The 72,089-nt window shown below is 39.4% G+C and overlaps 1 long non-coding RNA gene across 2 annotated transcripts; it reads right to left on the minus strand.

Annotated features, from left to right (window-relative positions):
• Window positions 1–20,497: 20,497 nt before the first annotated feature.
• Window positions 20,498–57,620, minus strand: LOC107199875. Of its 2 annotated transcripts, none has more exons than XR_004495871.1 (4): window positions 57,497–57,620; window positions 23,117–23,257; window positions 22,033–22,205; window positions 20,498–20,917 (listed from the first exon to the last, which is right to left on the minus strand). It is a non-coding gene; the product is annotated as an uncharacterized LOC107199875 (long non-coding RNA). The 2 variants fall into 2 exon arrangements; XR_001519342.3 differs by lacking the exon at window positions 57,497–57,620 and adding an exon at window positions 25,689–25,777.
• Between the last annotated feature and the right edge of the window lie 14,469 nt (window positions 57,621–72,089).

Here is a 72,089-nt window from a genome sequence, read left to right on the forward strand (position 1 = left end):
GCTGGCAACACTCCTGCCATAATAGCTGTTAAAGATGAAACACCTGGCAAATACCATCAACAGAAACAAAATGTGATGTTAACACAGATCCAGTGTCAAGTATTCCCTGGATTTCATGAGGTTGGCAAGAAATGGACTCAGGTGCACAGGAGTTTGTGGAGAGAACAGACTGCCAGAAGCACACAAGCCTGTTTTTTAGGCAGTGTTAATTTAAAAGATGTTAGCAAAAGCAAAGAATAGCACATTCTACCTTGTTCTCTGCCTCAGCCATAAAATGCGGATTTATTCTTACCGCATTTTTTTTATCACTACAGCTCTGATTTGGGAATTAGGAAAATGCTTTTAAGAAGGGGTACAAGGAATGTTATTCAGCATTTCAGCAAGTAGCACAGTGATCTAATCTCCTGCCAGAGTCCAGCTCCAGCAAAGTCACCCAGTTCACAGCCTTCTGTCTTCCAACCCTGCATCTTGTGATCCCATCTGCCATCAGCCTGAGCCACACCATAGCTTGCTAAAAGCTCATGCTGGCCCAATAAGCATACCTAGAGCTCTCTAGAATGCAGAAGAAATCCTACCAAATACATAACACTGTTCATTAAGCACAAAGGAGTTCAGCTACCTACATCATATCCACTAAAGCTCCACCAAGATCCTTGGAAGTCTGAGTGGCTGGGGTGAAGCACTGCTGTTGCACCAGGACAGCTGCAATATCCACAGCAGTTCCTTACTTATCAGATCTAAAATTCACCTTTTTTTATTCCTTATATTTCGTCTTGATCTCACTCCTTGTTTTCTCCAGAGCAAACACCCCTCACAGGGAACAGCTGGAATCACCAGAAGAAAGCAGGGAGCAATTGATAGAAAAGGAAGCTGTGCTCATTCCTGTTTTCCAGAAAATATGGCAATCACCATTTTGGTTAATTCCAAGGCTGAACCAAGACATTTAAATAAAAAAGCTTGATTTGGAACAACGACAGACCTGAAACCAGATGTAGGAGCCTGAAGTATGCTCTTGATAGACATCAGATTAAAGAGGTATATTTTCCTTATCAGTTCATTCGACTGACTACTGAGATAAATATACCTGTTGTTTTCTGGCATTCATGTGAGCTGTCATCTCAGGCATGTATTTCAGCAGAATTACTAGCTCAGTATTCAGAGCTGCTTTACTGTAGTGTGCATCTGAATGCATACTTGAATTCTAAGCAGGTAAACATTTAATAAAAAAATCTCCACCATAAGAAGTAGAATGACAGCAAACAAAAAAACAAGAATCAAATTCCCAAGCTGTCCTCATAAATCCCCTCAAGCTCTATAATGACCTGGTGGGCGATCAGTGGTTACGTGACATGCATTTGACAGCTCAATCTAGTTCCTGCTGGACCACACTGCTTCAAGTAGATTTCCACACCCTCCACAGCTGTGGCTTCCCGTCTCTGTGCAGCTGCAGCTGATCCTGCACTCCCAGTGTCCCCCAGAGCACCTGTCTAGATCCCTGCACCACAACCCAGACGTCTGCAGTCCTCTGACCCCCGAGGGGCTGCTTCCTACCTTCGGCCCCACAGCACTGTGAGGACTACCTGAAGGCAGGGGGAACAAGGGGAAGTGTAGCTGCTGTTCTCTGGGGATACATCCACAGAACAAGACAATCCCACAATGGGAAATAAAGTACAAATGCAGAGCATACAGAAAAGATTGTCTGGATCAGGCAGAAATTATGGGCTTGATGCAGGAATCAGTGGATGAAATTCTATGTTCTGTGTTATGCAGGAGCTCAGGCAGGATAAATGGTTCCATCTGGCCCTTTTATCTGTGAGTCTGTAATTGGACACTTTGCCGGTGATACAGAACACTCCTGTAGTAAAACCTCAAGATCTCTCTTCCTTCTGAAAGAGAAGTCTTGTGCAAGAGCAAAGGCATCCTAGAATTATCAGAGGACACATTTTCATGGCTAAAGAAAAGACTCTAAATCAAGAGTATCTATGATACTTCCCATGGGAATTCCCCCGTCCCATGCCCTGCTTCCACCATGTTTATCCAAGGCATAAACAGAGGAAGTGATATATATTGGATTGAATTGGTATCTCCATGGGAACCGAATGACTCTGAAGATCAGAATCTTTTCTGTGATGACATTTTTGTATTTTGTATGAGAATTTTGTACACTAAAAGTTAATTTTTCATTACCCAGTGGGACAGGTATTAGCTATTCATTAGCTATAAAAATCTGTGGATGTGGTTGAGAGAGAACCCTATTTTAAAGCCTTTGAAGTATGTGAGCACATCTTCTCAGCAAACCCATTTACACTAGTTCCAGTGCGTAAAAGTAATCAATTGTAGTACAGGGCCTGAAGATCCCCTTGAGAAAATATGCATCTTTATACATGATCTGTTTGGGATACCCCTCTAGGGGATCTAGAAATCAGGGCCCACTGCATAATTCTATGTCTAATTTCAGAACACATTGGGTCCACGTCTGTCAGGCACAGCATTGCCTCATACCCACCACACATTAAATAACACTCAAGTCTCTGGGATGCACAGGGTGGGGGCAGTGGCTAATGAGAATTGGGTTGATAATTGAAATTGGATTTGCATTTTACAACTGGGGTAGATATTGATGGCTGTATGATTACTCATTTTATTGCTTCTGCTATTTCAGTCTTTTCTCCTACCCTCCACTATCTTCACCACCCCTGTGCACAGCTCATGTGAACTGGGGAAAAGTCCCAGGAAAAGAGCATTTGAGCCACTGCATGGCATAAGGACCTGAAGCTCACAGTTGTTATTATTACCACAGAAGGACTTTGCCACGAGAGAAGCACAGAATGGAGCAACAAAATGGCACTGGCTCCAGGCTTGGAGAGGTCTGGCACATCCTGGGTAATCCAGGCATCCCGGCAAGGGATGTGGCAAATTATGTGGGATGGCAACTGCTCATACACATATCACTGGTCAAATAAAGGTTTTTGTCCAAGAGACACCTCAACCCTAGCAGGAGGTGAACAAAGCTGTGTGAGCTTTGTGAGCAAACATATCACTGAAAGTGGATATGAAGAATCCATAAGGAAAGTCAACTCAGCTCAGGCTGGATAAAAGGTAACTCTGGCACCAACTCACAACACACCCACTCAAAAGAAGAGAAAGACTGAGCATTGGCCTAAACAGCATTAGAAGCAAGGGAATCACTTAACCAACAGAATAAGAGAACTATATAGCAAAGAAGCATTAATTTCTTTGTTTGTAAAACTGTACATATAATGAAAAGTATTAAACAACCTCGGGACTTCCACGACCAAGAAACCCAAGGTGAAGAAAGACTAACAGGAGGCCACTGAGTCCATGGGTGGTGACTATCTCTCTCCTTCCCTCTCTCCCTCCACTCCTCTTTTCTATTTTTTTTCCTATCTCTTTACCTTGCATTCACTGTTAAATAAAATTTATACTATTGACTTTGACCTATGGTCTCATTTGCACCTTAATTTGGGCAAAATCATCTCTCAATAATCAGATGTTAACACCTTCCCTGGGCTGCACACCCTGATAAGTGACTAGCAATTGAGGTATAGGATGGAAGACTTTCTGAAAATCCAACCAGGCTGCTTTAAATGAGCCCCCCAGGCTGCAAAGCATATGGCTCAACAAATCCAGAATGAACACAACATGCTCAGTTAGAGTTTTACATCTCTCTTCTCTGACACAAAGCTCTGCTGAATACTTTGGGAGAGAAAAGTGGCTGTATTGCATCTGAGGTTCTCTCTTACAGGCCTGATTAACACCTTTACAACACATAAACCACTTTCACAACTGCACCTTGAGCAAGTCAGAAATGTGGTCATATGTCTCTGGTTGGCCTTGGCTCCCCCTGGAAAGCAAGCTCACTGGACACTGAAAGAATGTTGCCAAGGGAAGAGAGCAGCAGCAGCAATGTGGAAGTCAGCTGCTCTTCCTCGCTGTCAGGGGAGGCAGTACAAGCATGAAGCTCTGGAAAGGAGGCTGGTTGATCCACCCCACTCCTAAAACCATTTTCAGACATGGCTGGGTTAAACTTCCCTGGAAGTAATGTCCTGAAATCAGGCAGAGTAAAGGAAGAATTACAATTGATGGGAATATGAAAGGTACAGGAAAAAAAGGCAGCATTTCTTGCATGTAAGTCTTTCTCTCAGATATACAAGGAATATCATAAAAATTCATGATGAATATTATTTATATATAGCACATAAACTTGACTAATGCTCCTTCAGAAAAGAAAATAAAAACTACGTTTACACCCCTGTGGAGCTTTCATGCCCTCTGATCTCACCTATGGTCAAACTGCTTGACCCTTCTCTACAGAAAAGAAATCACAGCTTTGACAAGACCAATAAGGCTATACTGAGTTCAGGAACAGCCTGGAGCTTACCACAACAATGTATTTACACAAGATGTGCTTTAAAAATACTGGATGCCATGGGTAACAAAAATGCAGAACATTTCTGCAATCTTCTGTAATATCTCTTCACTTGGGCACTGGCGCTCCTGTCCTCTGTGGAAGTCCAGCACTGTGCCACTGAAGTACACATTTCAGCAATCAAAAAACAGAGGGGGAGAAAACAACGTCACTCCTTCAAGTGCTGTGTCAGATCACCATACTAAAAAAAAAGCACTGTAATATGAACAGGAGTGCAGACAGGACAAAAGCCATGTCCAAAATTATGATAGAAAGAGCAACCTATCTTGGTAAAAAGCATTCAGGAGCAGCTCAGAAGCCTCCATTGTCATTAAGGTGCATTTCAGAGGTCAAATTAATTAGCATGAGGAGGCTTTCAGAAAAGGATTGAATCCTTTATTGGCAGTTCTCAGTGTGAAAGCCCTGTCACCATGGCTGAGAAAGTGACTCAGAAATTAAAATGAGAAGGAGAAAGAGAACTGCCACAATATCCAACTTCCCCCCAACACCAACCCATCAAGCCATTCAGCCAGCAAATTCTGCTTTTAAATGTTATTGGTCACATACCATTATGTAACTAATATTGTGTCATATTACTCCAAGCTGTGCCCTGTTGTACACCTAAGTGACAGAGCATCCCTTAATATAATGTGGAGTGGAACAAATACAGGAAAAAGAAGATACAGATTTTATGGGTAGCATGGCTGCTACCAGTTTACAGACTGATTATCCAAACTGATTCATATTTTTATTTTTAATACGATTACATTTCCTGCTACCTTCACCCTCCTCCACATTTTCCCTTACAGCTCAGATGCCTTTTTTTTTTTTTCAAATTCACCAAACAGATGCAAAAGCTGATATTTCTCTGCCTACATTTTTCTTGCAAAAACCCTGGAACCTTGTGCTTAATGAGGAGGAGTTTTAATAGACAGAAATAGAGGTTACATTGGCTAACTGAGAAAAAAAGAACTGGATAAGAAAAAGATCAGGTTTCCACAGAAACAGAGCCACATCCTATAATATTCTTGCCTTTATGAATTTATTTATTTATTTCAGCTATATCTGTTTCTAAGCAATGGGTTACAATAATGTCCAGGAATTCAGAGTTGCGAAAACTCTGCTGTTAATAGGGGTCCAGATCTTCAGCTGCTATAAATCAGAAAACAGCTTTGCTGAAGTCAGCATTGCTAATGGCATCAGCATGATTTATACCACTTAAGGATTTGGCCCAAGTGCTCCACCGAGAAATTAAATAAATGAAAAAATAAGTTAGAAAGTTTACACAAAAAGGAAGCCACCGGAAAACACTGCATGGCATTGCACATAGATGCCCTACTTTGTGATGGCTTTTCAGAAAGAAAAGTTTTTATGTATATCCCCTGGTTGTACGAGGAGAGTGAAGCAAGGTGCACACCTCAGCCTGCAAGTAGAAAGGCAGGAACTAGCCACATGGAGGATAGCACAAAGTTCATTTGGTTTACACCTTCATTTTCCATCCTGACCCTACAACTCTTCTGAAGAAGAAGAATAGGTTCTCAGTATTCTAAAAATATGTTGACAGAAGTGATTTTCAGTTATCCATTAATCACTCATCTGCACATGTATTTCTCTCCAAACATTTAATGGTGTGATAAGGAACTTCATGAGGAGCAATGTGTTGGTGTTTTACCTGGAACTCAGCACAACACTGCATTTGGCAGATAAACTCAGTAGAGACTTTGGAAACTGCGCCACTGTTGTGCCAACTAGTTCAGTGGCAATTTAAATTTCCTCTTGCACAACTAAAATAAAAACAAAATCCAGTTTTGCTAGAATTAAAGAGAGACTGAAACAAATCTGAAACAAAAACTGTTTTCCACTGCCCACATTTGAAGCTGTGAAATGGATTTCCATGTGGAGTTTTTCCAGCTGGATTTTATTTTCCTAATAAACTGAAAATTACACACAGGTCTGCTGAAAAAAATTATTTTTGGAGCTTTTGAAACCTAGCTCCACGTCTAAATCATCTAGTTCTGGCCTCGCTCCTGGGTTTGTGTGAACTATTTGATCACTTAGTCACCATCCCTAGAACTGTTCAAGAAACAACTGGAGCAGCATTTAGTGCTATGGCGTAATTGATAAGGTGGTGATTGGTGGAAGTGTGGGCTCAATGGTCATGAAGGTCTTTCCCAGCCTAAATAATTCTGTGATTCTTCTGTGAAAGGAAGAAAAATAATTTCTTGCTCCATAAAACAGAAACGTACATCCAGGTAAAGAAATACACCCTCATGCTGTCACTTCAGGGATCATTTTTCTGGAGCACCACAACTCCCCCCACTTTAGCTATGGCCACCTTTCAAGGACATCACTGCAGAAAAGACCCCAGAACACAATTAAGTGTATTGCCCCAGCTGTAAAAGAGCAGACCGCTCACCCCATCGGTCAGCCTGACTGCTCAGTACGGTTTGCTGAGCCTGGCCGCAGTGGAAGGCCGCAGCCATTCCTGCGCTCCCCACTCACGGCCTGCCCCAACTCCTCCAGCAGGGCCCAGCCGCGCTCCTCTCACTGCCCAGGCCAGCTGCCTGCACCCTTCATTGAACAAGCCCCTCTGCACATCTCAAGTACATTCATTTTAGTGCTGCTCTCTGATGAGAGGGTGGAGCATTTCTAACACGTGGCAACAAAGTTGGTGTCCACCAGGGAGGCCAGAGCAGCCGGGCAGAGGAGGCACAATGGGAAGACACCTCACCAAGAAATCAAAGAACTTGTAGGAACACTGCAAACCACCACCTCAGCCACACACAGGCAGGACTCAACTTTTTTTCTGGCCACTTCCTCCCTGTGATCAAAGGCAGCAAAGAATTGCCTTCAGCAGAAGAGGCGTGTGAAGGGCTTCCTATTGACTGGCTGCCTCAGCTGCTGTCTCCTGTTCTGCGTTTCATCACTTCAGGGGGGAGAGAGGGAGACAAGAAAGAGAGAAAAACCCGAGGAAACCCTTCCCATATCATTCTCTCATTAAAAGTTGGATCATCATTGTAAAGCTGCATATGCTTTTAAGAAAAGCTGATATTTAACAGCAGGAGTAAAAAAAGTTACAAAATAATAGCAATATTAAAAAAATAAATGTTTTATCCTGTCACACAAAATTATTCTGGTTGCGAAACACAATACATTCCCTTTGATCAAAGTCTTACCTGCTTTCTATTTTACTTCAACTCTAGCCAATAATACCTTGCCACTTCACTAAAACTTTTATCCAGCTCCAGCCTGTAACAGTCTTACCATCAATGTCTCACAATAAGCCATGAGAACTTTCTGTATTATCCCAAGTTCTCCTAAAAGTCAAGGAAACACAAAACTTAATTTTATTATTATTGTCACCTGAGATCTTTTTCTTAATTTTATTTTTCAGATGTTTCTGTCTATAGAGCCACAATAATTATAATAATCTTTGCCCATTGTGCATATGATTATATTCTCAGCAGCAGTACCTTCCTAAATGCTGACAAATTTATTTCGTATTATGACAATTTACATATGTATTATAGAGCCTAAATTCCTTCAGCAATTAAGGAACTAGAAGCAAAAATAATTTTTCAAATGTTAGAAGTGTAAGTACATGCTTTTTGTCAGTGAAAGTATGTAGATTGGCTGTAAACCCCTCTGAAGAAACTGTTTCTCAAATTTATAGTATCATAAGTCTACTTTTCATACTCTCTGTTGATATGATAGTGCACATCATTCTCCTCCTTAGAATCAATATTTTGATTATTTTGTGGGTTATAACTGATGTGCAGTCATCATCTGAGTCACTAAATACATGTTGCTTATTCTTGCTTCTGAGATGGTTTGAGTTCAATCTCCACACAGTGTTCTTTGGTCAGCACCAAACCACTCTTTTGGTTACATAGGAACTCTTGTACAACACTGAAAACTTTTCTCTTTAATGTGTTTATTTTTCTCATAATCTTTGTTCAAGGATCTATTTAGGCTTGACTTTATTGACCTGTGGGGGGTGGAAAAAAAAAAGTGTTACTAGGTGTGGGTCTTGCTGCTATGTTCCTGAAAAACTGTTTGCCTTAGATCTACTTTGCGTCTCTCAGCAGTTTTTTATTGATATCTCCTGTAAACTTTAAAAGTTACACCAGTTCTGCAGGATTTTCTTCATCTTCACACAGCGTTGACAACTAGGCATGGTGCATAAGCTGTGAAAATGCTCTGGTATACCATTTATTCGCTGCAGCAGTCTCATCGTAACCACATGGCAAGAGGGCATTTTCAGCAGCATTTGCAGTCTGTACCATGTCTCTCTTTCCTTATGTGCTTTCTCTATGGACTCACTGAACCATGGTAATGCCCAGAGAACAGATCCTATTGAACACTTTGCTCCATCTTTGAGCAACATTTACCAAAATAATCAAAACGTGTTCTGCATAAGTTAGTTTTCTAAGATTCCATCAGCTATTTCTGCTCCCATAATGGCCACCTGGTCATATGTCACTGGGGAAGGGTCAGTTTCAAAAGCATCACTCTGTTCTTCTTGAAATCACCATGCACTCACTGGCTTATCTTTGTTGCTTTCAGAAGATCATCAATATCTTCTTGCTGGACTTGATCTCCAGCAGTCAAATAAGTGGATTATACATATTCCATTTTTTCCAGGTCTAACCAGCTGTTCTCAAACAGTTCCAGTGATATTTCTAGATACCATTGGTTGGTATTTCTAGATACCATTGGTTGGTATTTCCAGAGAGTTAGAAATCTCCTGGAATAAGAAATCATTCCTTTTATCATGTCTATTTTGTCATACAATGCTTCACTGCTCAGCAGCAAAGTACACCTTCTGACAATTCCAGTTCAAGAATAAATCCTTTTGTAACACTTAAAATAAGTCTGTATCTGGTGTTTTACCAGTTACTAATTTTTTTTAACAAGAACACTTCTCTTCCAACAGACTGTCTACCATTTTTGTGATGTATGTGGGCATTTGGGAAGCTTTCTAGTGTAGATATGGTTTTCTTATGGTACAGAAGTTCAATTTATCACTTGCAAAACAGACTCACAAAATAGAATTCTGTCCCATTCTCTTGCTTAAATGTCCAAAATAATCCCATCATAATTGGATTATACCAATGTCAGAAATACAGAATTCTGGCACATTCCACTACCAGCACTTTCCAGGTAACCATGCTTTTATGTGACACAGTTATACTCCAAGGCCGTAGTTGATTTATGAAAATCAGTCATTACAGCAAACTCCACTGAAATGCACTTGGCATGTATCATCACAAGCCTTAGAGATTTATGTGCTTCTATTCCAAATGGGCAGATTTCAAAACTGGAAAGTGACAATGGCTCTGGGCAGGTTTCAGAAGACCAGTCTGCAAATTCATGCTCTGCAGTGGTAGTGTATTGGCACATGTTATCTTCTGAAGTTGTGCAAATCATTCCATTTCTTCCTTATGAATTTGGAAAAATGTCCACTGGCTCCCTCTTCTTTTCTGCTTATCTCCATAGATGTGACATTTTTTCTTCAAACCCCCAATAGAACACTGCATGTATTGTAAGCTGCACAAAAATTTAACAGCTCAAGTAAATAAAAACAGTAGTAGCAGATGTACAAATGAAATGGTATCCAACTTCATTTCACCAACCATCTTGGAAAAGCAACTCATGCAGAAAGGTTATTGCACACAAAAAGACTGAGTTACATAGATAAATCTGCTTGACTCAGAATTAGCCATCGTTATCAAGCTGGTTAAGCACCGCTTGGTAAACACAGTTGGTCGAGTGCCTGGAGCTGTCAATTTTCCCGCCATGCACAGTGGGATCAAGACAGAGAACAGAAATGGAAAGGTATAGACTCCTCTTTTCGCCTTATTATGTGAATTATGTGATTACTCTTTTCCTCCTGTGCAGATGCTTGGAAAGTAGTACAGAAAGGCAAGCTCTCACACACAGAATACAGAAGAGAACAAATTATTTGATTTCTTTAAAGCGAGTACAGGCCTTCTCACAACAGGGGATTCTTCAGGATTTTTTTTTCCTGACTGTTATTTTTTTACTTCCTGAGTAAAACTGCAATTCCTCCTTTTCTTGGCTCTGTTTTGGTATTAGAATAAAAAAAACTTGAAATAAAACTTATTTAAATTGAAATACAGACACCCTCTTCAATGCCTAATGCAGTGGAACAGACACAGTTTAAAGTACAATCACGTTCACCTTTCCTGAGGGCCCTCACGTGGATGGATGAGCTTTGCACTGACGTAGCCAGTTCAAATTTTGCTTATCTGAATAGCAGAAAAATTTTGTCAAGCAACCAAAGCACACTGAAACTTGATCACAACAACCTGAAAACTGCAGGAATAAATCAACATGGCAATTATCCACCATCCACCATTATCTCAGCCTTCAGTGACTGCATCTCTATAAACATAGGACCAGGGTCAGAAGCAATTAGTCATGTGGCTCACCATGTTCTTTATGATTTAAACTTTATGATTTATGATTTATACATATGGTGACTATTTTTTTCCAGTTCCTACCTGGGTGCTTTCTACAACTCAAGCATATTTTAACCCAGTGAAATTTTTCCAGAACTTTATCTTTCAGAATAACTGATTAGCTCTTACTCTCTTGAGTTCTGGCTTCTGTTATTTATTTTAGGGTTATACTGCACCACCATTGTCAACTAGGTATGCTCTTTCCATGCACAGGATGGTTTTCAATAAGGATTTTTTCTTTGGTCTTTCTCTCATTTAACCCATTGAAGACATCTAAACGTAGCTAGTCTGCCCTCCACACTCCTGCATTTTTGACCCACCATTTTAGGAAAATTTCTTAAAAAAAAAAACAAAAGTCCTCAATGTGCCATCGAAGAATCATAGAATGGCTTTGGTTTTAAGGGATCTTAAAGATCATCTAGTTCCAACACTCCTGCCATGGACAGGGACAACTTTCACTAGACTCAGAATCGATCCAACCTGGCCTAAAACACTGCCAGGGATAGACATCCCCACTGAAGAGAATGAATTCTTTTTAGAGGAAAAAGCTTCCTGCTTTTCTCTTGGTAGTTCAGCCAAATCCAAAGTTTTATTGCGCTTTTTATCTTTCTTTGCAAATGGGTTGTGATTTTCCCCTAGCAGCCCATTCATTAAGTGCCCTTCCAAACCAGTGTATCACTCCTGGCTCAGAGATGGCCATGAACCAGGTCCAGGGCTGGCACAGCAGATTATGAAACATGTGAGTCACTGTCCTGCCAGGCAGCATGGCAAAACCTCTATTAGCATCTTGTTAATTCACATAGAAGCCTCTCCCAGGTTTTCTTTTCTTATCCTAATATGCTGCTCTGTCTTTTATTTCTCACTGCTTCCTCTTCCTGCCCTAGGGAAATATCATATTCCAACAGTTCCTATAACTATTTAATATCCCTGGCCTTTAGTCTGAATATTTTGGTAAAAGGGTTAGGTATCAGCACTCACTCCAAGTGCTGATTAGTGCTCTTTCCAGCAGTCCTCAGGGAAAGTGATCACTCAGAATTTGTCCAGGATTCACAGATCTTAGGCTCCTCCCGTGGCCACTATCTTTTTTATTGCTGTGAAAGGCTTTAACTGTCTTGAAGCCATAGCAATTGACAGACTGGATAAATTTACAGTTTCCCTTGGAACTCTGGGGCAAAGCTGCACAGATGTGCCCACTGCATGAGTAGTCCCCTACTGCTTTTTGTTTGGTTTGAGCCTTGTTCTCTTGAGCCTCACCCCATGCATTTTAGCTCTCCCACTGGCACAAACAACACATAATCAATTCTTATAGGCTTTACTCGGTGCCTTTCAAGATTTTGCTGTGTCTTCTCCAGACTGAAGAGTCCTAGTTTATTTTGTCATCTTTGCCCACCCCCATTGTCTTTGAATCTTTTCTAATTCCACTACATTCTTCCTGAAACAAGGAGATGAGAATTGAATATGGTATTAAAGATAGGAGTAAACCAAGGTTATTTTCTGTTTTGTACTTTAATCCTTTCTTGGCAATTCCTAACATTTTAATTGGTTTTCTACTTAAAAAAAAAAAATGCTTATGATTTGAAGGATCTGTCAAAACTCCAAGATCTTGCTCCTGGGGACAGCAGTTAGCTCAGAGTACATAGACATATAACCTGATGCTGGGGTTTTTTTCCCTATATATACATCTTTCCACAGCCTGCAGAGGCAGAGCTACAGCAGAAATAATGTGGGAGTCACTGCATTTCTAACTCTCCATTTCTCCAGTGTGCACTTACAGCATCCTAAAAAAGGGCAGAAGTGGGGAGAGCTGCTCTCTAGCTCCAGCTGCAGAATAAAACAAACTGACAGAATTCAACCATGGATTGACAGTAAAATGGGGTGAGTCCACAGACATGGGTACCAGAACAATTCACATCTCATCTCCTTCTCTATCAGGAGAGACAAGAGTGAGCAGATTCCACCCACATGACACCACTGTCACAGAGTTCACCAGTTCCTGTGTGGAAGATATAAAATAAACACATCAAAGACAAGATTTTGACTCAAGAAGATCTTAAAATCTTAGGAGACAAAGAAAGGAAAGAAAAAAGAATGAAGTGACCTTACAAGGATATGCAGCAAGCCAGAGCAAAACCATGAGAGGCATCTCCACCCCTAAGTCATGTAAGAGTCATTTTTGCTGCCTACTCTAACCAGAACAGAATAAAATATTAGGGGAACTTGACTAACCACTTGTTCCTCTAAAAACAAAAACTTAAGCTGGTAAGTAAAAAGAGAATATTTCTACAGAGAGGTTGTTTTTCAGTTCCTACCACTCAAGCCTCCAGCCAAAATCACCCAGAGGTAATCTCTGCTCTCATGTCCTGTTAAACAAAGGATTGTCTAACACACACCAAAAACTCAGATCGGGAAAATGAATGGAAACTTTGCCTATAGGCAATAGGAGCAAGACTAGAAAATTTGAGAAAGAAATAAATTTATAAATATTTGAGATGATCTTTTCATTTCATGTTTTTTCTTTTATTTTTTTCATTTTTCACTCCTCACTCTTCTCCCACCTCCTCCCTATCTTCCCTCTCTTTAGTATCCATAGCAAAGTACCCGTGCCAAACAACTTCAAGTGGACCCATGGCAAAAAATTTACAATGTGGAGGAGCCAGGAAAACATCTCCATTGTAAGCTGCATGCAGGCGTGGGTGGACTCAAGGTGTCATATCAGGCTGTCGAATAAAGTATGAGCAGACAATAGTGAATCAAAACCGTTTAAATGAATTGTTTTGTTTTCGCTCACTGCCTGGTAGGTGCACCTGTGCTCCAGATGATATACATCTTTGTTTTCCTGCTTAATATTCAGCACATGAGACACACACATAGAAAAATAAATAAAAGGGAGGAAAGGAGGAGGAGAAAATAGATCACTTTTTTAAGTGCCTTCAGAATTAAATCTTAAAGGTAAGGTCATGCACATAGGAGGCTGGAAAGACTGGGCAATTACCTGTGAGGCTTGCATAATTAAATGGAAGGTAGAAGATGGGGGCACTGAAGACTAGGGAAAAGAAGCTGCATTTCACACCCTGCCAGGGGGACCACGAGTGTTTGATAGCATGAGCAGGTGCAGGAGTGCTTCTTAGAGTATAATGGAGAAAAGGAATCTGTCTGGTTTCTCTTGTGGTTGCAATGCATTTTCCCCAAGATGCAGCTGAAATATATTGTTGCTTCTGTTGTCCTGATGCAGGTGAACATGCATAAAAGACTGTAAAACTAGTCAGCTATTTCACAGGCTGAAATCTTGGCAAAACAAGCTGCCATTGTATAGCGTGAAAGTAATAAAAATAGGAGAGGGAAGAAAGGTTTCTGCAAACACAGGCTCCCTCATAACCAGTGAATCCTTTTTTCTTCTTTTCTTTTGCTTGTGTGCAGTGTCAGGAATCAAACTCAACTGTACTTTTGGCAGGAGCTCCTGCTAGATGTGAGCAGTGAACTTGCCCTGCCCTCCAAGATAAAAGTTTAAAAAACTGAAATGGAAGCTGCTCCTAAGAGCATAAGCTGTTAAAGCAAACCAAACTGGAGCTGCTGTGTTGGTTTTTCCCTTTAGGACATCACTATGGTATTTTGCAGTGATGGCTTCGTACCCTGAGGTCCTTGGGTGCAGGAGGGAGGGATATTAATTTTTTTCTATTGACTTCAGCAAAGCCCTTCTCTGAATTAAACCCAGGAGTTTGGTTGGCTTCCTGAAGAGGTTAGTAAACTATTTTCGGTATGATTACTTTTTAGCTGAAACTAAACTCCTTTAAAAGTCTTATATAAGAGCAAGGTTTTTAGCCTTTGATTCCCCGTAGCCTCCATACTGAGAGCCCAAATAATACGGCAAGTATAGGCGGCAGTGCCACATGTGAGAAACCTGTCCTGGGACTGAGGAAAAAATTGTCTACTGATACAGGTCTTTGTTTTGATACACACTAAGATTTAAGTTAATTAGTCCTATACCTAGTCCTATCCCACCAAATAACTACCGCCAATCTGGTTCCTTTTTCTGGAACCCTGAATAAGCATCCACCCACATCACCCCCAGCAGCATCTTATGCCTTTCCAAGTGCTCATCCATCAAGCAAAGGACTGGGCGAAAGCCACCAAACTGTCTAAATTAACTGCAGAGAGCCAAGGAGATGTAACTGAGCCATACTCTACATTAAGAGCAGGTAATGTTTCTGACAATAAAGAAAGATTTAGAAGGGATGGAATTATCAGTGTTCACTGGAGAATGAATTGCATCTGAAACTGTGCCCTTCAGCAATGTGCTGTGTTGGAACTGAAATTGACAATTATCAAGCTGATCTGCAGACTAACACAGTAGAAGTCACAAGGATCTTTATTACATTCAGATGGTTGGTCCTATGCACTTGGTGACAGCCAACCTTTATGTTCTTGTGTGCTAATGAAGGGGTCTTTTGTCAGGGAAGGACATCAAGTCTTTGGGAAGCTGCCTTCCATAGATACATCATGCCCTCCTCTCAAAAAGTTGGCATTAGCGTTAATGTTAGTGCAAAAAGATTACAGTACAGTAACAAAATACAAGGTCAGAGATGAGAGAGTTCACAGCAAGGATTTTCTCACTAAAAAATTGAAAGCAGCTGTTTTGAAATACATATATTAAAAAAGGCAGAGCTGACAAATTTTTTAAGAGACACTTAAGATGAACTCAAAACAAGAAAGCCCTTTCCGCCTTGGAGTAATACATGAAGACGCATTTCAAGTGTCCCCAAGTCTGTTCTCTCCATTACATGATCATTTGTAAGGAAATCTGGAAATAATTGCCTTGGCTTTAGTGATGACAGAGCCCCTGGTACTGTCCAGCTGAAACTGCCTCCTTACTTTCTTCTTTCTTGCTGTCTCTGGCAAGTTGTTTCCATACTTGTCCTATGACGCTTGCATTTTTCACTCTTCCAGTATTAACAGGAACACACAAATCACTCAGTAAAAAAAACTTTCAAATCCTGTTGAAAGGCCTTCATTAAAATTCTATTAATATCTGTTTGTCTCACACTGTGAATAAATTGTTGACACTTCCATGTTCCTCTAAATAAAGCCAAAAATAAAGCACTGTCTTTCTGAAAAGCACTTGACATGTAAGAACAGCCAAGTTCTTGATGGAGCACACTATATTTTCGCTAAGGGCTCCACTGTTGAATATTCTGGCAGCTTAAGATGTTCGTCTAAACAGTAAATGCCGCGATAATGGATGCAACATTTCACAATTTAGTTGGGGATCTGCCTACACGAGACACAGTTGCTGAGAAATGGACAGATGGAAAAAACCAAAATATTTCTTCAGGCCCCTGACTTTCATTAGCTTTTCACTCTGTAACCCTTAGAGTGAGATCATGAAGTTCCAGATAGGTTGAAAAAGAATCCAAATTTTGTAAATATCCATGCATTTACAAGTTTTCTCCCTTCTTCCTAGGTAGCAGCAACTTCTGCCCCTTTGTTAGGGTAGAATATAAATGGAACCTAGGTGGCATTTTCTAGCAGCACTACCATATGCCTTTAATATTTTACAGAACAGGAAAACATTCCCAAATCAATTACCCAATAGTTTCTTTGAAAAGGCTAATTTAAGCAGGAGAAATTGCATACTAGGCAGGTAAGTTAGAGGTCAGGAGTCTTCTGTGTCACATCAGATGTAATGTTCTTCACAGAAGTCTGTATGTCACATAAGGGTCTTACTGCAGTTTTAGCCATTTGAGAAACAACACATCTTTCCAATGCTGAAGTTTGCACAAAAAATGTCATTATTCTATAGAAGTGGTTCTCTGCCAGGCAAAATCAGAATTATTTGGCTTTAGCTAGGCAACAGAGTTCCCCCTTATCCTTTCCAAATTTTTTACATCTCCCCTTCTTCATTTATCCTGTTATCCATTTAGTAAAAGTTCTCTTCCATATTTTTCCCCTTACCATTCCTTTCCCCCCTCTCTTCTGCTCCACAGAAGCTGCTAGTTTAGCATCTGTAGTGGCATCAGCCTAGCCTTTGATAGAGATGCGGTGCTCCAAGACTGCTCCAAGAGGCCTTCATTTGGGTTTTTTTCAGCAGATATGGCTAGATCTCAAATCTGATTATTTTTATTGTTCAAAAGCTCAGAGTATGGAGAGTTTCTGTATAAACCCTCCTACACTTGCAAGCAACTGGTACAGAGGTCTGAGAGATTTGAGGTCAGCACTGGAAACTGCAGAGCTAAAGCCAAGAAACTTTTTACCACAGATCAACATGAACCCTTCAAGGATACTTACTTCTGACCTTTACACTAACCTGAAGAATATGCTTTGTGAAGTTCTTTCATAACATTGAGCTTTACGATTTAGATCACTAGTATGACTTTGGCGCCAAGCCAGGGAATACGTCACTTGCCCCATTTAACTGCTTGCCCCATTTACACTGACCTGAAACAACTTCAAATACAGGATTTCTAGGAGTTTGTGAATAAATCTCCTTAGTACTTTTAAAGTTAGTGAAATTTCTCACTGTAAAACTAGGTACTGCACCTAATTCTTCAGATCCACCAGGGTTCACTGTAAATATTTCCAGTCCATCCACACACAGTAATTTAGCCTTGGAGACATTTTTCTTCATCAATGAGTATACTGCTTCCTCTTTTCAGTGTTTCCAGCTATGAATTGAAGGAGCATCATGTTCCCAGGGTACCTCCCAGGAAGGTTTCCTTGCAGAGCAAAAGCGAGGGTGGAATCATGGCTTAAATCCTCCAACATGTTGCAGCCAGAACAAAATGAAAGCAAAGCAAAATACAACAAAAATGGGAAACAAAATATACAACTGACACTTTTAGCATTACAGTGGCCAGAAAAAGCACTGGGCTGGGATTTTTCTGAACCTCACAATGGTGTGGCAAGCTGCAAAATAAGGGGAGGGTATTTTGTCAGGAGTGTAGTCAGCATGGTGCTGCTCCCCAGTGAAGCAGCCAAAACACTTGCCCACACAAGAGAAAGGTACTTCAAGTCTGCTTTGAGGTTTGTTAATCCACATATGCAAGTGCCTTGTAGCACAGGACAGACACCTGACAAACTGGCCCTGCCTGAAAGCTGCAGAGAAAACAGGCACATAATAACAGAAAAACAGAAAAACATGAAAGGTTGAGCAGAGAGAGAGAAAAGCTTTAACACTGTTTCTAGGTATGTTTGTACAAAGGAGCAAACCAAACAATTTTCCCTGTTTCATTACTCCTGAACACAAAGAGAGGGGTCCTGTGAATCACTCCAAGCACCTCCTCCAGTGGTGCCTGAGGGGCCACAGCACCAGACAGAACTGAGCCAGAGATAGCCATTAAAAGAAATCTACTCATTAAATCTTCATGCTCATACAGTGATTCAAGCCCAGAGCCTTGTAAGACAAGCATTTCAGCATATTTTCACATTTCTCCACCAGGTCCACTACATTCTTTCTCGTTACTTTTGCAAACACAACCTGTATTTTATAGTCTCCAGTTCATTCATTCTTAATGTTTGTGATTCCTCTTATAAGGCTTGGAAATAGCACTTCTTCCTCAAAAGATTCTGTCTTTTTCCACTTGGCCAATAATATTTCTGCTGTCACAAGGTGGGAGAAAGAAAGAAAGCTTTGGTTTGTTTGCTTCTTTGTTTATGCACTGGCATCCCTGCTTTTCCTATAGATATCAAATGAAATCATTAGCATCTCTGGTGCAGGACAGTGAAAAGGTGTGTATAGCCTCATCTCAGGAAAATATGAGAATTTTCTCCTTTATCCTAATGTCTCCCTTACTTTAGAATGTAAAGGAGAGGTATTCATCTTGCCTAACATAAGTACACACACATGCAACTTAGATTTCCTTTGTAGATGCTGAAAGTAAAAGGCTCTAGCCTCTTATAATGCTTTATACCATGCTCCATATTCTCCCACGAAAAAAAACATTATATTGAAATATGGTCTCTTTCCATTCACAGAGGCAGTCAAGGCTGACTGCTCAGATGTAAATGGTTATTTCATACTCTCAGAGTCACATGAGTTGAAGTCCAGCCAGTGCATCTTGATCACATAAAAAACACAGAGCACTAGAAGAAAAACAAGGGTTTCCTTGCAAAGAAAGTTAGTATTTTCAGTTTGTGTCTTCTGAAACTGCAAACGGAGATGGCACCTGGTAAGCTTTATATTTCCACTGCTTTCAACACTGGGAGCTCAGCTGAAGAAAGAACAGAAGTGGGTGAATTTGTGTCACTACATTATTGGACCTTCACTGTTCTCTGTTGCACAGCTGTTTACAAAAAAGTTCAAAAATTACAATTTTTTTTAAAGGAAGGATTTTGTACTTCTCTCTGCTGGTTCAAAATATAAGGCAGCAAGGACACAGTCATTTGAGGTAAAATCCCTGCAGTTCTCCAGAAACTGATCTGGACTAACACCTAGAATTTCCAAAGTCATGGAATTGTCCTGACTCTCAGCTGCCCTCGACACCTTGGACACACTCCTGGCAGTTTTCTGCTGCACACTCAGACAAGGAGGGGGTAGCAGAGGTGCATGGATTTCTCATTGCCTTTTTTGTGGTGTTATTCCCATATCAGTTTAGTCAATTTTCCTGTTTATTCACCTTGATTATATTCTGCTCAGTGCAGGAGAAATCACTCTGGGTTCAGATATCTCATGTAAATGCATAGCTTACATTTGTATTTTTGACGTGGACAGCTTACATCTCTGTAAAATGCCAATGACTGCCGCACGCTGGAGGATGCTGGCTTTTTGCAGTAACTTTCTTCCGAGAAATAGATTCATTTCCAGTTTAGTGAACTGAAAGGATCAGGCCGTGTGGATGCAATACAAGGAGAGAGAAGGGGGTTGGTGACCTCATTTCGTTACTTTCAGTGGAACTGCATCTATGCTGTTCGGTAAAACTGCACAAATGTAAACGAGGTGTGAACTGCTTTCACATCTCATTTAGGTAACAGATGAGGCATGAAATGTGTTTCAGGGGCACGTGTACCAGAGCAGTATGCTAAGGCTTGTGACAATGAAGGACTCCTTTTATCACACACAAGAACCCTTTCTCAGAGCACTGGATTAGCTCTGAGAAAAAATGTGTGAGGAGGAGAGATATCATCAAGAAATGGCACGTTGTCTGCTTTTATTAGCTATCAAAATATTTTGGATCGCAATCGAAGTTCCTGGAGTCCTCTCTCAATGCAAAGTTTGTTTCGTTCTCATTTCCCACAAAATAAGTCATCTCCAGATGGCACCAAACAATGAAAATAAGTGAGTAAACATAAAGTCTCTCCTCCTAGAAATGAGCTTCTGAGCCAGAATGCAGATTCACTTCTCTTGAAGAACATGAATCTAAAATAAAAAATATTCTTCAGCTTTTCAAAAAAATACAGGTTGCAAGAATGTTCTTGCCAATCACACAGCACGTGTAACATCACAGGGCTTTATTTTTATTTCTAAAACATGTACAGATAAGGTAGAGGAAAGTTAACTCAGGTTTAAGATAAATTAACACAGCTACAAAAAAAAAGTTGGGAAAATGTGAAGAAAAAAAAAGCCAAAGTCATCATAAAATAAAAAAGTAAAAGTAAAAATGCATCCTAAATTAGAGAGACTCTGCAATGAACTATGCAACCCATGGAGAGATATTCACCTCCATGATACAGGGTGAGCATAGAAGGATATTTGCTAGCAGAGAGTCAGAGGAAAATCTAAAATGTATTTTGATGCCAGTGGCAGAGTTGAAAAGTTCAGCAAAGGACACAGTCATGAGGAGAACTTCACATGCTAAGGGCAGCAGAAATGTAGACATCCAAGAGCAAAGCAAAGGAAAACTTCCTTCGCATCACAGAGATAAAGAGTTCAAAAATGTTCTGATTTTTGTAGAAACCCACCAAAAGTCACTTCAGATGTCTTCAGCATTTATACCTTTTATCACAGAAAAAGTTTGAATATACCTGTTCAGAATTTGAAGTACTTCTTGAATTTTTTGACACTGTGAAACCACTAAAAAAACAAAACAACCCCATTTTTGCTCAGTTAAGCACAATTCCCCTGACTGACGGTACAACTTTTATAAACATTAGAAATTAACTTAATCCTACTTTGTTAATCAGTCAAAATTATTTCTTAGAAAGCACTGGTTATGGATAGTGCTCCAAGCTTTGTCTTACAGTTTCTTGCAATGTCCTTTTTTTAATTCAGGTGGGGCACATAAAATACACACACAAATTAACTACTGATGAGTAATGACTTTACAATACTGAAATAATAGCTTGAAGAACCAAATACTTCAGCCATTACTTAGGCAAAACTCTCACTAATTTGAGACTGAAAGGGAAATCTACTTGAATAAAACCTGCACAATCAAGCCAAAAACTGCTAACAAATTAAAAGACTGAATGGAGAAGCAAGGACTCAGAGTTCTGGACAGTGCAGAAATTACCTGGCAGAACATTGCTAATGATTCAGAGAAGTCATTGCAAACATTTTTCTTCTTCTGCATCTCCCTCAAATTTAGGAAGCATTTGGGTGATGTTCTTTATCATAAACATTCCCTCCTCTACCTGTTCAATCTAACTGGTACATGTCAGGTTTCCTGGATGATCACCGTCATTCCTTCAATTAAATGATTATAAATCTCTTGCCTAGCTCTCATTTTCAAGGCTGCAGCCTGCCTGCATATTAACATTGCTCTCACCTCCCTTCTCAACCCTTCTTCAACACTTCTCCCTCCATCCTTTTCCTACGCTTTCTTTAGGTTCCCCAACTCCCTTCATTGTTCTCTCGGAATGTCCTTTCTCCATCTTTACCTGAGAAAGGCCTGTTTTGCACTCAGCTGTGCCCCACAGAATCCACATGCAGACAAGAGCAGCCAATGGACACCCACAGACTGCCACCCACACGCTCCTGATTCATACCCAGCCATCAAGACCCCTTCAAAGTAAGCCTGTTGCCAATTTATCTCACTTTCAAAGGTGACTGTCATGACATGGCGTGTCAGCAGTCATCTGGCATTCACCCTCTTTTCATCTCTGCATAGGAATGGATTCACAGGAACACAGTCCTTATCTGTCCTTTGCAGTTGCTTTTCCCCTAGACCCATTCAGCATTTTTCTCACCTGCACAGATGAGCATCCCAAGGGCAGTAGAGACCCTGGGCATTACACTGTAGATTCAAACCACACAGTAGAAATGTCAGTCCGTGTGTCTCTGCTTCTCCTTCTCCTGTTAATGAGTTCATCTGTCTAGATAAATGGCAGCCATCTGCAGATCCTCTCAGGAAGATCACAGCCTCAAAGATAAACAGTACAGTAAATAAACCTTTTTGTAGATAACCATTGTCTCAATTCATCGTTTGACTGACTCTCAGCCATTAAACTTATTTGCTTACAGGATAGAAAGATCAGAGGGTCCTTTAAGTCTAACTGTGGAGAACACAAGACACTTCAAAACATCATCTCTCTCAAGGATTTTTTTTCTTTTCCTACCAGCATTGCTTTTTTTGTTACATCTTCTGCAAGGTCAAATCACCTGATGAGTGCCAGTTGGGCAGTCTGCTGGCAGAAGCAAGTAAGCCAAAATCACAGGGTCTACTGAAGAGTCATTCCTCTCTGTAACACCTGACATACTTCTCTCTTACTAGAACCTGTATATACTGCTGACCTGATCAATTACCCAATATGGTTTCAAGGATCAGGCAAAGATCAAGACTTTATCATGGTCCTTTCTCTCTCGCTTCAGTGATCAAACAGGTCCTGGCTGCAATTCTCTCAGCAAAGCATGTCCAGACTCTGAGTAGTTGTGTTTTAATCTGAAAGAGGGATGTTAGGATGGCATTTCACTGTCAGTGGAATATGGGGCTGAATGGCTTTGAATCAGATATATTCAAAGCCATTCAACGTTTTACGTATTTTATTTAATGGCCAAGAAAATATGTTTTTTAGTATATAGGACTGCAGAACTAATGCCTGAGGACTACATTAGTGTTACAACTTCATGCAGTGGCAAAATAGATCACCTTCCCTGAGCATCTAATGAACAAATACCATTGCAAAAGGATCACTTATCCTCTGTTAGAGTAAGAGCAAAGATACTGTGCTAACACTCTGTTATTTGTACTTAAAGAAATGTACAGCAGAGACAATTATGAAATAAATCTATTGGTGCAGCAGAGTGCAAGTTTTCCAATGAATTGTTACTTACCTGCAGCTTTTTGATCTTCTGAGGTGTGTTTGCATGAGGTGATGATTCAAGGAGTCAATGAGCTTCAATGGCATTCAGCACACCTCAGAAATGCGATCTCACAGGTGTCCCTGTTCTGTGTTTCAGTCAATAGGAGACCACCTTACACATAACAAAGACCATGACTGAGAAACAAGAAGTATTATAGTGCTGCACACATCTTTTCAGAATTCACCTGAATGCTGATCAGGAATCCTGCCAGTGAATTTAGAATTAAAAATAAAACTAACTAACAATCAAAAAAAGGCAGATTCTTTTAGTTCCAAAGCCTTTAATTCATGATCAAACATAAACCTTAAATGAGAAGTACTCTCATTAATCTCATTTTACATTTATTCAGATTTCTCTTCCTTCTGTGCATATCTTTTTCTTTTCCCTACTTTTCTCTCCTGAACCTCTGAGGTACTGTTTCACCTTTAAAACTAATAAAACTCTTTAATCATCAGGCTGTTAATTCAAATATTTCTTTTTCACTAGTGAAGAGAATTAACATTTTCTTCACTTTTCTGTAAGGGATTTGCAATCATCCACTAATCAAGATAAATAGAAGAGAAATCACAAACTACCCGAGGCCAAGAGTTTTGTACTTTGGTGCTTAATGACAAGCACATAAATCCATATATAAGTAACCAAATAAACAACCCAATTAAAAAAAAAAAAAGACAGAACTTCCAGCAATCCTCATTGATTTCCCTAGTCACTTTGTTTTCTTTATTGCTAGTGAAAAATTGAGTACTTATACACAATGCTTAACTGAGGGATTTCACATTTGAAAATATTTACTTCAGAAAAACTATTCTGAGAAACTTCTGCCCCAATATAAGAAATGAAAAATATTGAAATTGTGATGACAATTGTAAATTATGGGATTAAGAACTTCTTATATCTCATATAATGTCAAACCTAATGATTCATGGTGCCACTGAATTATGCATATTGACCTGAGGGATTCCAGGCAAATAGCAAATAAAAGTGTTCCTAATGACTGGTAAATCAAGGCATACAGGTATGTATGCCATCAAAGCCTAAGGTAGCCGCTGCATGAGTTCACACTTGCTTTTGAAGCCAACAGCAAGAAAATTGTTACTAGACTGAAACTCATAACTTTGTAACAGATTAGGGAATTCTTTGACTGACATTTCTCAAAGGGCCTCACCCTATAATTGCTATATAACTGATCCCACACAAGAGGCATTTCTAAATTCAAGCTCCTTAGATTTTTGTAGGTAACTGGTTTTCAAAATCTAAGAATGGGACAGGGAATGGTAAGGAATGGTAAGACCTAAAAATATTCAAGAGTGATGGTTTGCCTTCACCCATATCTGTGGTACAGATCCTCTGTAATTACTGATAGCATAGCAAAACTTCTTTCATTACCATAATGTAGGAACATACTCCATTAGAAAAGCACCAAGAAGAATTCAGACCTTCAGAGCTTAGAACAAAAACCTACACCTCAAAAAAAAAAAAAAAAAAAAAAAGAAAATAAAACCATACTGCAGAATGACACATTATCAAAGTGGTTTGGCTACTGCTAGACTGTCAGGACATTTATTTTCCTCCAGGCATTTCTCAGGTAGCTACAGAATCTTCCAGCTGAAACCTCTGTGGCTCTGTGGCAATATTAACACATGGCAGAAGCACCAGGATCCGACCTATCTTTGTGGGACTGCAAATACAGGATGCTGTTTGCTCAGGAGTGTTATTAACCATAGAGTCTCTGAGCTCCAGTTGTTAGTAAACATTCATTATCAGAATCTTCTATGAAAATCAAAAGAAGGCAGCAAATATGACGAGGCAGTCTTTTCAGTTTTTCTTTTGCAACTGCCTCTCGGGACTAATTAGAGCTGCTTTTGTAATTCACAAGCTATAAATTCCTTCAGATGATTTTGGAAACACTATGTGATCTCCTTGGTGAGATTCTGCTTTGTGCTGATACGGCAAGTCAGCTAAACTTCTCAAATCATGTAACAATCTGTCTGATTAACACAGAGAGGAAAGCCAAGCATGGTTACAGAACAATGGCAGCTGGTTTGTTAATTTGATGTTTCCCTTCCTCACTCACTTAAGGTTAATTGTACTTCCTGCAGAAGTCTACACTCCATTCTCCTGCTAGACTTTTTTTTAATTAGCTGAAAAACGTTATCTTATTTAATGACTGACCACAGCTAAGAGCTGGAACAGACTATGCCTACATTGCAAAAAGAGAGACTCAGAGCCATAAGATGGGAATTGGAAAGGCTGGTTAATGTTGGATACCAAAATGCAGACATTGGCTCCTTTTGAAGGAAGCAAAGGATGCACAGCCACAGATTTTAAGTCACACCTGCAATTAATCCTTCCTTGTGGGCAGGTAGGACCCATCATCAGACACAGTGAGTATGGACCAGACCACTACAAAGGTATCTCCTGGACACAGATTTAGCAGGATCCAGAGCCCTTACAATTGCCCCTGTGGGGGACAGCAAGCCCACAGTAGGAATGTAATGCACATTTGGGGTATAAGTCTAAATAACAAAAAGAACAGTTCAACCTTCTCCTGGTGTGTCTTCCATCTTCAGATTAGAGACAAAACAGAGAGAAGTTCAGCAGACCACCAACAGAGAAAAGATTTATTTTTTTTTTTGCTGATGCTGACACTGTGGAAAAATAAGAGAAAGGTGATTATGAGAAAAGCAAGACAAGGCATCAGCAGCAGAAAGGGAGTGGCAGAGCTATCCATGGCCACCCATGTAGATGGCCAAAATCCAGCTGCATGAGGAAGACTGGGCTCTGAAGGAAAATTAACAGATCTAGGGTTAGTTGAATGGAATGGAAAAGACTAAGGGATGTAAATAATACCTTAGCAAGATGCAAAGGGTATTTTAGCAAGATTTTACATGGAGATATCTAAAAGAGGCAAGATTTGAAGAAACAGTACTTTTTATTAGACAAGACTGATACAGCTGGGAAAAACCAAGCAGATCTCATATGCTTCTCCCCAATTTTTTTTTTTTTCTTCAGTTATACCCGTTGACCTAATAAAAAATATAATTTCTTGCAAACCATCTCCCTCTTACATCCTAGGAGAATCACAAGTGCAATAACTTTTTACTATCATGCAGATTTTAAAAATATAATATTTAGTCTTTCCTGTAAACATATTTGGAATATGTGAAGGGTTGATGGATATTATAGCTGAGTTTTTATTTCGACAATCTCCTTGCTAAACATTATTGAAAACAGAACTAATCAGACTGGGATTTCTTTTCTTCTTTTTTTTTTTTTTTCCCTTCAGTCAGCTCCTTTGGTCGTAAAGTTTCTCTGTTTTGCTTAAAAAATAAAATATTGAGTAGGAAGAAGCAATATAAATGGATAATGAAAGCAAATTATTATAAAAATGTTTCCCCCTTCACTGCTACAATAAAAACAAATTTTATTATGCTAACAAAGCCAAATTGTCAAATACAGAACTACAATTTGGTTTAATATACCATTGCACACTGCATATTCAAAATGTCCCAAAGTGTCTTATAATAGTAAAAAACCAGCCTTATTACCATATGTGTGTGATTTCCTTATCAACCAAGCACTAAATTGAACAATTAACCATCTAATATATTTACCAAAACTTTCTGGATTTTCTTCTCCCGCAGCTCTATACAGGGCTGTAATCCTGAATTTTTTATTTTGTTTTGGGTTTTGGCTTAGACCATAATTTTGAGTTTTAAAGTGCAAGAACTGATCCAAAACTACACCAGCAGCTCCATGTTTAGTCTCTGGGGCTATATCCCTGTGAGTGCAGTAAAGAGTATTGGTGAAGGTTCACAGGCACTGGGCAGTAATTGCCTTTTGCCTGCACACAGGCTCTCCAAGAGTCCCCAAGCCCACTTTGTGACACATGTCATCCTCTCCAGGGAGGTTGCATACTGCTACCTTATTCTGGAGTCTGTGAGACTCTAGAGTTTACAAACTCCTGAGTCTGTAAAGCTTCTGTAGCAAGAGATTAGGCACTGGATAAGATTGTTTACAAGAGCTATAGCCTCAGTATCTTTGAAACATATACTTAAAGACAGATTTTCAGAAGATATTGACTGTCATGTAAAGACCAAAATATTCAGCCAGATTTGCAGAATTGTACCATGAAGATATCAACCAGTTCTAAAAATCCCTATATTTTCCATTTCATTTATATAAGTAGAAAATAATTTTTTACAAATCTGATGGTCCAGGATAAAGAATTCATCTGAGACTAGCTGTAATGTATACAATATCTAACCAAATTTCATCAAAGTTATTTAAACCCTAGGTCTCTCTGTTCAATATGAGAGTTCAGAAATCTCCCAGATAAAGTTTCTCAAGCCTGTGTCATTTCTGCTGCATCTAAATTTCCCAGCTGCCTGATCTCAGTCCCTGCCAAAGTATTCTCCAAGTTCAAATTTGGGCATGAAGTGGATTTTTTTCAAATGCAGCCATCAAACCAAACTCCTGGGAAAAGACAGAAAGAAATTAATAATTTGAGTCACACAAACTTTTTAGAAGTTTGTAGCATACTAAACTCTAATCCACCTAATGAACTTAACTCCTGACCCCACTGAAATTCACATTCACCCCTTTAAAATAAATCCCACTCTGAACCCACAGTTAATCCTAAAATACAATCTCCTGTGCTGCTTACTTTTTGAGGCCTATTCACAACTGCAAGATGAATCTTTCAATTGCCTGTTGTAACACACCCTGTTCAGTACTTTTGTGAACCACTGGCATATTCCTGACAAAAATGCAAGAAGCTAGTACAAGTGTGCTGTCTCTCCTCCTCCACATAGCTACCTCTAGTAGTCAGATAGTTATTTCTAGCTACCGGTACCTTCCATCAGTAATGTCTTTTCCTGGTAACATTTCATCTTCATTTCAACATGCTGAGGTCTTGGCAACACATACAGTAGATGCTGATCACATTCAGCTGGGGATCTTTTCATGTACTGGGTTATCCTGGCAAGATACTCAGCTGCTTTTCTTGACAGCATCTTGCATATATAGCCCCTAAATGGTTTCCTTCCACAGCAGTGGGATCACCTTTTTCTGTCCTAGGCCCGCTGCTTATCAGCACTGCCAGGATTATACTGAGGCTGGGCCATAGGGAAGATGAAATCCATCTGGTCACTGATGTAATAATGCTCTCTTTAGTTTCTGTTGGCTCCTCCTTCATCCAGCAGTTCCACTTTGTCAGACCCTTTGGGCCTGACAGAGATGCAAGTTCTCTACAGATCTTGAAGACATCTTGCATGGAGGTCTCTGTGATACCTAAGGAGTGCAGGCCAGTGAGTCAAGACAGGACACCTGTAGCTCAGAAGAAATGTTGGGTGTTATTCCCTGTCTACTCACCAGTGCAGCCTTATTGTGCCAAATACAACATAATACATTGTAGGAGGACTTCTATGGCCAGTTTAGCAACTCAACATTAGCCACTTGCTGTCACTGCAAAGACAGATCCTGAAGTCAACTTTAGTCAAGAAAACTCTACGCAACAGCTCAGCACATACGAAGAAAATAACCCAGTCTGGAGCTTCCTCTCCACCTGTGCTATAAAACTAATTCAGTTTTCACCTGAGCACAAATTGTTATCTAACAGCTCTCATACAAGGGAATTTTCAACTTAAGCACAGCTTCAGGGCCACACTCACACCACCATCAATTCTTTCTGTGCTGTCCTGCTTTTTTTTCTTCCTGTTCATAACATTCATGAAGTTTTCCTGTTTCTCATTTTATGGATTCTTTAAGGAGTGACCTTACTCACTCCATCACTTTCCCCAGCACTCATGCTCAAGAGCAAGACTTCTGAATTCTCAGATTCTCTGTCTCCTACCATTAAACTTTTATCTTAAGACCTTGTACTTGTTTTCCACTACTTGCTTTTCTCATTTGATAATTTTTATTTTTTTTTTTCTGTACAGTTGGTCTCCTCCTGGTTTTTGCCTGCTTTTCTCTAAGGCTGAACAAGATTTCTTAGAATCTCACCTGTAAACATATATCAGTGGTCACACCTTGGCTCTAATTAGTCAGTCAATTATGTTTCCAAAGTAACATAAGAAGGGCAGAGATCTCATCTTGATAACATAAACATCTATTCACTCCAGGAACATGCCATGAGGCAGGCAAGTCTGATCCATCAGACACATCACTTTAAACCTTTAACAAGGTGCCAAGTAATTCCTCTCATAAACCTACCAAATTTCTTTTTTAAAACCTTCAAGAAGGGGTTTTCCACATTGCCTTGACAGTTGAAAACTTTATTCTAATTTCTAAATTTTTCTCATTGACAGATAGCATAGGACATTTGTACATTTATCATCATCATTCTTTGTCTTAACATGTTTCTTTTATCCTTCCACAGTGTTTAATTCTTGATGTGTGTGTGGATGGCACCCATCCCTGCTCATCCTTAATACCGCTAATCTAAAGGAAGCATATCCTTTAATCTCTGTTTGTAAGATAAGGATCTCTCTTCTCTTAGTTACTCTAATAACCTTCCTTCCTATCTTTTCCAGTTGGAATTCTCTTTCTTAAGTAGGGGTGATCAGAAGAGCACATAGACTTCCACATCCATTGCAAAGAAGCAGGGCCTTTCCCTTCTGTATCTCCCAACACATCCGAGGATCACAGAATGCCTTTCTCTGGTGTCTTACTGCCATTCTTTAGTGAACAGCGTACATGGATCCTGCATCAAGGATTTATACTACTTCTTTGTTTCCATTATGAAGCTTATTACAGTCTTGTTGGGATCACTAATGTTGAATGTGTCTATCAGCTCTTCTTTTTCTCTGTTTCTGCACTATTACAGGCAAGAATCTCAACTGGGTTTTCATTTTTTACCTTCAGTAAACGTGAAAGAAAAAAAAAATACAACTGATTCCCTCTTTTTTAATCTCTTTGTCAACCCATTATGAGGACTTGTCCTTCTTCCTCTTCTGTGCAGTAGTTAGAAAATGCAATGTCTAAAGACATTAGGTCTAAAGATCTAAAATCTTAAATGCTGCAAGATGTTTTGCTTCTGTTTTGCAGAGCACATGAAGTGTACTCTCACTTAACCGAGCACTGGCAATAGGCTTCTCTTTCAGATTTCTAGCAGTGTTCCAGAGAAAAAAAGATCATATCTTAGCTATCCTTTGCCAGCTCTTCATTCTTTCACCTGTCACCTCATCCTCCAAATCCCTTGCTCACATCTATAAAGGAAGGCCACAGTCCAGCTTGGCAAAAGTACACACAGCAACGTGGAACAACTCACCCAAAATGTTGTGATGTGCATATAAAGGCACTTTTGCTTTTCAACTCTCAATCTGACCATGAGAAAATTCCTGTACCACAATGATTCTTTGCAGCAGATTCTCTCCAGAACACTCCAGCCCTAGAGGACAGATCTTTTCCCCAGTATTTTCACTCCTGCTGCCTTCAACAACTTACAAACTAATCATTATGGCATACATCAAAACCTTTTCTGTAGAAATGTTGGGGTCCTATTCATTTAATAGACACCAGAGAAGATCAACTTCAGATTTAAAAATCTCTGAGTGGCCCAAATTAAGTTATTTTTTCTCTGCTTAGCCTTAAAGCCAAAATAGTATTATTTTCTTAATAGAAATACCCCAGCTTGTTTTCTCTCACAAGCAGAAGCTCTTTAAGTAGAGAGCCCACACTGTAATAATTTACATGGGGAGAACAGATGGAATTGGAGAGGGTCAAGGCTGAGTTGCATGCCGCAGTTTTTTGTGTGCATTCATCTGTGCTACTTTTCCATTTTTGACAATGTAATCCTAAGACTATTGGTATTTTTTTAGACGGTGAATTATAAAGTTAAAAAGGTAACTGTGCTTAGCAAACAGATAGGTCATAAACTAAATTTTACTACACTGTGCCTTCTTATTTCAGTTAGAGGTCCAATTATTAGTATTTTTAAAGACTTCAGAGAGCAATTTGTGAGATGGGGAGAAGAAAATTCACACAAATTTGCCTATGCTTCTGTTTTGAAAATTACTTCAGTTAGTCCCCTAACATATATCATTTTCTGAAGACTGCTCTTCTTCCATCAGCTGCCAGCAGCTTCAAGAAGCCACAGCACAGAAAGGGAAGGAAGAGGTACTGTGGGATCCCAGACACAAAGGTAAATAATGCAGTTCATCCAATGATGATCCTACTTAATATTCTCCACCAGCTTTTTAGAAGGATCATATTAAAAAGGCATGTTGGTACAGAAACAATTAAAGCAATTTTCTTCTTCTATTCTTGCCTTTATTTCTAGATTAGTTGTAGAGATGAGGAAAGGAATATGTCTGCATAATGTTGCATGTCTCTCAAATATGTGTACAAACTGTGAAACTTTTTAAGTCTATGTAAACCTGGTGTTCATCTATGAGGGTATCTGTCTGTGTTATCCACCTTTTGGAATAGGCTGCTCAGGGAAATGGTGGAGTGGAAGTATTTCAATGACATGTAGATGTAGCATTTGTACAAACAGCATGGACTTTGCAGTGTTAGGATAATGATTTGACTCGATGGCCTTAAAAGTCCTTTCCAACCTAAATGATTCTATGATTCTAAAAGAAAGAGGAACATCAGCATAAGAGCATGATTTCTGATTGAAAAGGTGAACTTGGTTGTTATAGTAACTTGACTTTTGCAAAGCTCACTTTCTGACAAAATAAAGGTCTTTTGCATTAGCAGAGCAACTTTTGAGAAAAGATGTAAAATTATATGTGCAAGATATATAATTTGAGAAGTTACAAAAAAATCTTCCCTTTGTCTTTGTTATCAAATTAAGGCAGCAAATACTTTTTTTTGTCAGTGACAAAAGCAATAAAGCACATAAGTCCAAAAACTTTTTTTAAGCTCCCCGTAGATACAAATAGAGGAGAGACTTTTTCTGGCTTCTCAGCAGCAGAGGTAGTTTAGCTGTTGGGGGTGTTGCAGTCTCACACACATTTAGATTCAGTATTCTGCCAAGTTCCCTATCATGTTGTTTTCTTAATAGGCAGGGCATGGGGGAGAGGATTGAACGTTCCATCAAAAAGACTCATAACAAGGTCTCCTTGGTTGACTTCCATATGTCCTTTGTAAGGGATCACATGCTTCTTTCCCTACTCCATAAGTTCTTTCTGAAGAAGGGAAATTTAATACACCTAGGGAGACAGGAGCATGTGTGAAAGTCTTGTCAACTGCTGACAAAGTGTCTTGATGCAGACATTAATTTGTACTGTGTACTTGCTTTTGGGGGAAGATCAGTTTCACACATGTCCTGCTTATTTTTCTCTGACCTTTGAAGGCTAATTCAACATGTATACTTGATTAATTTCATGATCCTATCCAATCTGCACAAAGTGCTCTGTTTGAGCACGTGTAATTAGCCATCTTCTCTTTGCTCTCTTCCTATAGCCTGAATGTAATGAGATACATAATGCTTTCCTAATGTGCTAGAAATTTTATAGGGTTTTTAACTGTCAGTTTGATTTGCTTTTACTGTATGTTCTTTTTTTAAATTGATCCATTCTTTCTCTCTCAACACCCCAGAAATTAAACCTTTAAAAAAGCATTCTTTTCATCCACATCTAGCTAATATATAACATGTATATATAACACCACCATAGAATACATATGCACAAACACACACACACACAACATATGTCTAATAGAAAAATTCCTCTCAGTATGCCTTCCCTGATGCCATATTTGGGTGTTAAATTCAAGCAGAATTCCACAGACCAAACATTATTCTCCAACTCAGATTTGCATATGTACAATCGACAGAGTGGGCAGTCAACACCCAGTCTCCCACCTTATCCATAAAAAATGTGCTCTGTTTCTGGGGCTAACGTCTCAGTTTTGCACATGCACAAACCAACAGACAATGAATGTGCCTGTAGAGACTAATGCATATTTCTCTCACAAGAGTTGCAGAAGCAAAGATCTCCAGTTTGGCAGAAGAAAGAACTCCATCTTGATCTGCTCAGTAAACATGATGCACATATCCCAGTGTAGATTTTCGTTGCATGTTGAAACTGAGATAAAAAAACCTGATAGAAAATTTTGGACACTAGCAACATGTTTTCTACAGCCTGATTATGGGTAGGGACTACAATCCTCTTTTTCACAGCTTAGCAATCTTTCCTGAAACATGACTTGTTTTAAACCTTTCAGAAGAAAAAAATGTCATGGGTATCACCATTATTGTAGCCTCATAATGATTAAGGAATCTCTACAACAATCCTGAAGTTTATGCTGTTAGGATCAAATAGCAAGTCGTGTAAATAAAAGCCCAATTAATTTTTTCAACCCTTCTCTAACAAAAGCATGTCCCTTCTCACAAAAGCCAGAGGGATACAATGATATTTAACAGGATTTGCCCAAGACACCATAGCCTAACATCAGGAATAAGAAATGGGACCTCCTGATTCACAGTCTCATAGTCTAGTTCATAGACCATGTAAGTAAATATATGTTATATGTGCTTGGGAAGAAATATTGGTTCATGCATAAAGTTACTGTAACCTCCTGAAAAATATCATAACTTGTAGAAAGGACAGTAAAGTCACTTAATGGAAGAGACTGTAAATAAATCTCCATTCCTCCGGAATAATGACTAAACAATCAGAAGATTGATTTTGCGGTTTAATTTAAATGACCCAGGTTATAAAAAGTAAATTCTTTATCTAATTCTTAATCAGCTCTAAGAAAGGTGAGCCACTCTGTACATGCTTTCTTGCATTGTTCTTCTGCATTTACACCACAAATGCTCTGGCCTTTCTCAGGATTGAAATAGGTATTTTATCATGATCGATGACTGCATATCTACAGCACTGACTACATCTGTGCTGTCCAAGGAGTGAAAGCTTTGCTTCAGCTTAGCCACCTGTAAGACTGTGAAATGATATTGATTTATTCCTATTTTTCAAAGGGTGAGGATTAGCTGCCCAGGGAGACTAAATTCTGGACTGTTCCCCTATGAAAAATCCAGCAGTAAGTTTGCAAATAGTTGCTTGGTTAAGAGAAATATACATTTAAATACTTCTAATTTTGCTAGTATAACTTATTTTAAGGAGAACTGGATGAAATTTCTATTTCTACTCTAAACATAATAAACTTTTACAAGAAAGAGTTTATTTCAGTGACAATTCTACGAGCAGTGTGGACCAATGCCTTCTCCAGTCACTGGGAATCTGCACATAGATTATGCATATGTGTAACCATGGGATGGGATCTTGTAACAGTATTTGGCTGTTCTGCTAATTCCTCATGATAGATAAACAATGTGTTTCTTACTGACACTTCTCAGAAAGTAGATAATGCAGAAAAATTCTTTCAAGTCAGAAAGGAAAGAAGGAACTTGGAGGAGGGAACAAAAGAAAGACTATGTACCCCGAAAGAAAACAACATTAATCATCCCAAGTCACAAAAATATTTAGAAACTAGGGTTTGTGCTTGTAGCTACCTGCCCAACATACAAATCTGTCACTTAAATTACAATCACAAGCCAAACAGAGTGTGGAGATAAGAATTTAGGCAATGCCAGTTGTTTCTGTTCTGTTTTAAAATATATTTTCTAATCTGGTTTTAACTTTTTATATATATCATTTATCTGTCTTCGGTATCTCCTTTGTGCTTCACTGTCTTTCTAACCTGTTAACTTGTCATTTATACTCTCCAGTATCTGCTTCAGTTGAAACAGCTGCTTTTCTTGCATTCTTTTCTCTCATCCTGCACCTATGCTCCTTTTCCCATACAGTTTTCAAAATGCAATGCAAGATTTTAATTGAAAAAGGGCAAAAAAATTTCCTCTTCTCTGTAACTGCCTTGAGATTTTTGAGACAACTGAAGACGGTATTTCAGAAAATAACTTCAGTTCAATCTTAACACTGTTTTGCCAGTCTGCATAGATTATCTCCATCTCTAAGTAGCGATTATATTTCACTTCCAGGTCTAAATATCCCCTCATGGTGTCTGTCCTACCGAGGCAGCACTAGTGCTGGTTCAGTTGTGTGCAGGAAAAGAAGCAGTGCCTTCTCTGACACCTGAGTCACTTGCACCATGCTCTCCTTTCTCTTTTCTGGTGTAACTGTAGAGGAGGAACCCATGTCAGCTCCCATTTCTACCAGACATCTTAGCTACGCTTTAGACCTGAATGTTTTTCTTCCCTTATCTGATCCCACTCCCTCACTGAAATGCTATGTCTTTTGGATTTAAGAACGTTGGCTGTGTTACAGATCCAGTCTGATTTGTGTGTGACAGAAAATCTGCTTTCATGATTTGCTTACTTCTCCATTTGTTTTCCTCTCAGCTATAAATAAACAGTGCAAATGGTATATTTTTCTGAACTGTTTCTCCCTGTCCCATGCCAAGGACAGGAGGAAAGGGGTGTGAGGGTGTAGAGAGAATCCATCCAGGACAACTGAGAAAACTAATATAGAGGATGGCATATTTTGGGGCAGTTGGTGTCTTCAGGAACAAGATAAGGACAAATGTTTTCTTTTGTCAATTCCTGAAAATGTAATTCCGCTGTCAAAAGCGAGCTGTTCTCTTTGGCACATAAGGAACTGAAAAACAGTAGAAACACCAGCAGAGAGTAAAGCATTCAGAAAGGGAGCTGGTGGGTGGGGGGGAGGACATTAGCTCAGCTCTTTACTACATGATATGTCTTGAAGACAGACCAAAGAGAGGATTACTATTGCCATCTCAGAAGTGAAACCCATCCGCTATCTTCATGTGAGAAACACATTTCAAAGTTTTTTGAGAATTACTGCAGAGACCGCAACTCTTTCGTGTGACTGGGTGTGACTTCCCAGACGTGAAGTGTTCTGCTACCAATCCATCAGAAACTAAACAGGCAAGTGTGAAGTGGTGAGGATAGCAAACAAATGTTTATGTAGTTGTATGCTGCACAGCAATGACTGGGAAAGAGAGACATTACAAAATGAAGTCTCTATGAACTTGAATTGCGTGGTCTGGGAACATGCCATTTTTGTTTGGGTCCTAGTGGTCTTATGGAAGTCGGGGAACAGGCACACAGCTCTTCTGATACTAGAGTATATATCTCCTAGAAGGATTTTTCAAAATTATTTTTCAAGGCTGGCTTGGATACCTCTCCTTTTTGCATTACATCAGCACTGTGCAGCTCTGCTTGAGCACCTCCCCTTAAACTAAACTCCCAGTTGGTTGGAAACACTGCCCACCTATTTTTTCTTTTTTTTAAAAAAAAAGTAAATTGGAAAACACAAAGGGACAGCCAAGGTCTCATTGGCAAATTTGTTTCTTTCAGCACTGAAGAAAACAATCAGTCAGACCTGGCAGTCAGAAGCAGCAGTGATTAGGTCATTGTCCAACAGGAAAAGATACATTCCACTTAGCTGGACATCACCAAACATTTTTTATTTTCATACACAAGATCAGCAAGCATGAAGCCTGTTCATCTAGTATTAAACAGTAGAGGCTCAAATGTCTTGCATAGCTACTTTATAATTCTCTTTCTCTGCTGATAACCAAGGGGCAATGAGCTGAAAAATCAATGAATATCATGTCAATTCAATGTATATCACTGTTGTGACATAGCTTTTATGTAAGATGAGTTTCAGACACAATATAAACTTTCCACATTGAAGCTAGGGCACTTAGGTAACACTTTGGAAACTAACATTGAAGTTAGAGTAACTGTAGATGTTGGGGGATAAAGCAGAGAGGGGCCTCCAGTAAGTCCTTTCAATTTCTAGACTCTGCTGGTTTCTGCTAACAAGATAGAAAGGCCTTAGAATTATTATCATAATTATTCATAAAACCATTGTTGTAGGGGGTGTATATTATCCTAAAAGCATGAGATTTTATGAAACTTGCCCATACTTGCAACAAAACTTCCTATCAGAAATTGTATTAGTCCTTTCCTCCCTGTGGCATACCAATTTCTCAGGTCTATCAACTGCTCAGCCATTCAATAAGGCAAATAAATGTCTGCTTAAGTCCAGTGATCTTTCTCATTTTTGAGCTAAGACAGATTTGAGGACTGTGTTAAGCTTGATTTCCCTGATGGATGATGTGATGCCCATGCCCCAAAACAAGTTTTAGAGAATTCTGTAATTGGCTCAAAAGTCAGCATTACCCACATTGAAACATCAGCATCTCAAGCTGTGCAGCAAAATGACAGCTGTATGCAGAAAGAACAAAAAAACCCACCTCCTAAAATCTGTAAAATGAGGAAAATGGCCAGAATTCCTGTGGCTGTCTTGCTCATTTCTTGACTGATATTTGTTGTTAAAAAGCAATGTACAGAGGATTAGCCAGAGCGATTTGTTGATCACACATACATCCCACATTCAGTACTGTTCTCCATTAATGGACTAGTGGACTGACAGAACAGGAACAACAGGGCCACACCCTACTGACTGCTGTGTACAAAGCAAGACTGGCCTACACAACTATGAAAGAGTAATGATCAGAAATAGGAGGAAATAAGCAACTTTATCCAGACTTTTTCAAGTTAAAGGGACACCAAGATATTAATCTCTTATTACACCATGTAATCAAAGCAATGTTTACACAAAGAGTAAGAGACTGTGCCCCAGGACATGAACTAGCTGTTGCTGAAATTTAGGAGAAAAGTTCTACTGCGAATCTCATCCTTAATTGACTGTGAAAATATTTCTTGCACCTTTCATATAGGCATCAGTCTCTGTGCACCCTGAGAGGACACTATAGTCTAACTATAGCAAATGTAAGCTACTGATAAATTATTTTCCTTATTCTGAGTGATTCAGTGAGACCATAACCTGAAAATTTCAGAAGCATCTTTGTGTGCTTTCTTGTCAATCCATCGATCTGGTGGGTCAGTACCCAACTGTCTGTGCCCTGCATTCTTTTTCTGACAGCTCAACCTTTTCTCATAACAACAAATTCTACAACAGACGACGTAGAGGCACTTGGAGAGCTGTGCCGATGCACGAAAACACCGGTCTGGTGTGACATTCTTTTGTAGCTCCTAAGTCAGTCCTAAAACGCTCTGCCAAGTTTTTCAATTAAGGTCTAGAAAAACAAAATGTCCTTGCTGAAGAGGTAACCCACTCACAACATGAAGGACAGGGGAGATAAGGGGTGTTGAGTAATGTCCCCATAACAGACTTTCAAGCAGCTATGCCCACCTACCACAGCAAACTTATTTATCCGCTGAAAATAAACAATGACACTTGTCTATACAAATTGTATGTATTCTCCAGATAAGCAAAAGGTGTTTTATTTGTCAGGCCTACAGACACTGACTGGAAAACCTGTTCCCTCCTACTTCCATTCCCTTTCCTCATCCTTTCTCCAGCAGAAGCTTCCTCAGAGCCAGTACTCTCTTAGACTGCATATGAAAAAGTGAAAATATGCCTCTGAATAACCTCCATCTCTTTTGCTTTGTTCTTCAATTTAAATCTTTGACCCTTTCCCCTTTATGTCCCTTCATCTCTTTTAGCCCTTACTGGGCTTGCTCTTTCTTACCCCACCTCTGATTGTTGCCCAACCAACTGCTCAGACATAATTTTCCATCTCCCAAATTTCCAAACACCTGAATCTAGCACTTCTTCACCCTTCCATGAACCTTCTTTCCCATCCATCATCTGCCTAGCAAAGGAGGTAGCAGCTACCATTTCTTGATGCTGGGTTTCCTTGTTGGATATTTTTCACATTTTTTTCCTTTCTCCCAGTTCCTGTGCTGCACACCCATTTTGTTGTCAGTTCCAGAGGTGGAGAAACCCAGGAGGAGAATAATGGTGCATAATAGCCCATGAGAAGAAGCTGAATGCAGGCCTGCCTTCAATGGACACAGAAAGCACCTAAGATATCTGTCACTGAAAGACCAATGACGGAGATATTTCACAAACCAGACAAAATGCTTCAGAGTGCTTAATCCTCAGCTGAAAAGTCAGGCAGGTTTTCTTCCCAGTTGTACCAAGCAGGTAACCAGCCTGGCAGCTCATTTAGCCATGGGAAGATATCTCATCTAATAAGTGCAAGAAGTTTTGTTTTAGACAGGGACACCTTTAGAAAATCAAATCGGCCATTAAAACACCCCCAACCCCCCCCAAAACCTTAAATTTCATGGAATTTAAAAGAAAAAATATCCACCTGAAAGCTGTCTAGGAGAGAGTATGTCACAGAGGAGGAACACTTGTCACAGAAATCTGCAGAAAACAGACATCATACCTGCATCTCTTTGACAGAAGCTCAGTATTAGACTGCTCCTATCTTCATTTCATACTAGCTACTTTTGAGCTCAGATGGGCTTTTAGAGGATTCAGCCTTAATACCACCAGTAGTTTAAAACCATAAAATGGGGAAAACAAACAAGGGCTGTAGTCAAAGGCATTGTGGTTTTTTCTCTCTACTGTTAGATTTTTTTGAATTTCTGTCGGATAGTTAGTTCAAGTTCTTATACAAACTGAAGGAAAAAAAAATAATTTCTTGTATCTTGATATTTCCCTTTAGAACATGGACACAGCTTTAGGTACCCTGACTACAGAAAACATTGCAGAAAAAGAAAATGTGACACTGCATGTAAATGTTACGTATACAGAATTGAAATAATTTTGTTATTCATCCAGGTGATACAAAGCTACATCACAACATTTTTACTCCAATTAATGACATCATGTCACAAGAAATCCCATTGACTCTAACAGGACTATTTAATTAGAGACTGACTCCAAATATGCTGTAATTGCAGCCAAGGGTTGCACTGACTTCACATTTCTAACCAGACCTTGGTAAAACAGTGTCCAGCATGAGGAGTGTCAGAATTCAACTTGTATGAGGGAGTTCAGGAGAGTTAGCTCCCTTACTATTCTCACATTGGGAAAGGTGCCTGGCTGATGTACAGGATGAAACCTATGCATCAGATGATTAGGGTGAAATCAACCATTAAATTAAGGACAGGAAGAGATGTTCCTTTCCTGTTCACATTGGAAAGAGACCAACATGGGGTAGAGAAGTTATTTTCTTTCCTCTGTATTATGAGACACTGTCCTCTTTGAAGGAGTACACCTAATGTCATTGCAGGGATCTATGACACCAATGACAACCACAATCATTCTTCTTCCTGTGGCAGGTTGCAATTTTGAGGTCCTCTTCTACTGTGGTGCTCAAGTGGGTCTTGTAGGTAGTAGGAAAAATTTTGGAAGTCATCAAGTACTGTCACTCTCAGGGAGATATTCTGATTATTTTGGAACTGGAAAAGTGAATTTGACCTTGTCATAACTGGTATTTCTTGGTGTGGTTGTGCCTGTATTGAGACTGTGAAGCACTACAGAAGAAGGTGGGGTAGTTTGTGATGCTGAAATTTTAAGTAGTTGTGTAGTCTGTTTTGCTGGGTTTTGTTGGAAGAGCTTCTTTCCTGTTCTATTTGGTGTAGCTGACAAAAAGAAGCCATGGTTAAAAAATAAACCATCTCCAGTCGTCAGGAGCATTGTAATGCACACTCACATCTTGACAGTTTTTCACAGCTTTCCAGTGTAGGAGGAGAGTGCTTGCCACTAGACCTGTAAATATAGTTTTTAGAGAAGGTTCCTGCTACTTTTTGGCCTATATGCATTTGAGAAACAAAATTGAGTATGGCATACTGAATTTTTGAGCAGGACACCGTAGAAATATGAAACAACAAGGAAATTAGAGCTCAGAAATCACAGAAAATTGAAACTCAATCTAGGCAAAGACAAAAAAAAAAGAGTAGAACAGGCAGAGACATTCAATATAGAGAGCTGTTAAAGCAAGGATAATGGCTTTACAAGGAGATTTTAATTCAAAAGGATAATGAAAAAGAAAACAAAGAGGTAATAATCATCCATCCATCTCAGCACAAATAGTTGTTTTGTACAGCGTGTGAAGATTTCAACTGTGATATAATTTGCCAAACATATAATATTCCTGCTATTAATATGCATTTGCCTGCAATGAGGAACAAGATCTGAAGTATAAATTGGAATATAATTTTTTTTAAAATACCTAAACAATTTACTACTTGAGCCTGCAAGACCAGCAACAAAATTCCAATGAAGTACTTACAAAAGAGTCAACAAGAGGTCACAGAAAGGTCAAAATTGTACATGATGTGCTCCAGCCACCCAGCACCACTGCAAGCTGCCAAACCAAGCCTGAACAGAGAGGATACTGAAAACTATATCACATCATTCAGTAACATGCACCAGTCTTGACTTGAAAGAGGACAGTCTTGGTGCTTATCAAGTCCTTAAAATTTTGCTCACATTAACAGCAAGACAGAAGAGTGGAGGCATCTTTCTCAGTGTTGACTTTGGGAAAATTAAGATTTTAAAAATTCAATGAGATTACTGATAAATCCTTCAGCACTTTTTAAACAGCTATTTCTGCTCAAGCTGTCAATATTCTAATCAATATGTCAGAGGGCAAATGCCTTGTAGCAGACCAGTTAAGATACTTAACCCAATTCTTCCAAAATAAGTAGCCTTCACTAATTTCTCACTATATATAGGTTAACCCTCAAGAAAAAATGCATCTAAATACCTAATGTTTGTGCGACCTAATGTAATTTATAGTAATGTTTCTGAGGGAAAAAAAATCAAAAAAACAAAAAAGTTACTGAAATCTAAGGTCCAAGTTCAACAAATCATAGGCAAGTTCCTGACTCCAGGCTCTGCTAATATTCTTCATTTACATTTTGATACCAAGCAGTCCTAAAAAATTTAAATTAAATTAAAATAAAATAAGAGTTGAAGACATCACAAGAGTATAATTTTCTTCAATCATGCTATTTCCCCTTGAGAACAAAATGACACTGAGAACCTCGAGAGCCATAGGAGTTATGATAGCAGTGAAAATCCCTCTCCTCCACTCTATCCCAAAAGGTATCAAAGGAAATTGCCTACTGCACATTGTGGGCATAATCCACTATTACTTTTACAGTAATGCTGAAGAACTCTGCAGAGGAAATGGTAAACACAAGAGTGTTGCTTTTATAAGCTCTAGTGCCGTGCATGCTCACTGCTTATTGCTTTAGGTTCTTGAAACATCGCATAAAAATATATGGATGGATCCTTAGGTTCACTCCAGAGATTCGCCTCATCTGAAGCCTACTTTCAGAAGCTGCCAGAAGAAGATGATGGGGGATACAGAGCTGTAAAACACACATGCAGCAGGGTGATCCTTCCCCTGGCACATCTTCCCACCTTCTAGCTTCTTTAAATGAAGAGAGATTTTGAATGGGTGTTTAAAAGAGCCAGATTTCACAGTGGTGAAATCCCATGTGTGCTGTTTTGACAACCCAGCTTGTAACCTCTGGTCTAACCCCAGCGTGGGTAAGAAGTATGACACAGTGATTTAACACTGCACATTTTCTCAGTGAATCAGCATACATATCCAGGACAGGAATTTCTTGGTCCTCAAAATCATACTACTACGAGCGGATACTTAACACCAACAAGTAATTCGTTGTCCCTTCTTGGCCCATGTATCTTTCACTCTCTGCATAAGACAGTATCTTGTTCCACTTCCACCTATTAACTCTATTTTGAATGGGGGGGGATTCATGTTCTTTTCTGTCATTACCACTGGGGGAAGAAAACAAGACCCAAGTAAATCATCCTCACTGCCTTCAGTGGGATTGCTCTCCCAGACCTCTGTGGGGGTCTGCTGCTTACTAAGAGAAAAAACCAACATTCTCTGGATGACAGGGCCTCAAAGGCAGGGCTGTACAGTGGGATGTAAGTCAAATCAGAGCTCAGAATACATGGGTCTTCATCCTGGCTCTGCTATTTCCCTTCTGGGTGACCAAGGTTGAAGCATTTTGCTGTATGTCAATGACCCACTCAGTAAAAAGGACACAGATACTTCTTGTGAAGTCTGTTCTGGTTTATGCCTTCCATAGCAATGGTTTTTGCTGTCATATGCTCCCACTTTTTATTCCTAGGCTTGTTGAGACCTCTAAGATATGCAATGGGACTAGATGAGAAAGAAGATCATAAAGAGCCTTACAGACCATGTGCCAGACAGTCATCATCTGGATTCTGACATTACAGAGGAGATAATCTTGATGAACTGTGGTTGAATAAAAAAAATAATATATTAAGTATAAATCCAAGAAGGCAGTGTAAGGAGATGAACTCATCATGCTCAACAAAACTGCACAAAGTTTTGATGGAGATATAAAGGTCTGAGAGTCTTCTAATGAATGTGTCATATTTTCATACTAATTTATTTTATGGGAGTTTAGTTGCAGGGGACTCGAGGGGGGTTGTTTATTTGGTGTGTTTGGTTGGTTGGTTTGTTGTTGTTGTTGTTTGGTTTTTATAATTGGTTCAAACACATGAACTGAAAAACTAATCTGGAAAAATTTTAATCACTTAAACAAATCACCACAATAATTTTATGTCATTATAAGCGTCTGCCTCCAGTGCCAAGGCTTCAAAAGATTATTTCTTCCCTTTGGTTACAGAGCATTAATAGATGTCCAGTGAATGCAAGCAGTGGGGAAAAAGGCAACACATATACACAAAAACTGTGGGAGATTAAATGTTTACAGATACAGTGCTGGAACAGCAAATTATTACATATATTTTTTGAGGATTTGGGATATTGATGTGAACTGGAATAAACCCTGAAATTATGTATTTAGCCAGCCTAAAGAAAAGTAAGCATTTTGAAAACAGTCTGGGAGATGCTCCTATCTCCCATATTTTTGCAATATGTGATTGAACCTACCACAGCAGCCACAATACTATGGCTTTGCTAATTAGCTGCCCTTCAGTAGCACACTGTCTAATGAGAGCATCAACCTTAGAAGTTTCTCTCAGCCTCACAGCAAAGATGTTTCAGAAAAAGCTGTAGTGAGATTTGCTATTAAATGTGCCTTTCTTAATTCATCTCGTTAAGAGCATAAATAGAAAGGATAACTAGCTCACCATCTACCCTTTTCTGTCTTCTGCACCTCCTGTCTTTCCTCCTTCTGCACCATGCATACTCTGGGGAATAACACTGACTTAATTGTACATTGCAGGGAAGAGGAACTCAGGTTTCAGTGGGACCTCAGGTGGTGACAAGTAGCAGCAGCGACCAAGGCTAAGCTTAAAGTAGAGGTGTCAGGAAGAGATACAGAGTCCTTCTGCCTCACCTGGCTCAGTAAAGCTGGCTTAGTCTGCTCTACTGTGAGGGACAGCACTTTGGCAAGGAAAACATCAGGTTCTCATATGTAGATATAAGCAAATAAACCTGAAAAACAACATCAGGTAGGAACACAGCAGAAAAACTGCCAGGAGGGGAAGGGGAGGCAGGAGAGGGGTGTTAGGGGGGAAAGATTAATTAATTAAAATCCTTCCATTTCAGGAAGCTGTGAGTATTCTTATCCTTGTGCTCTGAAAAGGTGAGGCAGCCCTGCAGTCACTCTTTTTTACCAGCACTGCTGCTTCAAAGCCCCACAGAGGAAATCTGCATAAGAGCTGCCCTGAAAATGAGGGCAAACTGGGCACTGGCACCATGAAATACGTTTCTCTCTTACATTCTCCTCCATAGGAGATGACAAATGCTATGAACTGAAGCACAGTATGGCCTGACAAAGAACTGTGCTGGTTATAGTGCAGAAAGGCAGGTAATACTGTAAAACTGAGTGCTTTTGAAGCAGGCTATACTACTGCCAGGTCTTTAGAGTGTAGAAACTTTGTTAATAGGGATGTTTCAAGCTGGGTTTTTTGGGAAATGCTTTGCTTTATGTTGTATCACTAGATTTGCTTTTATGCTATTCTGAATATCCTACTCAAGTCCGAGAAATTCCATGGATTATCTCTTTCCTCTGGATCTGGTGTATGATTGTTTGTCCAATTAACACAGGTAGTGGAAAAGACCCAAATCCACAAAGCAGAATAATTACTAGGAAAAGATTTCTGAGGATCCCAAAAGCTTTGGGGAGAGTTGTGGGAAGCAGAAAACTCAAAAACCATGCATGATGGTATGAACAGCCCATGGCAAATAATCCTTTCAGTAAGTCAGCATTTCCAGTTTTCTCTCATTATACGGTATTTGACATGACTTGTCTCTGAAACAGAAAACCCCAGATATGAACAAGGATTAGCTGAAATACATTGCCATAAACCTAGCCTACTTAGGTTGTGTCAAGTTTCAGAGAGCTGTAGATGTATTATACCCAGAGCAAGCAAGGCTGAAGCTTCGTGCTGCAGGAAGAAGGGAAAAAGAAGGAGGTGGTGAGTCAGGAAGATGTGGATGGCAATGCCACAGCATTTAACAGAAAGTACCTGGCACCACAGCATTTAATGAGAACTGGTCTTCTGCAGGACCCTGTGGGCTGCATGGATGGCACCTTTTGGTACTAATCCCTCCAATGACTTCTCACCTCCAGGGAGCGGGGGATGTGAGGAGCATGAAGATGGTTTTTCTCCCCTGCAAATAGGGTCTGCAAGTTAAAGCGCCAGTGCTGGTAATGCTAAACGCTGATGAAGCTTTTGCTTCAAACAAAGACATAAAAAGTGGTGTGGTAAAATGAACCCACTTAAAGAGCTGCAGTTTCAGCAAGCTGCTTTCTGAAAGGCAGCACACTGTTTGTCTTAGCATCTAGAGACTTAAAATCACAACCATCTCCTGAGCAGTGTTTCTCTATTCTGTCCTTTTTAGCTGTCTCTCCCTGGTGAAAGGACGATCTCAGAGAGCCCAGCTCTGCCGCGGGCACGCAGTCCATCCTCATTTCTCTCTCCCTCCTGACACCCTCCAGCAGACCCTGGGGGCTTTTGTTTCCCTGTGCCTGCGGCGATCCTGTCTCCTCGCTGCCTCCTGCAGCCCCAAGCCTGCGCTGCAGTCAGCCCGCATGCTTCATTCCACAGGAGCAGCTGCGACACAAATCATACGACGAGACACAGAGGATTTCACAAGAAAGACCAGAAAAATAGAAAAGAGGAATCATTTCCAGAAGTGGTTAGTTTTAATGTCAAAATACAAGTGTGGAGCCTGTTTTGGCAGCAGAACTTAGGAAAGTGAGACATTCTCAGAAGTTACCTTGCAAATTTAGGCTCCATGCCAAGCTTTACCCTATTTCTTCCGGGTGTGTTGAAGAAATTTGTTTCTTCTGTCTTTTGCCTGACAGCTGCATCACTAACTGGAAATAAGGCATGGGATCTTAATTGTCATTAGCACCTCACATATTGAATACTTACTTTATTTCCTGCAACCAGTGCGTTACATTTGGGATTCAAAACATGGAGACAACGGGTCCAATTCAAGAAAACAACTGATTCCATTAAAACACTCAATATATAAAGGAATATTTTAGCCTGAGTAGGAAGAAGCAATAAAACATCACCCTTTTAACAGTATACCATCATTTTGCCTGCCTGCAGTCACTCCATGTGTACAAATGAAATGTTTTAGAAAAAGCCACATCCCATGAACATGGCAGAGGCAAATCTACCCCTCTGAGGACAGTGAGTGAGTGCATAAACCAACCATTATCATGTCAGCACTACTGGCATATCTCAATAAACCTATCTAATGTAGCTACTTCAAACACGGTAAGCCACTATTGCATTTCACTGCACAGTCTCTCCATCTGAAAAGGTTATTGTTGTTACAGTCTAGATGCTACTTCACTTAGCTCATCCTATGAGAGATGCTAGATGCAAAAGTGGAGATTATTACCGAGATAACCCCTCTGTCAGTCCTTGTAAGTTGCTCCTCTGATCTCATCCAAAAATAAGATTACCCAGAGGCTTTAATGAACTATATTTAATTGATGTCTGGTATTAACTGCACCTTCATAAAAGAGATAATATCTTTTCCCCAGACACATATCACTCATACCCTCACATAAATCTAGTGTTTGTTGAGTGGGGCCATTTATATCATCTTCCAAAATGTCAGAAAGATCAGTTCTTGCTCCAGTTTCTAATTTCCTGATATAACGGATATGCACATCCACAGTTGCCAGGCAGCAGATCTCAGGCTGTAGCCTCCACAGCATTATTCTTCCTAATTTCCACATTAATTATTGTCAGGTTAAAATATATTAATTAGTAACAGTCAGAAACAGCATGCTCCATTGTTAAACACTGGGATTACCTGGCATAGCAAAAGAAGGCAAGTAATCTTTAGGGCAATATCTGAAGGATTGATTGAAGCAGAAATGTACAGAGGATATCCTCAGAGGCAGGAGCTCCCTTTTCCAGCAACAGGCACGTCCTTTCTCCTTTGCATCTGTATCACCAGCACAGGCTCAATACAGGCTGTGTAGGAAGAGCCACAGACAGGACAAATAATTGTGTGAACCTCTATGTCTGCATGGCGCTGAAGAATGGTCCACAAGGCTGAGAAAGGGCAAAAATTGGCAGGTTCAGCTTCTCTTGGAGAAATACCTTTAAAGTATCATCTAAACCCGGGCCAAAATATTAGCAAAATACCAGACACTGCCCAGGAATAAGTATTCCTGATGCGGGTGTAGCAACACAAGTGTGTGAGAGGAAAAGGGAGACAGCCTGCCATGCTTGGTAGCAGTGCCTGGATGGACCACATTCCTTACAGCTGAGAAAACTACAGAGCAATCCTTGGGGCTGATGATGAGATTTCCCCCAGGGTACACAATCTCTGCTCTTTGTAGAAAAAGTGCCTGGTCAAGCACACAGAGTGCTGGGAGATACACAACCTGTACAGTTGGGAAAAAGGCAGCGAAATCAAATAACATCAGGTCCAGCATCTGCTACTGATAATCACTTGAAAGGTAACCAGTCCCAAGAATTTTTCACCATTAGAATGTAAAGAAAATATCATATTTCTCACACTCTCTGCTGAATGAAAACTGGGAGGGGAGCAAAAAATTCTCAAAGTATTAATAAGAGAATCACTCATATATATATATAATGAGCAAGAGCATTGTGTTTCTCCAATGATACTACTTTAAAGAGCTGTCATCCAGCTGTATGAACACTCATTTGCAACACACATAGATCAAAGGATCTAGCCTACCCCAAAACCATCTCCTTAGACAGTGTCATAACTCATTGCCAGGAAAATTGCTTTGACGTCATATACTTCCAACAGGTAAGATCAAAGGGAACCACGTATGAAAAACAGATTTCTCCATCTACCTGTTCACATAATTCACGTAAGTTCACATAATACCCTTAAGAAACAGAAAGCCAAATACACCAGTAAGCTCGACTTGTCACATGCACCTGTTGCCATGTGAAATCAGAAAAAATCTTCCTCTGATTCTATATGCATGAAACGATGGAGACTGTGCCTTCCCAGTAAGGGTGCACCTGCTGATGCTTGCTTTGCCCATCCTCTGTCTAGCTCTTAACTATTCATGAGCCAGGGATTATTGATTTCCAGGCTCTATTACAGGCTCTGATTATTCATTGAAGTCTCAGTGGGTAACTAGAGGAATGATTTGTCACCGTCCAACCATTTGAAAAATTGTTAGTGGCCAGCACAACCTTACCTGGCTTGTTTTGCTAATGTGATTGAAGACTGAGGGTGTGCAACCGGAGCCTAGGCATACGCTTTCCTACCTGTGACACCTGGAATTAAGTTTCTCTTCTATAGTACTGAAAGTCTTCAAACCCCATTCATTCAGCAGGAGTTTGAGAACACTGAGCATTGGAGTGATATTCCTGGTGCCTTCCATGAAAGTGATCCCAAAAGCACAAAGACAGACAGACACAAATGAGGTACTGAGGGATCAAATGCCTTATCTGTCTCCATCTCTATTTTGAGAGAAAATACTCTTTCTCATCTGTTGCACTTTTCATTTCATTTCAAACAGCACACAGATTTTTCCACATTAAAGTGTCTTCATCCGCAGCCAAATAAAAACATTTTGATATTCAAGGCTTTTTTAGATTCATATCCTTGAAATCTGTAGAGGCCCATTAAAAGCCGTGAGGTATCCTCCTCATTAAATGTGGCTCTACAGATGAGCATAGGTTGTAATAGGTTCTTCTCGGTAAAACTGCTACCATATAAGCATCATATTAGGGTAAAAAACAAATTAAAACCCTGTTAGTCAGAAGCTTATCTAGGCTTGAATTAACAGCCTGCACATCCAACTTCCCGTTTGCTGTGTGCAGCCTTGCTGCAAACGTTCAACACCTCACGCTGCTCCTGTAATTGTGTCGAAAAAGGCCATCAGATTCAGAGCACTGTTTCCCATATTTCTGAATTACATTTATAGACTAAGGCACTCCAGGGTACAGCATACGCTTATCTTTCTGCACTTTAAAACATGGCAGGGGTACCGCAGTCCTGGACTAAAGATGCATTAGCAGAGTCATGTGGTGACAAATTGCATAACACCTGCTTCTACTAGTTTTAGCTCTAGTCTGCTATTAGTCCCTTGCTTTTGTGAACAATACATTTTCCCGTGAAAGAATAATATAAAACTCAGTCAAGGAAGAGCTGTATATAAATGCCAGTGCATTAAGCTGAGAAAGCATTAGAGAATGTCCCTGTCAGCAACCAGGAAGGCCAAAAAGCTTGAAAGCACGAAGTTTACACACAAGAGACTGGTGACACACCACACAATGTGACATGCCTCTGTCACTTCACACACCAGCACAGGGCAGAGATAGATTTGGGTCAATCCCAAAGGTAACATTGCTCATCTACAAAGGTTAAACCTCATCCATTTGGATCACAGTCAAACTAAACTGGAGGAGAAATAGCATCCTGTGGAACCAGGCACCATTGCACTACTGCTCTGAAGGCAGCAGCAGCAGCCATTTAACCCTGCTTGCACAGATTATTTGGAGTACTCAGCATTGACTGCTCTTGTTAGACCATGGTGCAAAGGCACTGTCCTGAGGTCAGGGAATGAGGAGGGTGTTGCAGTAACCAGCCCAGAGTATGGTCCCAGTCACCCCTTGATTTCATCACTACAAGAAAGGGTGATGAAGGTCCATAGAAAAGATGGGGACAGTCCTCTTCAGCCACAGCTGGTGAGAAACCAAGAAAATACAGGCTAATTCCCACTTTTTGTGGTAAAATGATGGAAAACTCTATCAAAAATTATGTCTTGCAGAGCTCTGTTTCTGCAGCAGATTAAAGCAAAAATAGAGCTTGGGCTGTCAGGAGAGAGTGAAACCCAGACTTGTGGAAGAAGTACTCCAGCTGAGGACTAAAACTCAGGAGTAACAGTCCCAGGCATGATGGAAAATACAATGAATAAGCCAGTGGTGTGAATCAAAATTATTTTTTTTTATTATTATTATTATTATTATTATTATTATTGGAAATAAATTTGGAATAGGGAAAAACAAGGGGAAAATATTTAAACGGCAAGAGAAAAGGTAAGATGATAAGAAAGGTTGAATACAAAATATTCTTTGCTGAAGCAGGCATTTAGCCTCAGCACAAGAAAGGCACATCTGGTGGTGGCCTAGGACTCCCAGAAATTTCCTTGTGGTGTTTGTTTGGAACTTATAACATAAAAAAAAAGACACCAAAATAAGCATATCTGGTTTTGTTCAGCACAGAAATTCAACTACATTTTCACTTCACAAACATGACACAGGTATATGTAGGTATACAGTTTTCATGCTTCTGAGTCATGGAAATAAGGTTGTATTACAAGCTGGTGTGGCACACTTGCTAACAGGAGGCTGGGGCAACTGAGTTTAGGAACACAGAGAAAGCAATGCCATCACCATGGCACTAATGAGACTTATATGCAAAACACAAATACCCCAATGATACTTAAGATGTACTCTTAAACCATCTGCACATCTTAATTAACTACATGATTCCTGCTGCACTGCTGAGCCTTGCTGCTATTTCCTTGGCATGATCAGTGAGGTGGGGTCTTCCTTCAGAGATGATGCTGGGCCTGGCAGATGAGACATGGGACAATCTCACGGAATGCAAAAGTCTAAGCCTGGCTCATACACCACTTCATTTTACAGTGATAAAATGACCAAGTCCATCTTCCCTTTTCACCAGATATAAAACATTGATACTTACAAACCTCCTGTAATTACCAGAAGGGCTGGAAGGCACAATCCAAGCTGAAAAACAGCTTGTGATTTTCCACAAAGGAAGCTATCAACAGATTTACAGGTCTGAGAACAGGGAGGACAGGCACCTGCCTAAGGAGCTCTCCTGCACAGAACACTTTGGGAGGCGCACTGCTGGTTTCAGAAAGGTTGTTATGCAAGGAGGGAGAAACAACTTTCTGTTCAAAGCAATGACTTGGAACACAGAGGGTTGTCTTTCAGCTTTAAGACTGCTGCAGATTTCTTACTGGCTTTGACTTAGCTGTTTAATCTTCCTGCACTTTCAGTTATCCCTTTAGGAGAATCAGGAGATAACCCTTTTAACTCACATGGGTGTTGTAGGTGCATTCAAGTTGCTGAAGAGCTCTGATACTAAGATGATTTAGGCTATAAAAGCACATAAGTGTATTAGGAATTCTGTAGCTAGCTGATTCCTATTTCATAACACCCACAAAAACTGGCATATGGAGGTCTTAATCCATAGATAAATTCATTTTAATCCCCAAATCTAGTCAATGGCACTGGTTTGCTTCAAGATCAATGTACACATGCAGAAATCTTGCTATCCCAAACCATCTGGATATTACTGGGTTAAGAGAAGCCAGAAAAAAGAGGAAAAGAAATAAAAACAATGGAGAAATAAAACCATTTAATTATAATCATTCATAATTCATCAATGTTTCAGCTGGTGTGTTTAAACTTTTCACAAGTAGATCCCTGCATAAATTCCCACATGCAAAATGTCATTCATGCTAATTTGGTTTTTGCAATTCAGAGGCCAGTTCAGGGACACTGTACTTCGAAAGTGTAGAGTTAGTTTCAAGCTGAACTATGAGCAGAAGAAATGTCTCGAATAAACTAATCATGGGTTCATTCTTTTTACTGTAAAAGAACACATCTTAACAAAAACAGCAAGTATACTGAGGATTGCCTACCACAGAGCAAAGAGGGTATAAATTGTATTGACAAGACTATAACTAGTAAAAACACCACGGCATAAAGAAACCACATCATGTTAGATATGAGGTGTCCTCTCATAGATCAAACTTCAGACTGAGTACAGTGAACTTAGTGGAATGAGTATCGGTCTTGTAGCATGAGTAATGCAATCATCTCATTCATGTGACCTGACAAGAGCTTTCTGTATGTGAGATTTAAGGTGAGAATTTAATAACATCATTGAGCTAGAGCTAATGTCATCTGGAACTTTAAATCTCTCAGATGGAAAGTTATCAGCAGATAGAAACCTTTTGTTGAGTTCAGTTAGTGATTCAGAGAGGCAAATTTGCTGAAATGTCAAGACTGAAATGAAAGGTAGTGTTAACATTCATTCTTTCGCAATAAAGAATGAATTTAGAAGCTCAGAAGGGCTGGTGTGTAGAGCCCTAGATAAAACCAAGCACAGCCTGGGCAGATGCTATTTCAAACTTACTCTTCTGTCTCCATGTTTCACTTAAAAACTTATCAGAAGACAAAAAAGAACCAAAGAAAAAAATTCATCTATTTCTCAACTCGGTGTCTTTTAGCTGGATAATTAGCTATTGTCCTTCTAGCTGTCTGAGGCACTTTGGTGCAGAAAAATATCCATGTGGCAATAGTAGAAAACAATAATGTGGCAGCCCAAATTAAGCCTTAAACTTTGAAGAATGAGAGAACTTGACTTTTATTTCCTAAGGCATTTCTATTGTAAAGGATCATGACTTCTAGTCTTCCCACAACCTGGATTTGATGGCACACCTTCATCAGATTATACAAAGAAAGAAATCAAGTTTTTAAAGATGACAAAAAGACATCACAAAATTAGCACAGGATTTTTCGAATGAGTGGATGAGTTGTCTTGCCAGGAGACATTTAGTTCTACATAGACTGCCAGTAGCAGCAGCAAAGGAAAGAGAGCACATGGAAGAGTTAATGATCAGGGGCACGGTTTGGATGACAACACAAAATAAAATTACCAGTTTTCCTTTATATGTGACTTTACAGATTAAATAAATGCAGGCCCTTCATCAAACTTAACATGAGAAAAGCATTTGATGAAATGTCATGTGGGAAAATATTTATTAAGCAGGAAAAGGCAGAGATTGGTGGAAGAAATACAGCGGTATGGATTTTAAATGGAAGTTCTTGGGCAAAATGGAGCTGACCATGGCTGTAGCTGAAAGATCAGCGTGAATTATTCGCATCTCACATCTTCATGTAACAAGGTAGGTTAGAAGTGGGACGGAGCTACGACATTTACTGAGGGATGTCATTGGTTAAGATGACCATTAGCATATTGTGTGGGCAGGACCTGAGGCATTCAAGAACAGGAGTAGTGGAAATGGAATCAAATTGCCTAGTATAAAAGTGGCATCAGCTTGCACTTACAGACTAGAAACAAGAAGCTTTTGTCTGAGCTGAGAACTCATTAGTCAGTGATGACAGACAGGGAAAAAGGCCTGAGGGTTATTCATGGAAGACAGGATGACTGAGCCATGATGGAAAGTGTAAATACAGTCCTTGTTGTTATCAGGTAAAAAATGTTTCTGGTAGAAACAGGGAAGTATTAATGCTGTTACAGAGCTCATAGGTGTCACAGAGGTACCAACTGCATTACACTTCCAGGGAGTCTTATTTAAATAGAAAAACATTTGAATCACAAGCAGGTAATCAGGATAATTAAGGAAATTAACAGTTTCATCTTCCAAAAGGACGCAAATAGAAGTGAAACAAAGGCTTCAAGAGCTGTGAATGCTGTCCACAAGCATAACAGAGAATAAATACCTTCTAGGAAAGGTGAAGATCTAAAGGTTGATACATGCACTGAAAATCATCACTTTATCATGATCACAGAATAAGACAGAGGTCAGAAGAGAAGATGGGCAGAAGAGCCCTATTCCTGTCAGAAAGTAGTAAAACAAACTCAAAAAGGAACAAAAACTCCTTCTAGTTTTAGGGTGCAATGTGATCCTTCTTCTGGCATATATGACCCTTCCAGTTCCATTCCTCTGTGCATTGCTCTTAAAAATATAATATCTCCCACCCATTTCCTCTTTTTCATTCCCAAATCAAATATCAGTTACTGGACTTAGCTGATGTTCTGAAATCTGTGGATGTTTAAGAGCTCAGAAACAATATCCTTTTCCATTGTATGCAGCTTTTTCAGCCTTTATTTCTGAACCAGCTGAATTATAAATACTGCTATCAGTACCTGAAGTAACCTGATAAAGTCATGGTATAAATCAAACAGGTGAAACTGAGACTTTAATCCTGCAAAAAAATATGCTTGCTACCAGAAAATAAAACACCATAGCAAGAATAGAAGTACTTTGGCTCCAAAAAACCAAGAAACAAACAGACAAAAAATCTTGTTACAAATTATTCAATTCATGACTGTCAATACATCATCTGATTATAGCAATTCTAGAAAGATTTATCTTACATAATCTTCAGTTACACGTGCTGAATCTTCAAATGTAGGAGTATTAATCTAAGCAGAAAATGGCTGAGAAGCTGTTTATATGTTTCTAAGCTATGTTTATAGCTTGGAAGATTTTGTGAGAAGAGCTTGACATTTTTTTAAAACCTTTCAGTGAAGGGGGGTTCAGTCTCATTATTGCTTGCAATGACCATGTACTTTTACATGTTTCCTTACCCAAAAACACCACATAAGTTTTCTTTTTCAGCCTGACTTACAGCCAGAAAGGCCTTTGGTATTATGAATCACCCTGGGAGTAAATTGCTTTCATTTTCATTTACGTTTCAGAAGCAAGAAATAATTTCTCAATTTCTCTGGCACCAAGAATACTCTGAATTACAGGAGTGGCAGTGAGAGCTGGTTATATCCTGGATGGACACTTTTCACATCAGCACTGAACAAGACCTAGGCCTTTTTTCTCAAGCAGGATACTTGCATTGGCCATGAACCCACTCATTCTCAGATGAGTCATGAAATAGATGTTAAGTGAAAAGCATTTCCCACTGCTGGCTATGCTTTGGGTGCAATAACTAAGGGAATAGAAAAAGACACAGATTAAACAAAATCTTAAAACACACAGATCTCAGATTTCAAAAGATAGCAGAGGAAGAGAAAATGTGAGACTAGGCAGAGATTTTTCACCAGAAACCATGCTAAAGCTGGCAGAGATACACCAGCACAGAATTTGAGTGGGAGCATCTTCCCATCCAAAACTGTCTCTTCCCACAAACTGTGTGCAACCACTACCTCAACCAGATCATCACCAGATATACCCAGAGCCCATACTGGAAAAGAAAATTAAGGACTTAAAATAGCCAAGAGACATGTTCAAAGAACTCTAATGTCTCTTCAGCACTCTTTCCTCCATCTTGTCCAGTTTTGATTTCTCTTTGGTCTAAATGTGGCTGAATTTTAACCCTTGGTTAATTATGATTCTGTTCAATTAAGGTTAAAGGCTATTTTCTATGCAGATGTCACTCCAGAACATCATAGAACAGTTGTGGTTGGAAGGACTTTTATAGGTCACCCAGTCAACCAGTACATCATCAGGAACAGGATACAAGGCCAAAGATATGTCTTTAACTTGCACTCTCAGAGAAATGTGGTAAGAATTTATGAAATTTTGTGAGAGGATGGTATTTAAAGGACCTCATGAAAATTTCCCTTCAGTTTTTATCCTCTGCAGGTATAAAACACCCAGCCAACAGTACAAACTGTGTGTTATATTTTTGTATTCATCAGATTGAATGCAGCAGGGCAGATTGCTGAGTACATCCAGAACTTCAGGTAAGCCCTAGCACCCCAGGTCAGCAGAGATTTGTTCCAGATCACGTCTCCTTGTAGAAGGAAGGCTTAATGACCTGTTTTTAAACCTAATCAGACAACCATGCCATCAACCACAGCTACAGTCACGGGGACTCAGCTTCTGACATGATTTAAAGGGTAGCTCATCCACTCTAGGAGGAAGAGTGCAAAGCCCCATTGGTGTTTTGAAAAATAATAAAGGCCATCTTCAGAGTAGCACCAGAGGCTTTGCGGAGACACAATTGACCTGAAACTCTTCTTCTACCCCACCAAAAATATGAAACCAAAACCAACCCTTCTGTAATAGTACATTCTGTTTATGCCCCAAATTGGGGCTCATATGGAGCAGAACTCTGTTCATCCTAAAATGATCTCTGCCTTTTCCCAGCCTCCCTGTTCTGCTTGTGCATTTTGCTTCAGTTGGACAGGAGCCATCCAAGAGGTACAGAACAAAGCAGGAAAAATAATCACCGAGAAATAAACCCATTTATCAGCTTAATTTGCTGACCTATTAGACAATGCATTCAATTTTTAAAAATAAAAATGCACTTTCTGAATGCAGCTTCCCAGCAGCTGGCCTTTCTTTTGATTTGTCAAACTATTCAGAAGGCAGATATTAAAATCTTTAACCAGATTTTTAACCTTCCTCTGGAGCTATACTGAACCCATAACCAATTCAATTTTTAATAGCTGTTTAACGTCCCAACAGGAGAGATTTTATAGGCTGGTTTCCAAATTTCACCACTGACTACTGAATCAACTAATAAGCATTTGTGTTTTCAGTCATGTATGTAAAAAAACTATAAATGAGTCCTTTTTTCACAAATGCAATCTTATAATATATTGGGTACTTCTGATCCAACAAGGCTTAGATGAATGTCCTTCATTTCAAGGACACTTCCCTCAATTGAGTAATGCTCTCTGAAAAGGGGGGATAATTAATGTACTTAAAGTTATGTGCATTGTTAACCTCTTTCCCATAACAACATACATAACAAGTGCTGTGCTCAGGTGCACTTGGACAGGTTCCAGATACTTGGAGCTACTAGACTGGAAGTGTATCAGACAGTTAAAAACCCCTTTTCCTGTGAATCACAGCAGAAGTTCCTCATTGGAGTTCAAAGCCTGTATAATCATTGCAGCTATTTAATGATCTTATCATCAGAATCCATATTTTAAAGATCCCTTTCTCATTTCTGAGACACACAGAATGGGAAATTGGACTCCTCTTATTTATTATTTCCAGTGATCTTTTCAGATAATCTTTACACAGAATTTTGTAAGCTCTTCTAATTAGACCAGAAGCATTTCAAGCCATGCAATGTGTTGCTCTGTTGCTGGAATAGATGCAGAAAGAAATTACTATCCAGGCTTAAATGTTATGTGGCTATTGCTGACTTAAACAGGAATGATGGTTTTAGTGAGATCTTGAGCCAGAAATCTAATTTTCTATCTGCTTTTATAACACAGCAAAATGAGCTGTCATGATGAGGTAAACCTATGAGAGGTTAGAAATGAGAAATTTTAAGGGCTATTAAACTTTTTTTAAATGTTCCCTTAGGACTGGCATAAACTTACCTAGCACCTCTGCTTCTGTAATTGTGATATAGTGGGAGAATTCCCAGTGTTCAGTGGTTTATTCAGTGAGCTCCTACAGCTTGGTAGTAACCTTGGCTGACATAAAAATCAGGAGGGTTATCACAGCATCTGCAAAACCAAAACAGAGTTTCAGATTAGTTTGTACTTATTGCATTTTTAATGTAGTCTTGTTTTGCTCTAAGTTTTTTTGTTGTTCATTTTTGGTGGCCATTCTTCATTTAAGGACTGTTTGTTTTCAAATTAATTGGACAAAAAGTGGAGTTTGAAAGAGAGACTAGAAAAATGAAAGAGAGACTAGAAAAAATAGGAGTCTGCTTGAGCAGACTCCTATTGATGGACTCAGTAGGAGTCTGCTCAAATACAAGAAAATGGATGGACATGAGCATGGCCAGGTCATACTCAGCACTCCTACACAAGTTTGGTTTTGCACCACAGAATGAAAACATCCAAAGGAAAGAACGAGCCCACACAAAAAATTAAGCAGATGAGAAATACCTGTACCAGGTAGTCAGAGAAACATTCTAATCATCATTAAATCAACTTTTGGGCAGGACCTGTATCTATAACTAGTGCCCTGAATGACATGTATAATTGTTGTTGACAATATAAAATTTATTCTAGATTTATACCAAGGTTACTGAGAGCCAGTATTTTAATATGAAATGGGTCCCCAGAGACACATTGCCCTGTAGCAGAGAGTAAGAATTTGTGTCACATAAGTTGCAACAACACTGAGATCAGAAATTGTCCTGTCAGCATTCTGAGAGAAAAGCAGGCATGGAAGTATTCAAACTTTGATTTAGTGTCTGATGCATCTGGCCCTGGAGAAAAAGTTTGGGTCTGGGCATCAAGGAAACTGTACAGGTCTTTACCTTTCTGACCCAGGTCCTGCCCACCATCACTAGCCAGTAAAAACATCTGTATCAACCCAGGTCTCACATCCAACTGCCTTTTACAAGGAACAGTGGTGAAAATCCTATCTGAGCACTCATATACAATTTCACAGATGCTGCAAGATTTTTGGAAGAAAGCCTGGAAATTTTTCTCAGCCACGTATCTTTTCAGAGGGTGCAAAATGTGGAGCTGACCTGGTAAACTCCTTGAGTTCAAGCAGGGATGGAAATGGGTAAAAAGAATTAGCTGTGTCCTTACAAGGAGCAGCAGCCATCTCCTGTTTTATTTCAGCACAGGCCTTGATTCTAATGTACATCTCTGCAGCAGCCCAAAGGAGCCATAAAGCCACACTGGCTGACAAGCAGAAGATTCTCCTTGCATAGGGAATTCATGCGCCACAAAGTCACAAATACCAACTCCATATTGTTCTTCCTCCCTGTGGAGGTGATGTAGGCAAATGTCAGCAGCAGCTCACAGCCACAGATCTCCAGCTGCTGGAGCAGCTGCTTGGAGCCAGTGTTGACCTGGAAAATATTAGAATAATCTTAAATCTTCTTTGAATCATTCCAAGAGCTAAACCAGCTGGCTTAATATTGCACACTTGCCCCTCTCAGACCTACTGACAGAATTTCCTTTTCCATAACTCAAATCCTTCCTCACATAGAAAGAAACCCATGGCTGCAGATTATCTTCTGCAGAAGACAGAGCTAAAAGGCTGCTGAATATATCCAATCCTGGATTTGAAGGGGAGCAAGAGGAAAGATTACCCAGGTGCTGCTACTGACATATTTTCTTGTTTCACGAGTAAGTCTTTAGTAAATGGCTAAAGCGCTTCATACATTTTAACCAACTGCTGCCCTTATTTAATGCCACATGTACCCAAATCCTTTCCTTCTGCCAATCAAACTTCAAGTGTGCCTTCCAAAGTTTGTCTCAGATTAAAATCCACCATTTTTACCACACTGATACAGAGATCCATCCAGTAGAGCTCTCTTGATCAGCAGGAGGGGAACAAGATATTTCCTGGAATAAAGCTCTTCATTAAAGAACTTTCCCTAACAGGGAAGCATAGTGTGGCTGCTATGGCATGTAATAAGAAGTCAAAGGACTAAAGCTTAAAAAAAAAGCTGTTTGACTCAGTTATTAACTTCCTTAGCTATTAATTTGCAATATATACAAACTCATCACCATCATAGGGATCTTGAGAAGCTTAACCAGTGAATATACCTGAAGCGCTATAAAATTTTGAAAAGCTGAATACTTGGCTTTATGGAGGCGACCATTCTAGTAAACACTGATAAAAATGAAATAGGGCTGGTAAATTTTTAGCTTAAAGAATAAAATGAACCTGTGGTGGGACCTAAACACTTTCCTCTCTCCATTGCTGGGAGAAGTATACTTGGAGCACAAGAGTAAAATGCTTTCTATTACTGAGCAATTCTGTTATTTGAATTATTCTTTATAATAGCCTTAAAGATATATCTAGGTATCATCAGACAAAATTTATGAACACATGGGCCCAGGATTCTTCACCTAGAGCAGAGAAAAGAATTTTTGTCTTTTACCGAAAGCCTTCCCTAAATTGTCAAAAAATTAAAGAAGGGAAAGTCCTCAGAAAAAGGACGAAAGTTACAGTAGCAAAAAATCACATTCACTAGGACTAAGCCTTTCACTTGGAGATACAGTATAACCCCTGGAAGCTACACAGACTTCTATTCTCCCTTTATATAAGCCAAGTTTCATTTAATGAGCCTTTTTAAGGACAACTGTGTGCAGTTTTGGGCACCACATTATAAAAATAGAAATTAAGCTATTAGAGGGCATCCAAAACAGGGTCATTAGGATGGTGAAGGGCCTTGAGGGGAAGCTGAGGTCACTTAATCTGTTTAGCCTGGAGAACAGGAGACTGAGGGGAAATCTTGCAGCAGATTGCCTTGTGAGGGGAAGTGAAGGGGCAGGTCCTGATCTCCTCACTCTCATGACCAGTGACAGAACCCAAGGAAATAGGATGAAGCTGAGCCAGGGGAGGTTTAAGTTGTGTATCAGGAAAAGGTGCTTCCCCAGAGAGTGACTGAGCAGTGGAACAGGCTCCCCAGGGAAGTCATCACAGCACCAGGCTTGACAGAGTTCCATAAGCATTTGGCAATGCTCCCAAGTACATGCTGTGGGCAAGACCAGGAATTATACTTGATGATCCTTGAGAGTGCCTTCCAACTCAATATATTCTCTGATTCTATGATAACTTAAAGTCAATATGAAGAACAGAATCCATGACACTACAGCCCTCTGTACCATTTGCTACACACACATAGATTAGCCTCAAAGAACTTGCAAACTAAACAGAGCAAAGGGGAAGACCATTACAGAGTTTGGAAAGATTAACTGTTTCCATCCAAACAGTTCAACAAAGATTCAGACTTAGCAAAGTGCCTGAACTATCCCTGCCTCCAGACTCAAAAAAATCTGTATCTCGAGAGACTCTCCTTTAAGACTTGGCCAGAGCTCTGGAGCACCAAGATGCTGCAGAATACAAGGCAAGCAAAAAAGAATCCAAGACTCAAGTCCTGAACAGGCTTATCCTCTAATAATCATAAAATGCCAAACTCATGTGCAAGAAAATATATTTTCTCCCTGACATCACAAATGACCTTGACTCCCAACTTTGCTTCTAGAACCTTTTCAGAACTATACTTATCTCTGACATTTCTCTGCTTGCCTTTGTCTTTTGCCATGATGTTATTCAGGTCTTCCTTGCTGTTCAAAAAAGATTCTAGTAAGAGAGAGATTTTTTTAAAAAGAAAAAAGGATCTGTAAGCAAGTGGAACTATGCATAATATGTTCATGACTACAAGAGCAATGCAAAATGCTAAAGGTTACAAAGAGAAAAAAATCATCTTTTCATCACAGCTATGAGGAACCAACACATTTTGGATGGAATTCCTGAAATTGCCATAAAAAATCGGGAGAAATAAACAATGCCAGGAACTTGGAGACAAGGTAAAAAAATGAAATTATTCATAGTAATTTACAGAGAACACCACCAGGTTACCACTCACTAACAGCACAGAAATCACGACATAAAACAGCTTATATAGAAAACATACAGGAAAGGCTGCATCTTATGGTCATAACATGGTTATGACTGTGAAAAATCCTCTTCTATTTTGTGGCTTTACACAGCATTGTGTATGCCCTTCAGGGCAAAAATTGATGTAAGGACTGGAAAATCATTTGGCCTGTGGATGGACTTAATGGGATCTAAGCTGCATTGCCTGGAAGCACACCTAGCATGCTTGGAAAGGAATAGGTAGTTGAGGGGTTTATAGCACGTTTATACAGGCTCAGACACTAAGACAAAGGTCACCTTGTATTTTGGAGTGTATGACTTCTTGAGACCAAATATCGTTCACTAATCAGTAAATAAATAGCAGGGAACAATAAAGTCTTAACTTTGAAAGGCCTGAAGTGGAGGGAGTAAGAGAAAAGTGCCTGAGCAGGTTAGTGAATAAAGTTTTCACCTTACAGAAATACCACCGGTTTTAGAAGTAACTGGTACAGACTAGAGAAAATGGCCTTCAAATAAATCAGAAAATCCTTGAGTATAAAATCTCTGTAACTGGCAAATCAGAATTAATGTCATCTTATTGCATTGACATGTTTTTTTAAAAAAAATAATTCTGCTATTGTCACAGTGTTGAAACAGGTATCTGTATGCTCAAGCAGTTGTCAGATATTGCAGAGGTATACACAAACTTGTAACTTTAAACAAAAAATTTTCTAAAACTGGAGACAATCTGTTGCCCTAATTGCAACATACACAAAAATCTTGGTTGGAGGGAAAAGTGCTGACTTTATCTTTTTCCACAAACGGGACCTGTGTTCTGAGTGCAAATAAATTGAAATAAAAGAATCAGTAGCATCTTTAGACAGAACCAGGCCCACATCTGGATGCTATTATTTTTCCTTTTCATCTTAATATTTATTTTCAAACATAAAAAGAGTGTTGAATAAAATATTGTGTTTGTATTGCAGCTAGGAATAATAATAGTATCCTTTGCTGAGACTAGATAATTTCTCACTCCTGGAAATATGGACTATTTTTCCACCAAATACAAAGTATTTGTGGAAAGACCCCATCACTCACATTTATTTAACCACTCTATAGAAGCAATGGCTTACTATTGTTGTTGTTGTCACAGCCTCAGCAAAGATGCAGATGTAAATGAAGTATGTTAAACCAAAAATAAGCTTCCTCAATAAAGAATCCATGTGCAAAACAGTAAAGAAATTACACACTTACTATAACAACATCAGACTTCTGTAAGACACCCACACAGAGGCAGGTCTTTAAGAGGAACCTTTAGGAATGTGTGTCAAGAAAACACATGCCCTGGAGACTTGTTCAAGAAGGTGCATTCCTTTATGTTTATATGACCAACAACTCCAGAGTTTGACCCCAAAGCTAATGTTCAAGCCACTTGTTTCCACGGCATCAGCTCCTATAAAGCTGCATCCCACAAAGGTGTAAAATTCAGTCAGTGACAATACACCAACCAAAAGGGGCATCACACAGTGAGAATCACAAGGCAATATGTGATCTACCAAGATACCTTGGCCTTTTTAACATCACACAGACCAGGTTTTCCATTTTGTATTTGATTATCTTTTATGCCACATGTCATTCAAACTATTTGTTTAGACAAGAAGTTAAAGGGACTCCAAACAGTAGACAGCTCCTCTGTCAATGCAAAGGGCCATAGTTCCATTGAAGTCCTCAAGGGCAGCATTCCTTTAACTCTGTTCAGACTCTGGGCTAATGTTTGTCTAATTAAAAAAAAGGAGCAAAGGGGTCTCTATCACCTTCTGTGTCAGCTATAAAAGCACTGATGAAAAATAAATTACAAGAGGAAAAATAAAAGAAGAATATTAATATTTAAGATCTGGTGATGGGTTCTGAGCTAGCTATTACCATTCTGGACAGAGATGGGTTAGAACTCCAGAACTCTGGACAGAGTTGGGGTTATAATCTATAGTGTCATGAACATGCCAGTTTGGTGCTCAGTAGTTGTCAAAAAAAGCAACAAGAATGTTAGGAATTATTAGGAAAGAGAAGAAATAGAGAATAAAACCAAAATTACCATTATGCCCACATCTTAATTCCTGTGTTCAATTAAGAGCCACTCATCTCAGGAAAAGCATCAGTCAAGCTAGAAGAAACACAAAGAAATATAATAAAGGTGCAAATTTAGCACAGCTTCCAAACAAGGAACAACACACTGAGATTCCTCAATCTGAAAAAACAGAGACCATGAAAATGGAGATTTAGAGGCATTGGGAAAAGCATAAATAGAACAGGATACAATTATTCTTTTTTTTTTTTTTTTTTTTCTTTACAGTACAAGAATTAGTTGGTATCAAAGTTTTAGGAATGCAAAACAAAGAAAGAATAGTCAGCTGTAGAACTTTTTAACAAACCTGTGGAATGCTAAAAATGAACATCTGTAAAGAAACTGTTCAGAAAAAAATTGTGCAGGGAAAAATGAATGAATAAATCCACCAAAGAATCTTAAACATCAAGACAGCATGCGAAGCTGAGGACCTCAAACGACTCAAGGCTGGAAGAGTTTGCCAGCAAGGAGATCAAAATACTTGCCCTGTATTTCTGTGGCTGGCATATCCTGTATGTCTGCCAAGTGCAAGACACTGGTCCAATGCAGTCACAATACTGATCAGTTAAGCCTGTTTCAAAAAGAAGCCATGAGAGAAAAGCAGAGATTTCTTGCAGACTCAGGAAGAGTAAGGAGAGCATTTAACTATATGTTTTTTTCTAAGCTCATTCTTAAATTTAGTAGAACTAAGGCACAAGCATAAATCCTTTCTCAAACTGAGGTGTTTTCTGGGATTGGAGGTCTTGTTATTACTATCAATGTTTTTGCATAGTTGTCTTCACTCTCTGTTATCATTTTCCCAGGTTTAAAAAAAGCAAAATCTGTAAAGTGGTGTGACTATTCATTAAGAGCAGATTTCTGTGACTTAATTTTATCAAAGCTTTGTTGCTAAAGCTGATTATAGCTCCCCTGTACTGCAGTGAAGTTTGTAAACCAAAGATCATCTACAAGAAACAAAATATCTTTATTCACAGTTTCTAATATTCACTGATAACATAATACGTATTTATTTTACTGTGACACTGAAATAGAGCAGATGAAAAGCCCCCAAAAGCATTTTCTTTTAAAAATAAATTATTTATAACTTTCAGTGAGTTTCGGGTATACTTTGATTTTAAAAGTTCACTGATCGTGCTCCATTCAAAAAGTACAGAGCAAGAAAAAATAAAGACCTAAAGGAATTTGTGTGCTCAGTGATGCTAATGACTAAGACTCTGGTCATGTTTTCTAGATTTAATAACACATCCTATAGCCTTTTGGACTAATCAAATGAAAGTAGGGGATTTATGTTCCAGTGTGCTGTAAGAAGAGGGCTTAGAAGACTCCCAAAGTAATTTCATTTGACATTCAAAGCTATTTGATTGCAGTTTCTGAACATTTCTACCACATTTGTATTCAGCATGGGGTAATCCGAATTTTGTCGTGTTTTGAGTCTGACTAATACTATTGGTCTCTTTTTTTTTCCCTGTTCTGCAGTGCTGATGGCTTTCATATCACTCAGTCAAAAACACTGTGAGTACATTCAAAATCTCTAACATCAGAAAAATCCCAGCATCACCAGCATATTGGGGGTTATTGTGTAGTATTCAGGGATATGAAATTTAAGGAGAAAAAAAAGGAAGAATTCTTGTATATTAATGGTAATGAATTTTCTGCCACTGCAGATTTTACAAGGACAGTGAAAAAGCTGCTTCTAATATATTTTCAGAGGACAAAATGCTGATGCAAAAACATTTGTGAGATTGTATTATTCTAATGATTTTATTTTTACTAATATAATATGATGGCACAGATGATGTAAAGGCAACTTTAACCCTCTTTATATTCATCTTGCTCTTCCACTTTACTTTTCAGTCATCTTACAGGTACTGTACACAAGGTGCATTCTGCTTTATTATTTTGCTGCAGAGAAAACTAGCATCTTCAGCAATTTCTCATGGCTGAAGGACTGGACACTTTTGCAGCACGGTCACAGGGTCAGACAACCAGCTGCTGCCTGAATTTATGATGTAACAAATCCAAGAGACTGCACAAATATTTAAAAATACTGAACCCACTGAACCACGAAGCATGTCAGATTTCCAACCATCACTCCAGTTTTGATAGGACAGGGACTTTTTAGCTTTCTAGAAAAAGCACAATTAGTAGTTAAATGGATGCTCCAGTTCACATGTCAGCTATTTTTGCACTCAGGATCTCTCTCCTGCCTTTGTTCCAGAGCTGTCCTAAAGTTAAGGCAATAAAAGCTGTTTTGCTCAAAATCTATGCAGATATTTAATGAAAAATGCTGTCATCTTCTCACTGCAACTGCTGCTAGCCCTTCTTTTAATGGTAACTGAACTAGGAGCTCTGTGAGTGCAGGGCATAGCACTGGATTTGTCCTTGGCTGGGTAACACAGCTCTTGCAAATGAGTACCACCCAACCCTAGATGGGGAGGAAGATAAGCAAAAGCTTTTAAAAAAAGGGGGTAAATGGTGGCTACTGCCTATTCACTGGTACAGTCTTTTTAATGCTGCTGGTCACTCAGTTGGATGGGGGAGTGAATCACAGAATGGAATACCATGTTGCAAAGAACCTCAAGGATCTTCTGATCCAACCCAGTGGCAGAAGCACAGTATGGCCTGCTAAACCCAGCTCTGAGCTATCAAAAACTTCAGGAAGCTGAAATGCCTGGTGATTGACCATTCTGGAAGCCTCAGAACAAACGTGTTCATACAGGGCTCATTTGTTTCTATGCTGCCCCTCCCTCATCCTCCATCTGAAGTTCAGCAGCACGTGGGTTGCTGAGCAATGATTCTGCCAAGAGTCCTGCATCAGCCAGCAAAGGGATCCTCTCTGCAGGCTGTGGACAGCCAGTGTCCCACAGGAGCATCACAAGAGCTTCTTCATGAGGGACAAAAAGAGAGCCAGAAAAAGTCTGATCTTCACTTTTTTATTAACTATATCCCCTCAGAAAAGAGAGGAACAGACCTCTGAGCTGGCAGTAAGTGAGAGAGAAGGTCATAAAACCTCACTTTTACGCAGGCTTTTGCTTTGAGGATTTGGGAAGGCCAGGCTGGTCTTTCTCACGTTGCAGAAGCACTAGCTCAGGATGCTCTGTCATGCAAGCAAGCAAACAAAATAGCTTTTAATAAATGGAGTAGGTCAACGCTTTTGTTACCCCTCCTGTACCTGACTATTGTCCTGAACCAAAAGCAATTAAAACAGGGATTATACTTGGACAGCTGCATTTGTGGTGATATGTATGCGTAGCAGAACTCTGCCATGCTTTGAGAAGCTGATCTATTTTTTAGCACCTTGTTATAATTAGAACCAAATGATTTACAATGAATTATTTATTTGATTAATTTCATCCTTTTTTCTTTTCTATCAATGAATTGTCCACCGACAGAATGTTGAATTCTTGAATTCATTTTTAATTTAAATAATATATTTGATGATTAACTCCAGGTCTGTAAGTTATTCATCATTTTCTAATAATCACAATTCAGAATTTATCCAGTGGCATGCTATTTTCTAAGGTTCAGAGGACATATGGACTCTTTCCTCCTCCCTCTTTGGAACAATATGCATGGTACAACATTGTGCACACTTCTAGAATTTTAGTATTACATATACAGTCTTAGATTGTATTATTGTTAAAAATTGAGTAAAAAAAAACAAAAACAAAACAACCTCTGATGCTAAGTTTTACTGTTTAACCCTAATGTTATTTTGAAGGAAAATGAAATAGAAAATCAAACAGGATGAAAACTGCTTCCAGATATTTAGAAAATAAATTCTGAAAATTGGGAAAAATTATTATAACAGGCTACAGAATAATAGTGAGAAGTCCAGTGGCGGACATTTCTATGCAACTCTTCAAGCCAGATATTTTAGGTGTTTCTTTTTCCTAGCCCCTTCTTTTAGTTGGCACAATAAACAATTTCTAAGTGGCTTCTGAAAACAAAGACAAAAGCAGTTAAACACAGAAATTCAACTTAGTCATGGAGGATGTATGATATTACAATATACATCACCTCATGGTAAAAATGCCTCCTCTGCCTCATCTCATACAACCTAAATCACCACACCACAAAAATCTGGATCTTAATAACATTTATCCCAAGGTACAAATGTATCTATAATTTGAATAATTTATTTGGTGACAATTTCCTGCTCTGCAGAGATTCATTTCTTGCAAATAAAAAATATTCACACGTTGCCATGGTGCAATATGGCACACTTTCCATGAGGTGCAGGCCTCCAAGCCTTCCTCTCCACCTTTCACATGCAACACTCATAGTTAGATGACTGTTAATACAGAATCCTGCTTGTCTTACCAGGTGAGGAAGTTTTTAAGCCTCAGGCTATTTTTAATCTTCTGGATGTTTTTAATCCTTGAGAAAGGATGCTCTGTTAATTTCTCATTTTAGTCAGCAGGAGGGAAGGCAGACAATGTAATAAGCACACAGCTGATTGCACACATGAAGACTTGTAAACTTGTCTGTAAATTTTGCCACAAATTATTAACAAACATCTGCAATGTTCTTACTGAGAAAAAAAATCCTACTTACATAATAGTTCATCACGATAGACGCTGAGTGTTCATACAGATGTATTTTTAGCCAGTTCCTATGGAAACGTGATTTATGTGATCACACTTTATATGTGTTCCTCAATAACTTTTGATCCTATTAGATAATTTCAGCTACCTCTGACAGAATGATGGACTCCTTTGGTTTGGGGAGCTGGATCAGCTCAGCCTGCTTTAGCCACCTGAGAATCTACTGACTGAGGCTATGGAACGAGGTGAGGAAAGAAGATGGCACATACCCCAGGGCACAGAAATGTTGTATTCAGAGTTCATGAATTACCATGAAACACAAATCCACAGGAAACATTGGTCCAGATGCTTATAAAAATTCTTGTCTGAAAAGTACAGGATATTCCACTGGCCCAGAATTAGGTTAAATCTTGAACAAGAGAGATGGCCATAACGTGGTGCTTTCAGTTAAAGTATGCAATGAGGAAAGCTTAAATCTGCTCTTACATTTGATATAAAACTCGGGTTGTTGATTCTAAAAATATCAACCCCAGACACAAAGCTGCTGAGCATGCCTAACTCTTGAACCTGCAAGTACAAATGTAGAGGCATTATTTCCAGGCACACATGAATGTCCTGTTTAAGTAGGTTGAGAGACTCCTGGTGCTTATAATCTCCTAAAGAACTCTTCTTTATATTCCTTAAAATCTGTTCATAGCCTGGATGTTGTGTATGTCTTCCTCACTGAGCATATCAGGTTCAGTTGCTCTTTCTCTAGAGTCCTTATCTTTCCAATCTCATGAGGATAAGCAGAGCAGAAAACAGTTCAGATAGCCACAACAGCCACCTTTAGGAAAATGTGTTTTGATTTCATAATCCAAGTTTGGATTACAAATGTTGTTTCCTCCAGTGGGTGACACCTAGCAGGTCCCACAGGAAAATCAAACTCAAAAACAAAGCAAACTTCTACTCATTGTCTTCCTTCCTACCCCAATTTTCTTGGTGGATCACTATAGAAGGTATGTAATGACAAGTGTTCTTTCTGCCTGCTTACTCTTCCACTGCTTTTAAGTGAGTTACAGACACAATTCTGAAAGATGGTTCCCTGTATACCCTGACATGAAAATCCAGATTCCTGAAGAACTGGAGCAGTTCCCTGGTTCTACTTCACTCTCATGTGCCATACCAGATGCAAACCTCCTCCTCCTCCCAGGTGACCAGTGCTCAAATGCTCACTGGGTCTTTTATCACTTTCAAAACAAAAGTCAGGTCCCGGACCCCAACTCTCCACAGAATTCAAGCCCTAAATGAATTTGTACATCACATAGTGCCAATTTTACATTTTCACCCTGCTTATCCTCACTATGGCTGCATCCACAAACCACTACCCATGGAAGTTTCAACTGCAAGTAACTTTCATTTTCAGCAGTTTTTATGTGTGCTGGTGTTCCAGGGCATGTTATTTTAGCAATGCTCAGGAAAATCAAGCATGGTTTTGTTTTTTTTTAATATTGCCATACTAATAAGAGATGTTAAGATTCTAAGGAATCTTCAAAGGATAGGAGTAGTAATAACAAGGGAAATGTCTCCAGCACCACATTTAATTTAAAAGTGCCGAGGTAAGAACTTAAACTCATCTGGACACTCTAGGAGTTAATATCTGGCTTTATGGGTGTGTACACACGTCTGTATGCTTCTGTGTGGCTCCCACACCTGCAGCTCATAATCATACATAGTTTTAAATGAGTTGATAAAATGAAAATTACCTTCAAATGTAAGGAAAATGCATTTGACATACCTCTTGTTCCAGCACTTGCGAGACTCACTATAATTACTACTGTGAGCTTGCAGGCAGATGGCAAACGAGGCAGCACCTTGAATTCAGTCAGCAGGATGCTGCAGAATTGCTCTCACTAACATTTTGTTCAAGATGTTTCAACACACAAATCTAAAAACTGGCAACCAAGACATAACTACTGTGATTATTAGTGAGCCTTAAATAAGGAGCACGTTACCTCTCCACCAGCCTTCCCCATCTCTCTGCACCCACAGAGTGTCACCTATGCTGTACCCAACCTGGCTGCATGTGCTTGGCCCCAATTAATGTTATTACAGACTCCAAGATAGAAGGAAGAGTCTGCATTAACAGATGAGCTTGAAAAGGACCAGATTCTTTCCCAAGGGAAAAAAAATAATCTTGCTCATATCAAGGAGATAATTTTGAGACAGCACTGGCATCCAAGTGACCTGGTGGTTGCCAGCTGCCTGAGTCTTACTGAGCTTTTAATATGACAAAAGGAAGGAAAGGGAGGGGGAAATGAGAGCTTTGGGAAGATAAGGCTTTTTAAAAAAAAAAAAGGAAAACATAATAGGCTAAATATCCATCTGCCTAAAGGCAGGGGGGTTATCTCTATTCATTTTTTTTAATCCCCCTGGCTCCTTGGCTAGGGGACTTGGGAATATCTCTTTGCACAAGAAATCTCTTCCAGTGGAACTGTGGAATAATTTGAGAGGTTGCAAAGGAAAGAGTGTTTATATGTCTGAACAGCCTTATGAAACTAATACCAGAATCCTACTACAGTAACAGAACCAGACAGAAGAGGGTTACCTATGTTCTCTTGTTTCCATTTTAAAAGAAATGGCATTTATGCTGGAGGTTGGGGTTTTTTTAATTTTGTTTGCTACATAAGATGTGATTTTACACTTCTGGAGTCCCTCCTTACATAGCTACATTGCTGGAAAAGCAAACATTGGCTCTTCAGCTGCTGTTGCAGAGCAGCCAGCTACCACGCTGCTGATTTAGACCACAGGAATGAGCACTTTGCAGTATTTCCACAACCAAGTCCAAGTACTGCACGTAAGGATGAAGTGATTAGAAAAGCTTTCCCTAAGAACAATGAATTTCCCTTTCTGAAGTCACTTTAATCCATGTTTTTGCACCCCAAACTGTTTGCATAACTTAAATAAATGGGTAGAGTTTATACTGCAAAGGTAAAAGTATTCTTGCTGTTTACTAACTGTTTATGCTCGTACACTGATAGGATTTATTTTAATTCACAGAAAGAGGGGTTTTTAGGGACATAATACATAAAACTAAGTTTAAGATTAATAAAATACATTAGACTTCCTAAAGAGTGTTTCTCCCATGACCTGCACTCAGAATGGTTCTGGTGTGAGAGTAGAATCAGGGTCACTATTTCCACCAAGAGAATTTGAGGGTAAAGGCAGAACACCTATTCTTTGTAGCACAGGGTGGCTCAGCTGCAGCAAAGGACAACAAATGCAGTACATGGCATATAAAGGGCAGATAAAAGTTTCCATTTTATTCTTCCACTGAGATACTCAGAAAATTATGAGTTTTGCTTCTTGTGTATTTGGCAAATAAGAGCAAACATGGAGCTTGTGATGTTGCAGAGTTGCATCTACTGTTGTGTCATTCACTACCTTGATCTTGTGTCCACAAAGGTTAAGAGTGAATAGAGCAGCAATTTCTCTTTTACTGGCAAGCCACACCACATGACCAAGTGCCTTATCACTGCTATCAATACTGCATTTGACAACACATTTTACATGCAGATGGATCTTTTGTTACAAATACTTATCAAAGGTAATAAACACCTGCTTTCCTATAGCCTAGATCTCATGGTGATTCCCACTTACATTTTATTGCAAATAAATTACATGAGGTCCATGCTGTCCCTTATCTCATTAAATTTATCTTAGGGTAAAACTAAGGTATCTTATGTTTTCTTCATGATCATGAAAGTGTGACATATACTGTGGGGTTAAAGTAATTAATGCCAGCAATATTTTGCACCTTGGAAAAGACATCTGGGGCCTGCTCTCAAACAGCATAAAATGACTCATGTGGCAAGCACTTCTGTCCTAAAGAATCCCCTCCAGTGGGGTAAGAAAAAAATGCCACTTGCCCACTTTCCCAGTGACACACCTTGGCTATCTAGGCATCATCACCAGCTTTTGATG

The sequence above is a fragment of the Parus major genome, chromosome 2 (assembly GCF_001522545.3).
Source record: "Parus major isolate Abel chromosome 2, Parus_major1.1, whole genome shotgun sequence".
NCBI lineage: Eukaryota > Metazoa > Chordata > Aves > Passeriformes > Paridae > Parus > Parus major.